The sequence below is a fragment of the Hordeum vulgare genome, chromosome 3H, assembly GCF_904849725.1.
Source record: "Hordeum vulgare subsp. vulgare chromosome 3H, MorexV3_pseudomolecules_assembly, whole genome shotgun sequence".
Classification (NCBI taxonomy): Eukaryota; Viridiplantae; Streptophyta; class Magnoliopsida; order Poales; family Poaceae; genus Hordeum; species Hordeum vulgare.
In genome coordinates, this window is record NC_058520.1 from 299,228,829 (window position 1) to 299,300,917 (window position 72,089).

Genomic DNA, 72,089 nt, shown 5'->3' on the forward strand with positions numbered 1-72,089 from the left:
GCTTGCATCGGAGGGGGTCTGATTGAGACAATTTTAGATATTTTCTCTTTTTTTTACTCAGACGGGCCAGGCCTAGTCGAGTGGTGTCATATCCAGTGGGGGCACGCTTAGTGCACCCACTCGGTGTAGTCCTCGAGACTACTGTCTATCATTTACGATGGGAAGTAGTCTTAAGAACTTGGACTCAAGATCCTTTTTCGTACTTGTAGTACTTTTATCACTCGGTTTGTGGAGTGAATGTTTTTCCTTAGTGTCTCCATCGCTGAACTTTTGTCATAGGGATGAAAAGGTCCGAACCAGCAAGATTTATCCTACAGGTTTCATTGACATCATTTCCATCAACCATGCTATGACGCTTTGCAGGGGTGTAGGGTGGGGCGGCGGGCCGCCGGCTAGTCGACTGAACTGCTTTCCTCCACTCGGGAGTGGAGAAATATTAGTGTTGACTCAACTGCTTTTCTCCACTCGGGAGTGGAGAAATATTAGTGTCGACTCAACTGCTCTTTGATGATTTCAAAAAACCCGTGAGCTTGGGACCAAGTACGTCGACTTGGAAAAAGAGAAGATCGGCTTCAACTGGATTTCGAGGTGACCACAAATGATCTAAACCTCTTGAAGAAGGCGCTCGAATACAAGGACAAAGCACTTGTTGAGGCTAAGGAGAAATCCGAGGCCGCGGAGAAGAAGCTTGTTGCAGCCAGCAAATTGGAGGAGGAGAATGCCAAACTGAAGCAGGAACTCACCGACTAGAACAAGAAGCTTGAACACATGACCAAGAGGAGGAATGGCCTGGAGAACTACTTGGGCGACTCCGCAAAGAAGATGTTCGGCATGCTTACTGGTAACTTTCTTTCGCCGACTGAATTTCTTGCATTTCCACCAAATGATAGTGTGGCAAACTTTTCATTTTCCCTTCGTGTAGACTTCTGCCAGGACTTAGAAAAGGAGAGTGAAGAGATCGAGCCAAATCTGGACCCCACCGAGTCACCCGTTGGGGATGCTGTGGCCATGAACATGTTTCACCTCGACACTCGTCTCCAAAATGTTCAAGGATATATCGGCCAACTGAGACTTGCACTGGAGAGGATCGACTAGGAGCTTTGGCCAGAAGACACCCTCCAGACTGACCTTGAGTCAATGATGAGCCGCCTCAACCAGATTCCCAACCGAGTATAGGCATGGAAGATATCTGATGCGCGCTGCAGTGCTGACGTGGCTCTTTCACTCATCCGGGTCCATCGTAAGGAGGCTAAGGACGACAAACCAAAGGCGCTCCAGGTGGCCAACACAAAAAAGCTTCAGTTCAAGAATTTCATGGACACCTTCATCGACGGAGCCAGCTGCATCGGTGATGGGATTGATCTAGACACCTTCATCGAGCCTGCGAGTCCCGGCATGTCTTGAAAAAACTTTTATTGCAGTTTAAACTTTACTTGCCTCGATATGATGAGTGATGGTGTAACCATTCTAAATTCATTCGGGTCCTTAGCCCGAGTACTTACGTTTGCATAGACAACCTTAATTTGGAGATTTTGCTTTCAAATCCTTTGCTTGACTAAGTTCGGTTGGTTTCCGAATGAGCTTGATATTCATTACTCGGAAGAATTTTGGGCTTAGGTGAAACCTTGTTCGTGGCTAAGTCTCCGAGTAAGAGGATTCCTCGTCATTGGAGAAAGTTTTTTACTTCGGCGAAGACTGATTCGCAGCTAAGTATTCGAGTGAATATGTTGCTATTCAATCAGTTGTATTTTAACTTAGGCAAAAACTTGTTCGCAACTAAGTTTCCGAGTGAGAGGGTTGCTCACCAATCGGAGGATTTTAACTTAGGCAAAGACTTGTCCATACTAAACCCTCGAGTGAGAGGATCGCTCACCACTCGGAGTATTTTTAACTTAGGCGGAGACTTGTTCACAGCTAAGTCCCCGAGTACGAGGATCGCTCACCACTTGGAGTGTTTTTAACTTAGGCGAAGACTTGTTCGCAGCTAAGTCCATGAGTGAGAGGATCCCTCACCACTCGGAGTGTTTTTCACTTAGGCAAAGACTTGTTCGCATCTAAGTCCCTGAGTGAGAGGATCGCTCACCACTCAGAGTATTTTTAACTTAGGCGAAGATATGTTCGCAGCTAAGCCCCCTTGAATGAGAGGATCACTCGCCACTCGGAGTGTATTTTAAACTTAGGAAAAATATGGTTCACAGCTAAGTCTCCTGGCAAATAGGTTGTTATTCACTCGGTTGGGTTTTTACTTAGGCAAAAACTTGTTCGCAGCTAAGCCCCCGAATGAGAGGGCCGCTCGCCACTTGGAGTATTTTTAACTTAGGCGAAGACTGGTTCGCAGCTAAGCCCCCGAGTGAGAGGATCGCTCACCACTGAAAGTGTTTTTAACTTAGGCGAAAACTTGTTCACAGCTAAGCCCCCAAGTGAGAGGATTGCTCACCACTCGGAGTGTATTTTGAACTTAAGCGAAATCTGGTTCGCACCTAAGTATCCAAGTGAGAGGGTCGCTGGTCACTCAGAGTGTATTTTGAACTTAGGTGAAAACTGGTTCGTAGCTAAGCCCCCGAGTGAGTGGATTGCTCTCAACTTGGAGTGTTTTTAAAACTTAGGCGAAGACTGGTTCTCAGCGTAGCCCCCGAGTGAGAGGATTGCTCTCCATCGGAGTGTTTTTTAAACTTAGGCGAAGACTGGTTTGCAGCTAAGCCCGCGAGTGAGAGGATTACTCTCCACTCGAAGTGTTCTTTAAACTTAGACGAAGACTAGTTCCGAGCTAAACCCCCGAGTGAGAGGATTGCTCTCCACTCGGAGTGTTTTTTAAACTTAGGCGAAGACTGGTTTGCAGCTAAGCCCCTGAGTGAGAGGATTGTTCTCCACTCAGAATGTTTTTGAATATGAGATTGCACAATCGGAATCAATAAAAAATGCGGGAGTCATAACTTTGATAGGCAAAATTGTCTAGAACACTATTATTACATCAAACCACTCAACTGTCAAGTGTAAAAATGTCGAAGTAAATCTGCGTTCCAAGCACGTGGTTCTTCAATTATCTTCTTGAGGTTGAAGAGGTGGTAGGCCCCATTGTTCAGCGCTTTGGTAATTACGAAAGGACCTTCCCATGCGGGGACGAGCTTGTGAGGCCACTGCTGATCCACTCAGAGCACCAGATCACCTTCGTGGAACGATCGACTCTTCACATGCCTTGCATGGAAATAGCGCAGATCATGCTGGTATGCTGTCGACCGAATCAAGTCCAGTTCGCGCTCTTCTTCCAGAAGATCTACATCGTCCTATCGTGCCTATTCGGCTTCAGCTTCAGAACAAAGCTCTACTCGGGGAGAATTGTGAAGGAGATCACTCGGCAAAATGGCTTCGGCTCCATATACCAAGAAGAAAGGAGTGCGTCCAGTCGACCAGTTGGGAGTCGTCCTCAAGCCCCATAGAACTAACGGTAATTCAGTAACCCAAGATACAGCTGCATGTTCCAGATCTCGCATGAATCGAGGCTTCAACCCTTGAAGGATAAGGCCATTCGCTTGCTCAGCTTGACCATTAGTGTGGGGGTGCGCGACGGACACGTAATCCACCCGAGTGCCTTGGGCGGAGCAGAAGTATCTGAATTCTTCAAAGTCAAAGTTGGAACCATTGTGTGTGATGATATTGTGGGGAACTCCATACTGGAACGTTATTTCCTTCATGAACTTGATAGTAGTGCGTGAATCCATATTTTTTATGGGTTTAGCTTCAATGTACTTGGTGAACTTATCGAGTGCTACAAGAAAATGTGTGATCCACTCTGGCCCGTTCTGAGAGGACCGACCATATCCAGACCCCATACATCGAACGGACAGACGAGTGGAATAGTGTTCAGGGCAGACACGGGCTTATGCGACAAGTTTGAGTAAAACTGGCATCCTTCGTAGTGATCCATGATTTCCTTAGCCATTTCATTAGCGCGGGGGTAGAAAAAACCAGCTCGGTATGCTTTGGCAACAATCATCCGAGAGGACATGATGACCACAGGTCCCCGAGTGAATTTCCTACAAAATCAATCGAGCTTCCTGAGGAGAGATGCACCGCTGAGCTATGCCAGTTACACTTTCTCTGTAAAACTGTCCATCCATTACAGTAAATGCCTTGGACATGCGGACAATCTCTTGAGCCTCAACCTCGTCTTGTGGGAGTTCCTGCCTCGGTATGTATGCAATGTATGCCACCGTCCAATCGGGCGTAATCACCAGAATCTCCATGACCAGATCGATGAGTGCTGGGACATCAACCTCAGTCGGATTGGAAGTGCTTATCTCTTGTGGGGGCTCTTCAGTGAAGGGATCTTCTTGCACCGAAGGAGAATGTAAGTGTTCCAGAAACACATTGCTAGGTACACGCTTCCGAGTGGATCCAATTTTGGCTAGGTCATAGTTGCTTGATTCTTCTCTCGGGAATATGATGGAGTTCCAAACCTTCAAACTTCTTCTCAAGCTTTCTCACTGCATGGCAATACCAAGTCATGCCAGGGTCCCCGACATCCCACTCCTTCATCACTTCATTGACCACCAAATCCTAATCACCGTACACCATCAGGCGCCGGACGCCGAGTGAGATGGCCATACGTACCGTAGAGGAGTGCCTTGTATTCAACTTCATTACTTGAGGAATGAAAGTGAATCTAGAGGACATAGGTGAGTGATGTCAGCTATGCTAATGCACAAAAGTCCTTCCAATGGCGCCAGAAACAGTTGTGACGACGTCACCAGGAATCCTTCAGCTACGGCTACGCCTTAAGGGACTTCCTAGGCAAGTATGAAAAGGATTTCCACCGTGGCCTTGGAGCCTTGCGTTGGTGTTCCCTTGAAGCGAAAAGGGTGATGTAGCACAACGACGGTAAGTATTTCCCTCAGTTTTAAGAACCAAGGTATCAATCCAGTGGAGGAGTATCTCAAGATCCTCCACAAACTCAAAAGCTTGCTCCCAACGCTATGAAGGTGTTGTCAATCCCTTATAGATTGTTTGCCAAGTGAGAACTGAAAGCAACAAAGTAACAAAGCAAAGTAAAAGCGGAGGGGTAAACGATGGATGTGAATAGACCCGGGGACCGTAGTGTTTACTAGTGGCTTCTCTCATCAAAGCAAGTAGACGGTGGGTGAACAAATTACTGTCGTGCAATTGATAGAACCGCGCAAAGTCGTGACGATATCTATGCAATTATTATATCTATAGGCATCACGTCCAAAACAAGTAGACCGATACTTTCAACATCTACTACTATTACTCCACACATCGACCGCTATCCATCATGCATCTAGTGTATTAAGTCCATAAGAACAGAGTAACGCCTTAAGCAAGATGACCTGATGTAGAGGGATAATCTCAAACCAATGATAAAAACATCTTTTTACCCTTGATGGCAACTACTTGATGTGTGCCTTGCTGCCCCTACTATCACTGGGAAAGGTCACCACATGGTAGAACCCAAAACCAAGCACTTCTCCCATTGCAAGAATCATAGATTTATTTGGCCAAATAAAACCCAAGACTCGGAGAGACTTACAAGGATATCAAATCATGCATATAAGAAATCAGCAAAGACTCAAATATATATCATAGATAATCTGATCACAAAACCACAATTCATCAGATCTCGACAAACACACCGCCAAAGAAGATTACATCAGATAGATCTCCATGAAGATCATGGAGAACTTTGTATTGAAGATCCACGAGAGAGAGAAGAAGCCATCTAGCTACTAACTACGGACTCGGAGGTCTGAAGTGAACTAAGCACGAGTCATTGGAGGGGTGATGATGATGATGAAGAAGCCCTCTAACTCCAAAGTCCCCTCCGGCAGGGTGCCGGGAAGGGTCTCCAGATGAGATCTCGCGGAAATGGGAGCTTGCGGCGGCAGAAAAGTATTTTCGAGGCTCCCCTAATTTTTTGCGGAATATTTGGGAATATATAGGCCAAGGATCAAGGTCAGGGGACGTCCAGGGAGGTCACAAGCCCTGCCACCGCCGCCTCCCCCTGGTGGCGGAGTGGGGGCTTGTGGGCTCCCTGGAGCACACCTGGCTTGGCCCAAAGGCCCCCTGATCTTCTTCCGTTCGGGAAAAATCATTTCGGGTTTTTTCTTCCGTTTGGACTCCGTTCCAAAATCAGATCTGAAAAGAGTCAAAAACACGGAAAAAACAGGAGCTGGCACTTGGCACTGAATTAATAAGTTAGTCCCAAAAAAGATATAAAAGGTACATAAAACAACCAAAGAAGACAAGATAACAACGTGAAACCATCAAAAATTATAGATACGTTTGAGACGTATCAAGCATCCCCAAGCTTAACTCCTGCTCGTCCTCGAGTAGGGAAGTGATAAAGAATGAATTTTTGATGCTTTCATGCTACCTAGCATAGGTGTCCTTTGTAATTCCTCTTATGTGACGTCAATGTTCAGATCCATTAGATTCAAAAAAATAGTTTGTTACTGACGTGGAAACAATAATAATTCAAGCAAACTAGCAAGGTAATCATGAACTTTCAAAATAACAAGGCCAAAAGAAAGTTATCCCTACAAAAGCATATAGTCTAGCTATGCTCTATCATCATTGCAGAACGAATTTAAATCATGCACAACCCCGGTATTGGCCAAGTAATTGTTTCACACCTTTACTTTCTCAAACCTTTTCAACTCTCACGCAATACATGAGCGTGAGCCATGGTTATAGCACTATAGATGGTGTGGAGTGTGGTGGAGGTTGCGAGACAAAAAGGAGAAGATAGTCACATTAACTAGGCATATCAATGAACTGTGGAGATGCTCATCAATAGATATCAATGTGAATGAGTAGGGATTGCCATACAAATGATGCACTAGAGCTACGAGTATGTGAAAGCTCTTAAAGAAAACTAGTGGGTGTGCATCCAACTTGCTTTCTCACGAAGACCTAAGGCAATTTTGAGGAACCCTGTCATTGGAATATACAAGCCAAGTTATATAATGAAAATTTCCCACAAGCTATATGGTGGTGACAAAACGAGAGACTCTCAATCATGAAGATCATGGTGCTTAATATGCACAAGTGTGGAAAAAGTGGTAGCATTGTCCCTTCTCTCTTTTTCTCTCATTTTTTTGGTGGGCTCTTTGGCCTCTTTTTTTTGGTGGGCTTCTTTGGCCTCTTTTATTTCATCACATGGGACAATGCTCCATTAATGATGATCATCACACTTTCAACTCAAAACATAGAGCAACTATGACTCTATAAGGAATGCCTTCGGTAGTGTACCATGGCAATGATCTAGCATGGCATAGACATCAATGGAAACATCATGATAGCTATCTTACGATCATGCAATGGCAATGTAGACGTGGTGGCACATGTCATGGTGATAGTTGCATGGCAATATATCTCAGAATGACTTTGAAAAACCCATAATAGGTAGGTATGGTGGTTGTTTTGAGGGAGGCTAATGGTGGGTTTTGTGCACCGGCGAAAGTTGCACGGCACTAAGAAGATAGTGATGGTGGAAGGTGAAAGTGCATATAAACCATAGACTCAACATTAATCATGAAGACTCATATAATTGTTGCAAAAGTTTTATTAGTAATTGAAACAAAGCATTCAACGCATACTCCTTGGGGAAGGGTTGGTAGGTATAAACCATCGCCCGATCCCGACCGCCACGCAAAGGATGACAATCAATATACTAATCATGCTAAGATTTCATCACATACGTGCATGCAACAGGAATCACTAACTTCAACACAAGTATTTCTAGATCAACAACACCTTACTAGCATGACTTCAATATTACCATAACCACAACTCAAAACTAATTGAGATGAATCAAACTTCTCTAACTATTCAATGCACATGAAGGTGGAAGTTTTCGTATCCCTTTGGATAAGTACCCCTTTTGAGACTACTTTCAAAGAATAGATCAACTAACAAGCCACGCAATGCTGTTCTCTAAAAGATATAGGTGAAGCGCATAGAGAAAAAGTATCTAGCTCAAAATATATAAGTGAAGCACATGCGAGCTGAATTGTCTACCAAAAGATATAAGTGAAGCTCAACAAAATCACGGTGTGTGCATGTATCTCTCTCTAGGTGTGCAGCAAGGATGATTGTGCCACAACAAAAATAAAAGACTCCTACGATACAAGACGCTCCAAGCAAAAACACATAACATGTGGTGAATAAAAATATAGCCCCAAGTAACGTTACCGATGGATTGAAGACGAGAGAGGGGATGCCTTCCCGGGGCATCCCCAAGCTTAGGCTTTTACGGCATCCTTGAATCTCTTGGGGTGCCTTGGGCATCCCCAAGATTGAGCTCTTGACACTCTTTATCTCTTTGTGCATAAGAACTTCACCCAAAACTTGAAAACTTCACAACACATAACTGAAACAGAAACTCGTGATAACGTTAGTACAAGAAAGCAAACCACCACTTCCTTAGGTACTGTAGCAAACTTAAATTCTACTTTTGCTGATGTTGGGTTACTGTAATTTGAATCTTCCATGGCTAATACTGTGACAGCCCGATGCCGACATTCCAGAAGATTCCCCTCTCTTTCCGTTTTCGTCGTGTGTCTATTTTATTTGTCGCTTCATCATCGCATCATGCGCATCATAAGCATTGCATCGGCATCTCCGTTGCCGCCAGTTTTCAAAACTTGCATCCGTTGTTAGTTGCCGGTTCGCGTCGTCGTCCGTTCTGAGCCCGACTGCACTCGCACGCGCCCGCGGCACCGTCGAAACCCTGTTTTAAAAGTGTGCGTTAAACTTTCTCTGACCGGGTTGAAATTTGACGTGCGGAGTTATTTTAATATAGCTAGGCCGCCGGTCGAATTTCGTCACGATCGGAGACCGTCTGGTACCCGAACGGTCGACCGTAGTGGCACCGTATTCGGTCTACCGTCGGATGTCTGTGGGTGTTTTAAAATTCGTGCCGCGCCGCCCGTTCTCCCTCTCGTCTCCGGATATCCCCTCTACACGGCCGCGTACCCATGCCCGCGTTCGGAATCGTCCGAATCCGACCGCACGGTTGGATCCGGAACGAAATTTCGCTAGACCTAGCCCCCATTTGTCTATATATAGTTCCCCGTGCATTTTAGACAGCCTCTCCCTAATCCCTCCTCGTTTTCCGCACCACCCCACCAAACCCTAGCCTCCCTGTCTCCCTCCTCCAGCTGTCGGGCCCGTCCGAGCCCGGATCAGGCCCGCCGAAGCCCATCTGGGCCCGTGACTAACCCTAGCCGAGCTCCTCTCCAGCCCCGCCGCGTGCAGGTCGCCGACGCCTGCCCGGCTAGCCGCCGGCCTCCTCCCGGTCTCCAACCCACCGTCGGCCGGTGCCCCAGCCCGGCTGCACCGCCCCGCCTCCCACGCCACAACAGAGCTCAGCCCGCGCTGCCGTGCTCCTGGTTTCACCGCCGGCCGAGACCTGTAGAGCCGCCGCCAAGGAGAACCGCCGCCGGCCGCCGGGCGCCCCGTCGTCCCCTGGATCTGACCGGGATTGAGCCCCTCGGCCTGGTCCCGCCGGTGCCTCGCCCCTTCATCGCCTGCGGCAGCCCAACTCGCCGGGATCCCCGCCGTCGCCAGGTTCGTGCCCTCAGGCACGACAAGGGACTTCGTCCCAGCGCCTCCAACGCCCCCCCTCGGCTGGGCCCTGAGCCGGCCCAGTCCGCCGCCGCATCGCCTCCCCAGGCCTAGCCTCGAGCCGGCCTGCTCCAGAGCCCCTCCACTGCCCGACCGGCCCAGCAGGCCACGAGACCAGGTCGGCCTCCCCACCGCCACGCCGGCCCAGTACCGAGGTGAATCCCCTGGCCTTGTTTTTTACCTCGCCCAGGCAGAGATTAGTCTATGTTGCGCTCTGTTTAGGCCCATTAGTTATTTAGGTGATTTTTCGGAAGTATTTCAATCCCAGAAAATAACTGTATTTTAAAACGACCGTAGTTTCCATTTCGTAAGTCGGATCGAGGTGATCTTTATATGGTTTTGGGGTAGCTTCTCGAGTAGAACACGATTATCCAACTTGCATATTTATTTGGCATTGTTTGACGTATCGTATGCGTGGATTTATGTGTTGTCTCAATAGGAAAGTGCCCGCATTTATTTTCCGCGCGTGATCGAATTGCTCGAATGCCATGATAGAAATGCCTATGTTTTACGGACTATTTTTCCATGTATTTGAGAGCGGTCACCCGTATTTTTGCTTATAGGATTTGCCGGTAATTTATTTTTCCGTATATAGGATTTATCTCGCATTAATGTGTGACATTATTTTGTGTTGCAAACCCCACATATTTTATATGTTTCCGGGGTAGAAAAATCCATGTCCCATGGATTTTTCTGTGCAATTAGTTTTAGCATTAGAGCAAGTTAGTTCGCGAGATATTTTGCCGTGATGCCCTTTTGTTTAATTCGTAGGATTTATTCCGGGCCTCGTTTGAATTAGTTGTCAACTAGGGAACTCTTCTTAGATGTTTTGTTTAGCCCCTGGTATTTTGGTAGCAATAGAAATGCATGTTTAGGTGTGTTTTCCTTGCTCTCAAGTTGCTAGAAATAGTGCTGTTTTGGACGTCCTGAAATATTTCTAAGTCTGGAATCTGTTATTATTTTGTGGCTGTCTTGTCTTGCTTGCATCTTGTGATCTGTAGCTCTTTAGACGTTGGTCCAATTGAGTTAGTTGTCCCCCTTATGTTTCTCTAGCATGCTGTTAAGTTTCATGCCATTTGGAGTCCTGTAGCTGTAGGTTTTGCTGCTGTCAATATAGCTTCAGGCTGAAAACTGCACTTTCAGGAGGTGTAATTTTCACTAAGTCTGAAATAGTGTGTGGGAAGCCATTTTGTGTCTTCTTTTCCTAGTGCTCCTTGCTGCCATGCTAGTTGTTGTTAGTTGTTTTTAGTAGTGCGTCTTGCCCTCTTTCATGCCATGCCTTGCTTGAGTTTATCGGAGTTGTGTAGCCAAAGTTGTGGGGCGTAGAAAATGCTATGTGGCTGCTTTTGGCAGATTGTAGTGACTTCTTGTTTTGCTCGTAGATGTTGAACCGTAGCTCCGATTTGATCGCGTCCTACATGAAACTTGCTTAGAATCTCGTGTAGTTTCATTTTTATCTTGCGTGATGTATGTTTTGAAGTTCTCGTGACCGCCGTTGCACACATATTGCATTCATGCCATCCTATCTTGCGGTGCTTGTATCTTTTGACCCGTAGCTCCGTTGGAGATGTTCTTTATGTGTAGATTGCTTGCCTTGACGCGTAGAATCACGTGAACCTATTTGTTTTGCTGTTGAACAACTAATTAAAGGTGTTAATTCATATCTGGACAGAATTGTAAATTAACATGTGAGGTCGTTTCGGAGGTGCTATATGTCATTTCCGACCTCATTTAAAATGCCTAGATAGGTAGTTTACTTTCCGCTTCACCTCTTGCATGTTTGACAACATTAATATTGCCATGTAGATAACTGGGAGTGAACTAAATAATTAACGTGGAGTTTCGTCAATATGCAACTCGTTGCATATTGAACTTCACTTAATGTGTAGTGTTTGATTGTGTGGATTTGTCATGCGATGACTTGCACGTATTCAGTAGCTCATGCATCATATGTGTTGTGCATCGTGTGGTGAATTTCGTGTGTTGATTTGTGTTTCCGGTTTGCTTCGTCTCGATAGAGTTCCGCAGCATGCCGGATTGTGAGGACCCGTTCGACTACGTCGGTTCGTCTGCTTCATGGAAGCATTCTTCTTCCAAGCGGGATTTCAGGCAAGATGATCATTTCCCCAGATACCATTACTATCATTGCCATGCTAGTTTTATCGCTTCTATCGATTATGTCTCGTTTCCTACCACCTGTTAAATATCAGCCTCTCAACAATGCCATGATAACCTTCAACGTGTTCAACCTAGCAAACCACTGATTGGCTATGTTACCGCTTGCTTAATCCTGTTGTTAGCGTTGCTAGTTGCAGGTGCAGTTGCTACCATGTGAAAACATGGGTTCCTTGTTATATCACCATATTTAAATGCTATTTAATTTAATGCACCTATATACTTGGTAAAAGGTGGAAGGCTCGGCCCTTTCTAGCCTGGTGTTTTGTTCCACCTTTGCCCCCCTTAGTTACCGGCTACCGGTGTTATGTTCCATAAATGAGCGCTCCTAACACGATCGAGGTTGTTATGTGGACCCCCTTGATAATTCGTTTGGGATTAAAGCTGGTCTGGCAAGGCCCAACATTGGTACTACATTTGCCTAATCACCTAATAAAATTGCATAGGGACCCGCCGGCACCCGCGGACTAATTTAATCAACCCTCGGGCCAGTGCTCCTCATGAGTGTTGGTGCAAATTGGCAGACTACGGGGCCACCGCGGGGCAACCCGAGGTTTGGTACTCCTAGTGTGACCCATCCATCGTGTCCTGAGAACGAGGTACGCGACTCCTATCGGGATCGTCGACACGTCGGGAGGCCTTGCTGGATTAGTTTTACCTTTGATGAAATATCTTGTGCATCGGGATTCCGGTGATGCTTTGGGTAATCTCAGAGTTGAGGTTTTCCACTAGGGAATCCGACGAGATCGCGAGCTTCGTGATTGAGGATTTCTATGCGGCTTGTGGTAATTTGTGATGGACTAGTTGGAGCACCCCCTGCAGGGTTAAATCTTTCGGAAAGCCGTGCCCGCAGTTATGTGGCAACGTGGAAACTTTGTTTAACACTGGTTCTAGATAACTTGAAGATAACTTAATTAAAAACTTGCCAACTGTGTGCGTTACCGTGATTGTCTCTTTCGTGAGTTCCTTCTCCGATCGAGGACACGGTGGGGTTATGCCTGACGTAGGTAGGTGTTCGGGATCATTCATTTGATCATCTGTAGTTCACGTCCATTATGCGTAGATCTTCCCCCTCTTATTTCTGGTACTCGTAAGTTAGCCACCAAATATATGCTTAGCCGCTGCTGCAACCTCACCACTTAACCATGCCTCACCCATTAAGCTTTGCTAGTCTTGATACCTTTGGAAATGAGATTGTTGAGTCCCCTGTGGCTCACAGATTACTACAACACCAGTTGCAGGTACAGGTAAAGGTTACGTGACGCGAGCGCGTTGATTGTTCATTTGGAGTTGCTTCTTCTTCTTCTTCTTCATCGATCTAGGATGGGTTCCAGGCCGGCAGCCTGGGATAGCAAGGATGGACGTCGTTCTTATTTTTCTCGTTCGTTTTCATCCGTAGTCGGACCCTGCTCTTACTCTTGATGATTATGTAATGTACTGATGTGACTCTGATGTAGCTTGTGGCGAGTGTAAGCCAACTCTTTATACATCTCTTCTTTTCAGTACATGTACTTGCAACGATATCCATTCTTGCGACACGACGAGATGCGCTTCTATCCCTGACGAGGCCGGCGTGCCAAATTGAGGATAGGGTCGCATCTTGGGTGTGACAAATACCCCCGATACTATCCATAGTTTCATCAGAATAAGCAACCAACACAACAAAAAACAGAATCTGTTAACAGCAGACCAGTTTGTAGCAATCTGTATATTTCGTATACCTCTATTACTTCAAAACTTCTGAAAACTTACGACAGTCTGAATAATTTGTGTAGCAATCAGCAGCAAAAAGAATGAACTCAAAAGCTCTTACATAAAAAAAATGAAAAATATTTTCGTGAGCAGAAAGTTTCTGTCTTTTCCAGCATGACCAAACGATCATCCCCAAGACTAATCATAACGGTTTTGCTTGGCACAAACGCAAAAAGAAACACAAAAAACACAATCATAACAGAATTATGAAAGTGTGGTAAACACAAAACAGAAGGAAAAAAGGATAGATCCGTTAGGTTGCCTTCCAACAAGCGCTTTTGTTTAACGCCCTTAGCTATGCGAAAGGTGATTAAATCACGTATAGTCATCTTTGGTGCTCAAACCATAGGTAGCCCTCATCATAGATTCATAAGCCAATCTTATTTTCTTTCTGGGAAAGTGCTCCATGCCCTTCTTTAAAGGAAATTGAAATCTAATATTCCCTTCCTTCATATCGATGATAGCACCAATAGTCCTTAGGAAAGGTCTACCAAGAATAATGGGACATGAAGGATTGCAATCTATGTCAAGTACAATGAAATGCACGGGTACATAATTCTTATTTGCAACAATAAGAATATCATCGATCCTCCCCATGGGTTTCTTGACAGTAGAATCCCCAAGATGCAAATTAAGAGAACACACTTCAATCTCATGAAAACCAAGAATATCACATAAAGACTTTAGAATCGCGGAAACACTAGCACCCAAATCACACAAAGCATTGCACTCATAGTTTTTGATCTTGATTTTGATAGTAGGTTCCCACTCATCATGAAGTTTTCTAGGTATAGAGACTTCTAGTTCGAGCTTCTCTTCAAGAGATTTCATCATAGCATCTACGATATGCGCGGTAAAGGCTTTGCTTTGGCTATAAGCATGTGGAGAGTTGGCAATGGATTGCATCAAAGAAATGCATTCAAACAAGGAGCAATTATCATAATTGAATTCCTTGAAATCCAAAGTGGGAGTTTCATTACTACCCAAAATTTTGACTTCTTCTACTCCACTCTCCACACCTTTATCATCAAGATAGGTGGACTCCGAATCATTGGGGCGTTTTTCAACCAAAGTGGATTCATATCCAGCCCCTCCATAAGTAGGTTTGACACGCGAAAACAAAATTTCAAGAGGAGACACACCAAGCACTTTAAGATCTTCGTGATTTGCATCACTAGAACGCACCCTTTTAAACCATTCATGTCTAGCGCGAATTTGAGCGGTTCTTTCATTGCTCTCATTCATGGAGATACGCATAGCTTTCAAAGTTTCATCCAAGTTGAACTTGGTAGGAGCGCATCTAACTTTCAAAGCATCAATATCACAAGACATCCTATCAACGCTCTTAGCCAAATCGTCTATTTTGAGTAGTTTTTCCTCTGTGGACGCATTGAAAATCTTTTGAGAGTTGATGAACTCTTTGATATTACTCTCTAAATCAAAGGGTAATTTGTTGTGATTTCCATAAGTGTTGTTGTAGGAATTTTCATAATTGTTAGAGGAGTTACTAGGAAAAGGCCTACGAACATAGTTTCCTCTAAAAGCATTGTTGTTGCCAAAATTGTTCCTACCAACAAAATTCACGTCCAAACTAGCGTTGCTACTCTCAATCAAAGAAGATAGTGGCATGTCATTAGGATCTACGGTAGCGTTTCTACTAGCAACCAAATTCATCAACTCGTCCATCTTAGCACTAAGCGAGTTAATCTCTTCTATAGCCTGCACCTTTTTGCTAGAAGGTGACCTTTCAGTGTGCCACTGGGAGTAGTTGGTCATGCTATTGTCTAGGAGTTTTGTAGCGTCTCCTAACGTGATTTCCATGAACGTTCCACCTGAGGCGGAGTCCAAGATATTGCGAGAAGCGAAATTCAAGCCAACGTAAAAGATTTGTATAATCATCCATAAACTCAAGCCATGAGCGGGAAAATTTCTAATCATAAGCTTCATTCTCTCCCAAGATTGTGCAACGTGTTCATGATCAAGTTGCTTGAAATTCATGATATCGTTACGTAAGGAGATGATCTTAGCCGGCGGAAAATACTTGGATATGTAAGCATCTTTGCACTTATCCCAAGAATCGATACTATTTTTAGGCAAAGAAGAAAACCAAGTTTTTGCGCGATCTCGCAACGTGAAAGGAAAAAGTTTCAACTTAATCACGTCATTATCCACATCTCTTTTCTTTTGCATATCACAAATCTCAATGAAGGTATTGAGATGGGATGCGACATCTTCACTAGGAAGCCCAGAGAATTGCTCTTTCATAACAAGATTCAACAAAGCTGCATTGATTTCATATGATTCCGCACTAGTGGCGGGAGCAATCGGAGTACTAATAAAATCATTATTATTAGTGCTCGAGAAGTCGCAAAGTTTTGTGTTTTCAGCCATGATGACTTCAAAAAACAAACAAGCACACAAGCAAGCAAGAGAACCGGCAAAGGAAAACGACAAAGGCAAAAGAAAACGACGAAGGAGAAAGGCAAATGAAAACGGCCAATGTGAAGTGGGGGAGAGGAAAACGAGAGGCAACTGGCAACAAAAGTAAATGCAAGAGAAGAGTTTGTGAGACCTACTTGGATAGATCTTGATTTCTCCTCCCCGGCAACGGCGCCAGAAATGCTTCTGATGTTAGCTATGCTAATGCACAAAAGTCCTTCCAATGGCGCCAGAAACAGGTGTGTCGACGGCACCAGGAATCCTTCAGCTACGGCTACGCCTTAAGGGAGTTCCTAGGCAAGTATGCAAAGGATTTTCCCAATGGCCTTGGAGCCTTGCGTTGGTTTTCCCTTGAAGCAGAAAGGGTGATGAAGCACAGCGATGGTAAGTATTTACCTCAGTTTTGAGAACCAAGGTATCAATCCAGTGGAGGAGTATCTCAAGATCCTGCACAAACTCAAAAGCTTGCTCCCAACTCTATGAAGGGGTTGTCAATCCCTTATAGATTGTTTGCCAAGTGAGAACTGAAAGCAACAAAGTAACAAAGCAAAGTAAAAGCGGAGGTGTAAACGATGGATGCGAATAGACCCGGGGGCTTAGTGTTTACTAGTGACTTCTCTCATGAAAGCAAGTAGACGGTGGGTGAACAAATTACTGTCGAGCAATTGATAGAACCGCGCAAAGTCGTGACGATATCTATGCAATGATTATATCTATAGGCATCACGTCCAAAACAAGTAGACCGATACTTTCTGCATCTACTACTATTACTCCACACGTCGACCGCTATCCAGCATGCATCTAGTGTATTAAGTCCATAAGAACAGGGTAACACCTTAAGCAAGATGACATGATGTAGAGGGATAATCTCAAACCAATGATAAAAACCCCATCTTTTTACCCTTGATGGCAACTACTTGATGTGTGCCTTGCTGCCCTACTATCACTGGGAAAGGTCACCACATGGTAGAACCCAAAGCCAAGCACTTCTCCCATTGCAAGAATCATAGATCTAGTTGGCCAAACAAAACCCAAGACTCAGAGAGACTTACAAGGATATCAAATCATGCATATAAGAAATTAGCAAAGACTCAAATATATATCATAGATAATCTGATCACCAATCCACAATTCATCGGATCTTGACAAACACACCGCCAAAGAAGATTACATCGGATAGATCTCCATGAAGATCATGGAGAACTTTGTATTGAAGATCCAAGAGAGAGAAGAAGCCATCTAGCTACTAACTACGGACCCGTAGGTCTGAAGTGAACTACTCACGAGTCATTGGAGGGGCGATGATGATGATGAAGAAGCCCTGCAACTCCAAAGTCCTCTCCGGCAGGGTGCCGGGAAGGGTCTCCGGATGAGATCTCGCGGAAACGGAAGCTTGCGGCGGCGAAAAAGTATTTTCGAGGCTCCCCTGATTTTTTGCGGACTATTTGGGAATATATAGGCCAAGGATCTAGGTCAGGGGGCGGACAGGGAGGCCACAAGCCCTGCCACCACCGCCTCCCCCCTGGTGGCAGAGTGTGGGCTTGTGGGCTCCCTGGAGCCCACCTGGCTTGGCCCAGAGGCCCCCTGATCTTCTTCCGTTCAGGAAAAAATCATTTTGGGTTTTTTCTTCCGTTTGGACTCCGTTCCAAAATCAGATCTGAAAAGAGTCAAAAACACGGAAAAAACAGGAACTCGCACTTGGCACTGAATTAATAAGTTAGTCCCAAAAAAGATATAAAAGGTACATAAAACAATCAAAGAAGACAAGATAACAACATGAAACCATCAAAAATTATAGATACGTTTGAGTAGTATTAGTGAGCTTGGCACCGTTTGGAGATACAAATACCACGTCGGCACCAGACCAATTCAACATTTTAGAGCCATCAAAGAACATGGTCCAGTGTGCCGAGTGAATTTGAGTTGGCTGCTGCTGTTCTACCAACTCGGCCATGAAATCAGCAAGTGCTTGAGACTAGATTGCTTTCTTTGCTTCAAATTCGATATCAAAGTATAGGAGTTCGATCGCCCATTTGGCCACTCGACCAGCCGTGTCTCGGTTGTTGAGGATCTCAGACAGTGGAGCATCACTAATGGCTGAGACTGAATGATCTTGGAAGTAGTGTGCCACCTTCTTCGCTGATAAATATATACCATAGAGGAGATTCTGATAATGAGGATACCTTTGCTTCAAAGGAGTCAACACTTAGGAAATATAGTAGACTGGACATTGGACTTTGTAAGCCTTGCCCTCTTTTTCTCGCTCGACAGTTAGAACTATGCTGAAAACTTGATTAGTAGCTGCAATGTATAAGAGCACGAGTTCTTTGCTGTGCGGAGCAGCAAGCACCGGCTGGGTGGAAAGCAGGGCTTTTAGCTCGACAAACGATGCCTCTGCCTCGGGAGTCCACTCGAACACATCAGACTTCTTCATGAGTGAGTATAAAGGCAATGCCTTCTCTCCGAGGTGGGAAATAAACCTACTCAACGCCGCCATGCAGCCTGTGAGCTTCTGGAGATCGTGCACACGCTCAGGGCTTTTCATTCGGACGATGGCGCCGAACTTCTCGGGGTTGACATAGATCCCCCGTTTGGAAATGAGGAAACCGAGTAACTTGCCACCAGGAACTCCAAAAATGCACTTAGCCAGATTCAACTTGATATCATATCTTCTCAGATTGGCGAATGTTAATACCAAGTCAGTCAGCAGGTCGGAACCTTTGTGAGACTTGACTACGATATCATCCATATAAGCCTCAACATTCCGACTGATTTAATCAAGCAGGCATTTCTGAATCATACACATGAAAGTAGTGCTAGCATTTTTCAAATCAAAAGTCATGGTGATATAGCAGAAACACCGGAAGCGGGTGATGAAGGCCGTCTTTATTTCATCTAGACCAAAGAGATTGATCTAATGGTAAACAGAGTATGCATCAAGAAAAGATAAACGCTCGCATCCCGTAGGTCAGGCCATAATCTGTTCGATGCGGGGAGCAGAAAATGATCTTTCGGGCAGACCCGATTGATATGTTTAAAATCGATACACATGCGGAGATACTTGTCCTTCTTGGGGACCATGACGATGTTCGCGAGCCACTCGGAGTAGTAAACTTTGCGTATGAACTTTGCCTCCAAGACTCAAGCCACCTCCTCGCCAATTGCTTTATGTTTCTCCGCCGCCGACCGATGCAAATGCTCTTTGATGGGCTTGGCCTTCAGGTCGACTCTCAATCGGTGCTCACCCAATTCCCTAGGTACACCCGACATGTCCGAAGGCTTCCATGCGAAGATGTCGTAGTTCTGATGGAGGAAATGTATGAGCGTGGCTTCCTATTTGTTGTCGAGTGTCGTCAAGATGTTGGTCGGGGCAGCATTATGATCTGTCGGGTGAATGCTCACTTTTTTCAAGTCACCCGCCGACTGAAAAGCAGTCTCAGAAGTGGGTTTCTTGGAGCACATCAGATCAGGAGGATCAATGTTTTTCCGGCATTCTTCCAACTCAACCACAACCATCTGCTGGTCAGCAATCTTGGAGCCTTGTTGTAAGCACTCCTCAGCCCTCATTCGATTCCCTGTGACTGTGATCACACCCTTGTGTCCAGGCATCTTCATCTTGAGATAGACGTAACATGGGCGGGCCATGAAACAGGCATAAGCTGGACTACCAAGGATGGCATGATATGCGCTCTCGATGTCCACAACTTCAAACATTAACTTCTCCTTGCAAAAATTCGTATCAGTGCCAAACACCACATCCAATGCGATCAGACCGAGCGATCCTACCTTCTTCCCAGGGATGACTCCGTGGAATTGCATGTTGCTCTCACTGAGTCGACACGTCGGAATGCCCATCCCCTTAAGCGTATTTGCGTACAAGATATTCAATCCACTCCATTCGTCCATGAGAACTTTGCGGAGACGAGTAACTCCCACAATAGGATCTACCACCAGGGCTTGCCGACCGGGGGTAGCAACATGAGCAGGGTGATCCGACTAGTCAAGGTTATCGGGGTCTGTGACCACTTGAGGTACGTGAGGGTGGTGGGAACAACCATGTTGACCTCTCTGTTTATAACCTTCAATCGACTTTTTCTCTCCACATTGGCAAAAATCATCAAAGTAGCATTGACTTCTAGAAAATCATCTTTATCTTCATCATCCTACTTTTCAAGAGTTTTCTCACTCGATCGAGCTTCCTTGAACCATTGAATCAGCAATCTGCATAGCCAAGTGGTATGGTTGGGCAATATCAAATTGCACACGACAAATCTAGGCCATCTGTTTCTGACTAATTCCTCGACTTCTTGGGAGGAAACTGCCCTTTGGGCTTCCCCTTATTCTTTCCCCGTGCCGCCAGAGCGGCCGCATCTACGTGAACAGAACCATCTGCTTTGCGCTCCAACTTTCGATTGGAATTTCCACCGCTAGCATCATTGTCGATTGCCTTTCCTTTACCGCTACGAAGGCGGACCTCCTCTTCGCCATTGGCGTACCGTGTAGCAATATCCATCATCTTTCTCAAGGACATGTCTCCAGTTCGACCAAACTTCAGATAAAGTTCCCTGTACCTAACACCAGCCTCGAAGGCGCAGACGGCTTGATGCTCAGAAACATTTTCCACCTTGTGATGAAGGGTGGTCCAACGCTGGATGTAATCTCTCAGAGTTTCACTCGGCTTCTGCACAGAATGTTGTAGCTTGGACAAACCAGCAGGACGTTTGCACGTGCCCTCGAAAGTTTTGATGAACACTCGAGCAAGGTCCTCCCAGCAATAGATGCTAGAAGGGGCCAACTGATTCAGCCATGCTCGGGCCGAACCATCCAACGCCAGAGAAAAATGCTTCATGGCTACATCATCATTTCCTCCACCAATCTACACAGCCACTCAGTAATCATCTAGCCATGTTTTAGGCTTTAACTCTCGTGTAAACTTGCTTATTCCAGCCGCCAACCTAAAGTTGGGGGTAATATCAGCGGATTGAATAGCTCTGCTCAAATGCTCGGGGCCAGAGACAATGGCACCACTTCCACTCGGATGATATCTGTCATAACCACCTCTATGAGCTCTGCCCCTGTCAATCCACCTCTGTGTGAGTACATTTCGCTCATCGAACCGAAGACTCCGTTCATCACCAAACGGGCGCCTATCATTGTAGTGCCGCGGCACATACGAACCACTCCGCGGGGGAGAATGCACTCGCCGATGGTCATCACGGTGATAATGGGGAGCAAACAGATTTCACCCCTGATCTGTGTACTGACCCTCACGGTAACCTCCGCCCCAACGATGCAGAGGTGACCCCGGACTATGAACCGACCGAACTATGGTCAGCCCTGGGTGAGTTACTGTGTAATAAATTGAGCAACTGAGAAACAATCCAAATTTTGCTGTTGCGTTGCCTAAAGCAATGTTCGAATATGCTCCAAACCTCCGCCAGCCTATGAATTTGATTGATGAATGGAATCTGCTATCCTAGCAGCGGCTGCAATATTCAGAACTGGAGTAAGGAATACCTCGACGTTGTTCTTAGGTCCACTTAGAAACAACTGTTGTTGTCATCGACCGGAAACTAGAGGATGTTGGCGGGCATGCTCACTCGACGGTCCTCCAACCTCGAGTCCGCCACGGCCGAAACCAGGCGGGCTTTGCTACAAACCCGCCATGAAAACCACAGCCACAAGGTCACAGCTGTCGCACTCGGAAGGGATGTTAGACTGATCTGATGCTGAGTCGAACGCACCGCAAAGTGATTCGGCAGGCTCAATGCCCACAACCTGTGGAGATGATGCTTGGCGAGCCGCCGCATGCCTCACCCATCGCTGGAGTCGCGAGCGACCGGATCGCTTGTGGCGACGAACAACGGGGAGAGCAATCGACACCGGAGTCGACGGATCCCAAAGAAGAACGCCACAGGAACCTGCACGGAAGTGCGTCGCCCCACGGATTGGGAGCGCCTCAACGTCTAGAGGCGCCTCCTGAAGCCATGTCGAGTCATCAACGACGAAGGTGAGCGCGGAGAGATGTATCTCGCAGCCCAAGAACAAACCACCGCCGGAAGACATGACGAAGAAGAAAATTGCAAACTCGTCGGAAGTCGCTTAGACGGTTGCCCCACAGTGGGCGCGAACTATCGTGGGAACGAGCCCGACAGTTGAGGTGAGGGGTACGTAAGGAGAGGGCAGAGTCCTAGCTACGACGAGTTTGTACACACGATGTATGAGTTTAGGCCCCTCTCGTAGAGGTAAGAACCCTAATCTTAGTGCTCAGGAGCTCTTGTCGTGTGGAATATTTGTGTTATAGGGGTGCGAACCCTTGTGCCAGAGGGGAGAGGTGGCTTATATAGAGTGCCCTACCCCCCATCAAGACCGGGCAACCAAATATTCGATTAGTGGAGATAAAGGTGTACGTTACTGATAACGTACGTAATAAATGTTACTTATGACGACCAGTCGAATGCCCACTCGTTGGTCTCCCTGGAGTGGCTTGTGATCTTCTGCGGTCGACTGGCTTCTAGGTCTTCCAAGTGAAAGGCTTCCGTTGAGTGAAGGGAGAAAGTCTCCAAGTGGATGTTCTACCGAGTGACCCTTGCACCATGACGAGTCAGTCGGAACCTTCCTTGTAATCTTTAAGTCTTTAATGTAGTACCCTTGGGTAGGACATGTAGGTCAGGCCTATGACCCTACCCTAGGTACATATCCCCATCAGCGTCAACTTGTCTGATCCCTTCGCGGACTAAATATGTCGGAGGACAAGGTCACCTTCCTCAACAATCCTTCCGTACACTTTGCGGCCATATTAGTGGCTCATGGCCTGCTGATACCTAGAAGTGCGCAGTGGATCCTAGAGATGATCTTCCTCGAGGAGTGTGGCATCATCATGTCGTAACTGCTCTTCCTTGTTCTCGTCAAGGGCCTACACTCTCGTTGACCCAACATGAGTTCCGTCAGGAGCATTGCCTCCGCCCCATAGACCAGGGCAAAGGTGTCGCGTTGGTGGCTCGATTCGGTGTCGTTATGGTCGACCAAAGAACTACCAGGAGTTCATCAATTCAGTGCCTTCTGTGCTTGCACAGCTTGTAGAAAGTCCTTGTCTTGAGGCCCCGTACAACTTTAGCATTTGCCCTCTCTACTTGCTTGTTGCTCCTCGGGTGAGCAACATAGACGCATAAGACCTTAATGCTAATATCTTAATAATATTGCATGAAAGTGGTGCTGGTGAATTGCGTACCATTGTGGGTGATGGTCCTGTTTGGGACCCCGAAATGGCAAACAATACCTATGAGGAACCTGATTGCCACCAGCGTAGTCATCTTTCTCACTGGCTCCACCTCGGTCTATTTCACGAACTTGTCGATGGAAACAAATAAGAACTCAAAGCCCCCGATAGCACGGGGGAGTGGGCCGACGATGTCGAGCCCCGAGACCAAGAATGGCCAGGAGAGTGGTACGGTTTGATGAGCTTGTGCTAGTTGGTGTATCTTCTTGGCATGGTATTTCATGCTTCACATGTTGTCACAACCGCAAAGGCATCTTCAAGGGCTGTAGGACAGTAGAAGCCCTGCCAGAACGCTTGTAGGATCGTAGAAGAGGTATCTAGAAGGGGGGGTGAATAGACTACTTGCATAAATTAAAATCCTAGCCTTTTCCCAATTTTAGTGGTTGGTAGGTTTTAGCATTTCTAACAAGTCTAGTGAACCCTACACATGCTAGTCAACAAATATGGAAGCATAAAGTAAAGACTTTGCAAATGTAGTAAGGAGTAGAGTTTAGGAAGATCAAACACAAAGAGGTTGACATGGCGATTTTTGGCATGGTTCCGATAGGTGGCGCTATCATATGTCCATGTTAGTGGAGACTTCAACACACGAAGGGTAACGACTGCGAGAGTCCACGGAGGGCTCCACCCACAAGGGGCCCACAAAGAAGCGGCCTTGACTTTTCCACCACGGCTTCCGTCCACACGGGACTAGCCTCACTCACGGTAGATCTTCACGAAGTAGGCATTCTCCTTACCCGTACAAATTTCTTGGTTCAACTCCACAACATGAAGTAGGAGGCTCCCAAGCGACACCTAACTAAATGTGGCAACCTTTGAATTCTCGGTGAGGCTGGTATAGGAATCTTGATGGTACCAATACGGTGACATAAACCAGGTTCCAAATCTCGGTGAGACCGATTTCAAACTCAGAAATTCTGATTCTTGAAATCTTCTCAACAAAAGGTTGGACACTGAATCCCGGTGGCACCAATGTGAAAGTTGGTGGTACCGAAATGGTAGGGTTTGGCATAGGATCTGTCAAGTGTAAAATCGGTAGGGCCCAATGGAAATAGTTGCTGGCACCGATTTTGTAGGTCTGGATTTGGACAGAGATATATTGTGGGAGAATGGTTGAGTATTTTCGGTGACTACCTCTAAGCACTTGAGCAACCAATTCATCATAATACCTCATCCCCTTTTAATAGTAATTGCTTTCCTATGGACTCAAAGTAATTTCTCACACATGTAAAATGTAGAGTCTTCTTGCTTGAAGCTTGAGCCAATTCCTATCCCCTCCTTGCATCAAGGGGCTTATCATCACAATCCTATTGCCAAGGCTCTATGTGGACTATACCTGAAACATACTAGGTAAAAGTGTTAGTCCAAGAGACAATGCATGTTGTCATGAATTATCAAAACCACCAAGGGAGCATATGTGCTTTCAATCTCCCCCTTTTTGGTAATTTAGGAGAACATACAAACAAAGCTTTTAAGACAGGTAAGCATTAGAATAAGACAACTTGAAAGATACATATGACTAGTACGAGCTCCCCCTAAATGTGTGCAATACCTTTTAAAGGATAACTACATTGGACTGGATGGGCACACACATGGTAGTAGGACAGGACAAGTCATGCATATCTGGGCTATATGCATCAAATATATGTGAATGAAGAGCTTCCATGTTCAATACTCACTCTTGCAAACAATATGTGGAAGTGACAAGAGATCGTCATGAACAAGGATATGATGCATATACTTACCTTGAGGTTCTGGAGCGTCTTAGCAGTAGGAGTACACTTGGGAAAACAAATGTTAGATAACACAAGAGCACTCTACTGTAAAGATGCAAATAGCTTCAAAAGTACCAAGATATTGAAGACATATTGAAAATATGATTTGATGATAGATATGTCTCCAAGAGAATTAAGAACTTTCTCCCTTAAGAATGAATAAGTAAGATTACCTCTCCCCCTGAATTATAGCATGTAGATATTGGGAGTAGGTAGGGTAAGACAAGTTACATCCAAAGATAGTGGAAAACAATTATATCAAAAACAATTTTATCCCCCCCCCCCCTTAATGGTATTGCTCCCCATGAATATGTAAGGTTTGATATATCCCCCTTTGGCAGATCTCCCCTTAGGCAGACCTTCCCATAGGAACATATATCTCCGGCTTTTGATATTTCTCCTCCTTATGTATGCTTGTTAGAAGCTTCGATAATTCTCACCTTTGGCATTAATTTCCAAAAAGGCCAGAGAGTAAGGGCTCATTGAGAGAAAGGGATCCTTGATTCTTCTCTCTTTGATAAGGGTTCCTTGATTTTGTGTTTTCTCCCCTTAAGAATAGATAGGAGTTCCTTGAACTATCTCCCCCTATGTTAGCTAGGACCGAAAGGTTCAACGCCATTCCGATCCTTGATGGATTGTAAGGTGAAGGAAGATGATCGAATACATGCAAGCTTTGGGTAGTTTGGGCTTCCCGCTCTCGGATGAGCTGGCTACTGATGCAGTTCTTGGTTCTCTTCTAGCTAGCTATGTGATGTTCATCTCGAACTATCATATGCATGGCATGGATAAGAAGATGACTAAATTACATGGGTTGCTCAAGGTGGTAGAGAAGGATATTAAGAAAGGCATGCATCATGTGTTGATGGTGCAGAAGTCGGCAAAGTTCAAGAAGAGTTGGTCCAAGCAAAAGGGTAAGGCAAAGGGCACAGAGAAGGTTGTCTCCGCCGCCGAGCCGAAGTCCGAACCGAACTCAAAGACCATTTTCTTTCGTTACAAGGAAGCTGGGTACTTGAAGAGGAACTGTAGCAAGTGGCTTGCTGAGTATGGCAAGAAGGACAGAGATGCTTCTTCACGCAAAGGTACATTTGTCAAATATATTATAGACATTTACCATGCTGACATACCTAGTAGCTCTTGGGTATTTGATACCGGATCGGTTGTTCGTATTTGCAACTTGATGCAGGGGTTGGTAAAAACTAGGCGTGTGGCACAAGGGGAGATTGAAATCAGGGTCGGCAACAAAGCAAGAGTTGCTTCGTTGGAGGTCGGCATGATGCAACTCTAGCTTCCTTCTGGATTTATTTTGGAATTGAATAATTTTTATTACATTCATGCACTTAGTCGGAACATTTTTTCTGCCTCATGCTTGATGAGTGAGGGTTATGAATTCAATTTAAAGGATAATATTTTTTCATTTTATTTGAATGGAATGTTCCATGGCTATGAACCCGTTGTAGGTGGGCTATTTATTTTGAATCTAGAAACAGAACCACTCTACAACGTGAATATTGATAGGCATAAGCCTAATGAGATACATACGACATACTTCTGGCATTGCCGGCTAGGACACATTAGTTTGAAACACATGAAGAAGCTCCATGATGATGGACTCCTAACATGGTCTGACTTCGGGTCGTTCGAGACATGTGAATCATGCTTGCTAGGAAAGATGACTAAGTCTCCTTTTGCAAAGAGTTGCGAGAGGGCGTCCGAGCTGTTGAAGCTTATACATAGTGATGTGTGTAGTCCAATGAGCACAACAACTAGAGGTGGTTATCAGTAATTCGTGACTTTTACCGACGACTTGAGTAGATATGGATATATATAATTGATGAGGCACAAGTTAGAGACTTTTGAAATGTTCAAGGATTTTCAGAACGAGGTTGAAAATCAGCTCGACAAGACGATAAAGCTTCTATGACTTGTGTACATGAGCCATGAGTTTGACGATCATCTGAAAAGCCGAGGAATAGTACCTCATCTCACACCTTCGGGTACACCACATGGAAACGGTGTGTCAGAACGGAGAAATCAAATCTTTTTGGACATGGTGTGATCGATGATGAGAAAATCGGATTTACCCTTGTCATTCTGGGGATACGATTTAGAAACTAAAGCTTTCACACTTAATAGGGCACCATCAAAATCCGTAGACAAGACACCGCATGAGACTTGGACTGGGAAGAGTCCTAGTTTTTCTTCTCGAAAGATTTGGGGTTGTGAAGCCTTTGTTAAGCGACTCATGTCGGACAAGCTTACACCCAAGTCGGATAAATGCATATTCGTGGGATATCCGAGGGAAACCATGGGATACAGCTTCTACAACCGAGAAGAGAACAAAGTGTTTGTTGCTCGGACCGGGGTTTTCCTAGATAATAAGTTCCTCTGTCGAGAGGCTAGTGGGAGAATGGTGCAACTCGAAGAAATTAAAGAACCACTCATGGACGACTCGGCTGGTGATGAGATCATACCGGAGTCGCTGAGGGAACCTGTAGTGGAGTCGGCAGCGAAGCCATGGAGGTCGGATAGATTGCGCAAAGTGCATGATGTGTAGTTGCTAGAAAGCGATGAACCGACCACGTATACGGAAGGTGATGGTAAGACCAAGTTCCGAGGCATGGCTTGAGGCCATGTTATCTGAGTTAAAGTCCATGGATGATAATCAAGTCTGGGACTTGCACTACAAGAAATACGTCCATCCATGACCCACCATTTTGGTCACTGGATCGTCATTGCTTTTCATCCATGACCTTCTTTTGACTAAATTCAGAACGTCAACAGTTAGCCTTCAAGAACGAACAAACATGACCTTCCGTGTAGTTTTGGTCAAAGCTACCAATGACGTAAATTTTGGTCGTAAAATCTTTGACCAAAATTTTGGTCATTAACCATGTGTTTTAACCATGTAGGATGTGACATGGAGTTGCCCATGTGGCACATACAATGACATGGCATACATGATGATGTGGCTGCCACATAGGATCCAACCATGAGCCCATCCTAAATCTGGTATGTTGATGGGCCAAGTCCAAGAGTTCAGCCCATTAGTGCATTCATAACATAACCGTTTGGGCCACACAAAATGTAACCCAATAAATTAAGTCCACACGTTCTTTTCCTACACACATAAATTTCTTACAGATTTTTTGAATTACTCAAGTTTTGCTATCCTTGTACAAACTACATAGGGCCACAAGTTCTGTAATTATAACAAGGAAATTACTTGTAGAAACATTGAATGTCACATCCCAAGCAAATATAATATTACAAACAAGTTCGATTTATTTCTGCACTAAATAGAATAAAGCAGATGCTACATCACGTTATTTCAAAGAATAAAGCACATGCTACATTTTCTTCCTCTTCCAGAGATGGCTTTAATTATCTTCCTCTTCCAAAGAAGGCTTTCATTATCTTCCTCTTCAGACTTCTGAGAGCATGAAGGATCGCATATAAGAAGCAAACATTAAATAAAAAGTAAAGAAACATAAGAATATCTTGGCATCAAATATGATAAAATGTAGCAAGTTGTGCAGGAGTGTAAAGACATCCATTTAATACATGAACATTTAGATGGGAACAAAAATATTACTTATGAAGGATACACTCAGTACATAAAGATCACTTGATTATTTAAAACGATAGTACAAGGAATTACAAATCTAGAAGTGACATACCTACACCAAATTAGTCAGTAGACAACTAAGACTAGTAAGAAGCGAAGGGCACATGGCATTGCCATTAAAGTGTATGTCGTGATACAACAAATAACACTCCACTGGATAGATTGGTATTGTAAGCATACATCCTTCCTAACTAGTTCGATGGACTGATGCTTTTTCCCGACAAATGAACTATAAAAGAATACATAGTTCCTCATTCAAAAACTAACAACGATCAAATCTCACAGATATGTTACACAACACAATCAACTGATCATACAACACCGCTAACATCAGCAACATTCATATTAAATAAACAATTGCAAGTCAGTTCTGATACTAACCATGAACATGAATTAAAGTGACTCAAAACTTACAGGGAAGAGGGATAAAGACAATCTGTTTCGTGAACCACCATGACGGTTCCCATGGCGCTGCTTTGGCTGTTCAAACTTCAAACCTATAAAGATCAAAGTTATAGTTAAAAGTAAAAAAAATTGCAGATATTGGTGGTCTAATGTCGATGGATATAAAGAGGCCATAACTAGTGAATTTGATTAAACATCAATGAAAAGAAGCTCTGAGGGAAAAAATGGCCACGTTGTTGGGCATTAGAATCATGCTCTAGCCCACATAAACAGAATTTTATCCTGCCTTCTATTGTATGAGAAATAATCAAATAGAAGTATAATTAACATTTCACAATATGAATGGTAGGAGCTCGAAATATCAACTAAACATGCTGATATACACTAATTAAAGTTCTAAAAGCTCACATACTCTGTACTATGTAGAAGCAAGCATAAGCTCCAGCAAAAAAAAGTGTAGATGTTGTTTGCCCACAACACAACCATATTTATAAAAGGCTAGGGGTCTACTACCAGAGCATGAAAGAACATGCAAGTAATCTTCATCATCATCTTTAGAATAGAAAGTATTCAATGAATAGACATGAATAAGGGACGCATTGACTTTATTCTGACACATCATACAACACAAGGCCAGCAAGAAAATGGCCAAAAATGCCAGTGCAACTATAATCAAGATGGACGACTTTTTATTTGAAAAAGGCAACTTCTATCATACACAGATAGTAATTTATCACATCAGAAGTACAGTATTAGCTGGTTCGAGCCAGAGTATATGCAAGTCATAAACAAAATTAGCCACTGTGTGATAGAGAGTAAAGAGCTACCTTGCTGCCTATAGTCCTAAGAATCTCACTAGTGGACGTGAGCTTCACCACATTAACACTTTGCCTCTTTGAAACAAAAAGCACTATAAACAAGCGAGTAGTAACCATATCAGCCACTAAATGAGAAGTTGCATCAGGAAAAAACACATTGCCTTGCTTATTCAGCTAGGTCTTGCAGACACAAATTAAGGTACAACAATCAGCGCATTATGGAGATAGTGATGCATATAACATAAGGGACACATAGCACCAAACACAGTATGGAAGCAAAAAACATATGAGCTATTGAGTGTTGCCTTGTTGCAACCAAGAAACTCAAACTAAACACAGACATGCTAGGCGTTTCTTGTAAATAAGGATGCTATAATTAATTCCAAAAGTAAAATTATCTTAGCTCCTATTTGATAAGTATTCAATTTTCCAGCGAACTATAATCGTTAGTATGTCTATATGTCAAAACAATCACAGGAACATATAGAAGATTGATTGATGGTACTAAAATAAATAAAAATAAGCATGTCACCAGTATATGTGAGTTTTAATTTTGAGTGATATTCTTACATTTGACAACAGCATGGCATCTTATAAGGTTTTCCTTTTACTTTCTGTGAGCCACATTATATGTCCACAAGAAATAAAAAGGGACAACACATGTGCTCAATATATCATTTTTAGAGTATCAATGAATGAATCATAGGAATTTCGTAGGAAAAAATTCCTTTGTGTCATTTGGAACGTAGGAATAGGAAACATGGTTTCATGAATTGGGTTTCTATCCTTCACGTTTTACAAGAAAATAAACATCCAGTTGAGGCTACTGGAAAATTCCCTACGGAAACATGCTGCTGCATTTTTCTCATTTGTGAGCACGCACAAAAAGGATTTCTCCAAGAAGATACATGCAGTAGGTCGGAGTTGACAAGGCTTACCTGTGAGCCAAACATGGGCTGGAGCTCCAGCTTGAAATTTCAGTGTCCTTCTCCTTGAGCACATACACAGATTCTTTCTCATGCGGCACAGGCTCGTTGACTCCTTGGAGCAGCACAAGCTGAGGAAAAACCAATCGGGGTCCATTACTGGTGGAACTTAATGGAATCGACTTGACGAGTGGGGTGAGCACGTACCAGTACAAGACGGCCATATAGTCCAGTTCAAAGATGATGAGGCGAGGGAGAAATTGGAGCATGCCCAGGATCTGCAGCGCCTCCGCCTTCACGCGCTAGTCGCCCGTCACTACCTACTGTGTACGTGGCGACGCGCAGTATTTTGTGGCGAACAGATGCGCTAGGAGCCAGGATGCATCCTAGTAAGGGATATGCAGACGGGCGGCCAGATCTGTCGTCGTCCACGTGCTGTAGGTGACCCTGCATTGTGGATCTCGTCTTCGTCGCCGTAGAACTCATGCTAGATGCAGATAGGAGGGTGGAGGTGATGGCGGAAATTGCTCTGCCGGGCTGGGCGGCGCTCCGTAGGTGACCGATGAGACAACGACGGGGATGGCGGCGGCGAGGGGAAACGGGAGGGGATAGGAGGGAAGGCGAGGCGATGATGGAAGGTGTGGCTGGATCTGGAATGACGGCGCTGGGTGGCTGTGTGCGGAAGAGGGGTTAGGGCTAGGCGTACCCAAAATGCTTGGAGTTGGATGCCGCCCCGGCGCGTCCAAAATTTCACGACTGCGCCTCTTTCTTCATTGTTGTGCGTGCTATTTTTTACCGGTTACTGACCCTTGGCCCATCTCATATTAATACAACATTACTCTTTTTTATGATAATACATGTCTCATTTGTATAATAAAAAATAAATTATAAATCACGTAAAGACCGACATGAAAAAATTGAAAAAAATATCAAAACACCACTGTGCTTCAAACCAACGTCCGTCACCTTTCAAGCTCTGCGCCGGCGCTAGAGCAGACGTCGTCGCAACGGAGAAGTCCGAGGGCACAAGTTCACCACAAGGATGTCGTCGCCACTACAATATCTGTGCTTGGACAAACTGATTACCAAATCCATCATCATCATATAGACGATTGCCTCATCTGTGAACAATCCGAAGATTCTTTATATTAAAATATACGTAACTTAGCATTACTTTCTCCAGTCATTTTTACTCAACGTATTGTATTATACTGTGTATTTGGGTAACATTTCATATTATACTCCGTATTTGGGTACATAAAACTTTGTAAAGTTTGACCAAATTTATATTAAAATATCAATATGTACAACATCAAATATATATAATACGTAACTACATTTCATATTATAATATTCGATGATATTGTGAATATGTATAATCTATACTATAAATGTTGTCAAATTAACACAAAACTTGTATGCAAACTAGAAAGGACATAAATGAGTACATATTAGGGTGATATGATAGTACATCCTCATGCTCATAGATATTGTTTTCAAAGACAAATAATATGCATCGAAGTGAGTACAATAACTCCAATATAAATGGACGTGACAACAACTATTATGTATAATTAAGGGTAAAACATAATTAAGAGGTTGAATTTGCATCACAAGCCAAAGACGAACATGATAACATGTTTTTACTGCATAATTAAAGATTGAAACATAATTAATAAATTAAATTTGCATGACAAGCGCAAAATGAACATGCCAACATTTGTTAGAAAAAGTGTAGCATGCGCTCATTAATGCATCGTATCGTTCTCGTGGTCTTTATTATCTTTTAGACATTAAATATATTTCAAACTATTTATTGAATATATTTCAAATTTGAATTACATGTATCTCGAATAAGGTCTATAAATCCAAACAAATATCATGTTTAACTATTTTATGTATATTTGTACCTTGTATTCAACAAGTATATTAAAGAGTTAGTAGCATGTCTTGCACGGGCCTGTGGGTTGGTGGGTCCCATTGGTCATGTTGTGAGCTTGTTAGTTGGCTCCACGCATCAAATGTGGGTCCTCATAGTGAGTTACATTTGCCACATAATATGTGGGTCCCACACATTAGTTTAGGTATGCTATGTGGCTCAAAAACAAAATTAACACTTCTACACAACATTTAGGCAAAGTTGTTGATGTGTCTGTCCAGTCACCTCTTTTTAATCCTATGACCTTATTCATTTGGTCATGTCAGACCTAAAATAAGACCTTAGATATTGTTATACATTTTTATGACCATTTGGTGTAATGTAATGTTGACCTTCTTGGAAGAAATTGTCATAATGCCATGGGGTTGTGACAGCCCGATGCCGAAGTTCCAGAAGATTCCCCTCTCTTTCCGTTTTCGTCGTGTGGCTTATTTTATTTGTCGTGTCATCATCGCATCATGCACATCATCTGCATTGCATGGGCATCTCCGTTGCCGCCCGTTTTCAAACTTGCATCCGTTAGTAGTTCCAGGTTCTCGTCGTTGCCCGTTCTGAGCCCGACCGCACACGCACGCGCCCGCGGCACCGTCGTAACTCTGTTTTTAAAGTGTGCGTAAAACTTTCTCCGATTGAGCTGGAATTTGTCGTGCGGTATTATTTATATATAGATAGACCGCCTGTCGAATTTCGTCGCGATCAGAGACCGTCTGGTACCCGAACGGTCGACCGTAGCGGTACCGTATTCGGGCTACCGTCGGACGTGTGTCGGTGTTCTAAGAATTCGTGCCGCGCCGCCCGTTCTCCCTCTCATCTCCGGATATTCCCTCTACACGGCCGCGTACCCTTACCCGCGTTCGGAATCGTCCGAAGCCGACACCGCGGTTGGATCCGGAGCGCGATTCCGGTTAACCGGGCCCCCCGGTTGTCTATATATAGACCCCCTCTAATTTTCGGACAGCCCCCTCTCTTCTCTCCTCGGGATACGCGCAGCCCCCACCAAACCCTAGCCTCCCACCTCTCTCTCTCTCCCACCAGCCGCCGCGGACCCGCCGAGCCCAGATCGGGCCCGGGCAGGCCCATCCGCCGCCGCCGCTTGCCCGAGCAGCGCCGCCTTGCCCGAGGAGCCGAGCTCCTGCCCCGATCCGGCGCGCCGCCGCCAACCGTCGCCTCCAGGCCCATTCGCCGTCGCCTGCTCCCCCCCCGCCGGCTCACCTCCGCCTGCCGCCAGCACCGAGCCGCCGCCTTCCCGGCGCCCCTGGATCCTGTCGCGGAGCAGCAGTAGCAGCAGCAGCCGCGTCGTCGTGCCAGCCGCCACCGCCGCCATGGGGAACCGCCGCCGGCCGCCCTCATCTCCTCGGATCTGTCGGCTTCCGCCCGCCTTCGTCCGCCTGTGCTTCGCCCGAGCACGCCGGCGCCTCGACCCGCCTCGCCTGCTGGTGCCGCCACGTGCGTCCCGAGCGGGATCGAGGACGACCCAGCGCTCGCCCGAGCGTTGACCGCAGCCCCGCGGCCCAGCGCGTCGCTCGCCAGGCCGGCCCCGTCCCGCATTGCCTCGGCCCACCAACAACCTCGGCCCAGCTCCTCCTACCCTCCAGGCCGGCTGCAAGGCCCAAGGTGAGCAGCCCGAGTCTATCCCCCGCCCCAGCGCAGTTTAATTAAGTTGCGCTCATGCAGATGCAACCCATTTTCGGATTCGGCCCATTTGTGATGTTTTTAGGTTTTAGGATTTAATTCTTTTCAGGAATACGTTAGATTTTTAAACGTCCGTAGATATTTACCCGTATATCGGATCAGAGCGTTTTATATATGTATTTGGTGTAGAATTTCGCGTAGAATCCGAATTTTAAACTTGCACATTTATTTGACGTAGTTTAACGTGCCAAATGCCTTGTTTAGCGTGTTGTCCCAATAGGGGAACGTCCGGTATTTTTTTTCCGCGCGTGTTCGGATAGCCCGGAGGCGTAGTATAAATGCCCATGTTTTAGGGACCATTTTTCCATGCATTTTAGAGCGGTCATTGGTATTTTTGCATGTAGGGAATTGCCTCTAGTTTATTTTCCCGTATATAGGTTATTCTCCCGCATTATTGTGTGGCATTATTTTGTGTTGCAAACCCCACATATTTTATATGTTTTCGGGGTAGAAAAATCCCATGGAATTTTTCTGTACAATTAGTTTTAGCTTTCGAATAAGTTAGTTCGCGAGATATTTTGCTAAGTTGCCCTTTTGCTTAATTCGTAGGATTTATTTCGGGCCTCGTTTGAATTAGTTGTCAACTAGGGAGTTGATCTCGGATGTTTTGTTTAGCCCCTGGTATTTTTGGTTGCAATAGAAATGCATGTTTAGGTGTGTTTTGCTTGCTCTCAACTTGCTAGAAATAGTGATGTTTTAGAGGAGCTGAAATATTTCTAAGTCTGGAATCTGTTATATTTTGTTGTTGTCTTGTCTTGCTTGCATCTTGTGATCTGTAGCTCTTTTGAGGTTGGTCCAATGGAGTGAGTTGTACCCCTTGTGTTTATCTAGCATGCTATGAAGTTTCATGCCATTTGGAGACCTGTAGCTTAGGATTTTGCTGCTGTCAGTATGCCTTCAGGCTGAAAACTGCACTTTCATGAGGTATTATTTTCTCTAAGTCTGAAATAGTGCGTGAGATGCCATTTTGTGTCTTCTTTTCCTAGTGCTCCTTGCTGCCATGCTAGTTGTTGTTAGTTGTTTGTAGTAGTGCTTCTTGCCCTCTTCCGTGTCATGCCTTGCTTGAGCATATCGGAGTTGGGTAGCCGAAGTTGTGAGGCGTAGAAATTGCTATGTGGCTGATTTTGGCAGATTGTAGTCATTTCTTGTTTTGCTCGTAGATGTTGAACCGTAGCTCCGATTTGATCGTGTCCTACATGGAACTTGCTTAGAATCTCGTGTAGTTTCATTTTCTCTTGTTGTTTGTATGATTTGAGGTGCTCGTAGACGCCGTTGCACACATATTGCATTCATGTCATCATATCTTGCGGTGCTTGTAACTTTTGATCCGTAGCTCCGTTGGAGATGTTCTTTATGTGTAGATTGCTTGAAATGACGCATAGAATCACGTGAACCTATTTGTTTGTTGTTTAACAAATAATTAAATGCATTAGTTCGGATCTGGACAGAATTGTAAATTAACATGTGAGGTCGTATCGGAGGTGCTATATGTCATTTCCGACCTTATTTAAAATGTCTAGATAGGTAGTTTATTTCCGCTTCACCTCTCGCATGTTTGACAACATTAATATTGCCGTGTAAATAACCGGGAGTGAACTAAAAAATTCATATGTGAAGTTTCGTCAATATGCAACTATTTGCATATTGAACTTCACTTAACGTGTAGTGTTTGATTGTGTGATTTGTCATGCCGTGACGTGCTTGTATTCAGCTGCTCATGCATCATGTGTGTCTTGCATCGTGTGGTGCATATCGTGTGTTGATGCTTGTTTCCGGTTTCCTCCGTCTCGATAGAGTTCCGCATCGTGCCGGATTGTGAGGACCCGTTCGACTACGTTGGTTCGTTTGCTTACGGAGGCATTCTTCTTCCAAGCGGGATCTCAGGCAAGATGATCATTTCCCCAGATACCATTACTATCATTGCCATGCTAGTTTCACCGCTTCTATCGTTTATGTCTCGTTGCCTATCACCTGTTAAATATCAACCTCTCAACCATGCCATGATTACCATCAACCTGTTCGACCTAGCAAACCACTGATTGGCTATGTTACCGCTTGCTTAATCCTGTTGTTAGCGTTGTTAGTTGCAGGTGCAGTTGCATCCATGTGAAAACATGGGTTCCTTGTTATATCACCATATTAAATGCTATTTAATTTAATGCACCTATATACTTGGTAAAAGGTGGAAGGCTCGGCCTTTCTAGCCTGGTCTTTTGTTCCACCTTTGCCCCCTTAGTTTCGGCTACCGGTGTTATGTTCCATAAATAAGCGCTCCTAACACGATCGGGGTTGTTATGGGGACCCCCTTGATAATTCGTTTTAGATTAAAGCTGGTCTGGCAAGGCCCAACTTTGGTTCTACATTTGCCCAACATAATAATTTTGATAAATTGAAATGCATAGGGAATTAGCGCTACCCGAGGAGTAATTTTACATAAACAGGGGGGGCCAGTGCTGATGGTGTTGGTCCCAAACGGTCTGCCTGCGGGGCCACCGCGAGGAAACTCGAGGTTTGGCACTCGTAGCTAGTTCCATCCGTCGTGTCCTGAGAACGAGATACGCGGCTCCTATCGGGTACGTCGACACGTCGGGCGGCCTTGCTGGATTAGTTTTACCTTTGACGAGATATCTTGTGCGTCGGGATTCCGGTGATGCTTTGGGTAATCTCAGAGTTGAGGTTTTCCACTAGGGAATCCGACGAGATCGCGAGCTTCGTGATTGAGGATTTCTATGCGGCTTGTGGTAATTTGTGATGGACTAGTTGGAGCACCCCTGCAGGGTTAAATCTTTCGGAAAGCCGTGCCCGCGGTTATGTGGCAACGTGGAAACTTTGTTTAACACTGGTTCTAGATAACTTGAAGTTAACTTAATTAAAATATGCCAACTGTGTGCGTAACCGTGACTGTCTCTTTCGTGAGTTCTTTCTCCGATCGAGGACACGGTGGGGTTATGTCTGACGTAGGTAGGTGTTTAGGATCATTCCTTTGATCAACAGTAGTTCACGTCCGTTATGCGTAGAACCTTCCCCTCTTATTTCTTGTACTCGTAAGTTTAGCCACCAAACATATGCTTAGCCGCTGCTGCAACCTCACCACATAACCATACCTCACCCATTAAGCTTTGCTAGTCTTGATACCTTTGGAAATGAGATTGCTGAGTCCCCTGTGGCTCACAGATTACTACAACACCAGTTGCAGGTACAGGTAAAGGTTACTTGACGCGAGCGCGTTGATTGTTCATTCGGAGTTGCTTCTTCTTCTTCTTCTTCTTCATCGATCTAGGATGGGTTCCAGGCCGGCAGCCTGGGATAGCAAGGATGGACGTCGTTCTTATTTCTCTCGTTTGTTTTCGTCCATAGTCGGACCCTGCTCTTACTCTTGATGATTATGTAATGTACTGATGTGACTCTGATGTAGCTTGTGGCGAGTGTAAGCCAATTCTATATATATCTCATCTTTTCAGTACATGTACTTGTAACGATATCCATTCTTGCGACACGACGAGATGCGCTTCTATCCCTGACGAGGCCTTCGTGCCAAATTGAGGATAGGGTCGCATCTTGGGCGTGACAGGGGTCTAGACCTTCTTGGACGCCCCATGACCATGTGGTAAATTTTGGTCAAAGATCCATGACCAATTTGACCCTGGTCAATATTTTTTGTCATAAATGAGCATATTTCTTGTAGTGTTGGTTGATCTGCTACGTGGCATAGTAGCCATTGGATGCAAATGGGACTTTAAGAAGAAAACCGATGTGGATGGAAATGTTTAGATCCACAAATCTCAGCTTGTCGTTAATGGTTATGGACAAGTTCAAGGAATTGACTAGGACAAGAGCCACTCGCCGGTAGCTATAGCTGCATATTTCGATTGTGAGATATGGCAGATGGATGTCGAAACATCTTTCCTTCATGGAAATTTAAAAGAGGATGCATACATGATACAACCCGAAGGTTTTGTCGATCCAACTAACGCTGGTAAAATATGAAATCTCAAGAGATCCATTTATGGATTGAGGCAAGCAGCTCAGAGTTGGAATATTCATTTTGATGAAGATATCGCTGACCTTGGTTTCATCAAGAACGAAGAGGACTATTGTTTATACAAGAATTCTAGTGGGAGCTAGGTAGTATTTTTGATATTGTATGTGGATGACATACTACTCACCCAAAACGATGTTTCGATGCTGAACTTAGTCAAGGAATCATTAAATGGCAAGTTTTCAATGAAGGATCTTGGAGAGGCAGTGCACATTTTAGGAATCAAGATCTATAGAGATAGATCGAGCAGAATGCTCGGCTTAAGCGAGAGCACGTACATAGACAAAGTGTTGAAGCGGTTCAACATGAGTGAGGCCAAGAAAGGGTTCTTGCCCGTCTCACATGGTATAAGGCTAAGCAAGACTCGGAGTCTTACGACTTCTTATGAGTGAAACCGGATGAGTAGGATTCCGTATGCTTCGGCAAGAGGATCCATCATGTATGCCATGCTATGTACACGACTTGATCTGGCCTATGCAATAAGCTTAACAAGCAGATACCAGGACGTCCCAGGTGAGGGTCACTGGGCAGCGGTGAATCTATCTTGAAGTACCTGAAAAGGACTAAAGAGATGTTCCTAGTTTATGTAGGTAAGGAGGAGCTCAGCGTAAAGGGTTGCATTGATGATAGTTTCCAAACTGAGAGGGATGATTGTCGATCCCAAGCTCGATTCGTGTTTGTCATGAACGGAGGAGAAGTGAGCTGGACGAGTTCCAAGCAACATACGGTCGTCGACTCCACAACATAAGCCGAATACATTGCGGCTTGTTAAGATGCAAAGGAAATTGTTTGAATTCAGAAGTTCCTGGAGGATCTTGGTGTGTTCCCGGGATGGTCCCAACCATTGGACCTTTATTGCAATAATTCAGGTGCCATCGTAGAGGCCAAGGAGTCGAGGCAACACCACAAGACCAGGCACATAGACGAAAAGTATCACCTGATACGAAGCTCATATAGAATGGTGATACTAATTTATGCAAGTTTCACACAAATGCAAATGTCACAGATCCGTTGGCTAAGCCGCTTCCACAACCCAAGCATGAGGGGCATGTTAGAGCTATGTGCATTCGATGTCTATTTGATTGAGTCTAGAGCAAGCGGGAGACTGTTGGATATATGCCCTAGAGGCAATCATGTATGATGATATTTCCTATGTGTTTATGAATAAAGGTAGTCCTTGGACATTATCAATGATGTGTATTGAAAAGTACGTGACTTGTTTGTGAGACTATACTTGTATGATGACTGTCCTAAATGGTCCCTAGTCGAAAGAGTTTTGTGGACGTGCAACCAACTAGACTAGCATATGATACGGTGGATAGTCCAGTATCAGTGACCATGTATCATTGGATGCTAGCCGGATAATATGGACTCAGAAAGATCTTGTCGGATTCGATGTATTCGGATCCGAGTCGAGATAAGGTTTGAGTTGGACAGACCCAACTATGAGACGTGGTGATATGTCATCTGTGAGTCTCTAGTACAACATACGTTCTATATCCTAAGACCTGAGTTGGCGCATGTACGCGGGATGGTGACAGACTTGCTTTGGGCCGACCAAACACTACTCCGTGACTGGGTAGTTACAAAGGTAGGTTTCGGGCTTGTCTAGACCCATGGTACGAGATGTGTTCAAGCAAGATGGGATTTTCCTCTTCGACCAAGAGAGATATACTCTCGGCCCCTCGGGTGATCTGACCTAGATAAGAATGGCCATGCGATGAGAATTATGAGATAATACGAATGTTGGTCAGATTCACCGGAACGAGAAAGAGGTCGTGCGGCAACAAGGATGACCATGTCGCCTTAAGCATGACAACATATATCGTGTGGTAAAGGGAACAAAAGTATGAAGTACATGTTCACCTAACCAGCTTCATCGCACACTTGGAGTCGGCATGTCTTGCTAGAGGCCGCTACCGACTAGATGAGTCGGAGATGGCGTGACTCGCGACCAACTGAACGAGAACCTAAAGGGTCGCATTATTAAGGGAAGGAACATGTGGGATTTAGGGTCCATGCGAGGCCCAAGAGTTGAGTCCGCATCGGACACCTATATATAGTGGAGGTGTGGCACACTTATTTGATTGATCGCTTCAGCGCCGTCATTAGGGTTGTGCATGTGTTTCACCTAGCCACCTCCACTCGCCGCTGTCAACTGTGTGATCCGGACCTAGCAGTCCGCCGCATGGTGTTCCTCCTGCACGAGCGGATACTGTGAGAGGCGGTGCACCTGCGCCACTCCGATGAACCTGTATGTGGGATCAGACGACCAAATGTTCGTGGGAGAGGGATCCAACGACCGACTGTTTGAGGGAGATTGGACGAGGAGGATACGGACCACGCGGACGCGCTGCCACATCTACTTCTGCTGCACGGTACTACACGTCTAGTGGTAACGATCTGTGATCCATCTCCGTAGCATGTTCTTGGTTGTTCTTTGCGTATTAAATTTTTAATTTGCATGCGATGCGCCTACGATAGAACCCAACACATATCACTTGAGTTGCTTTACCTCATGACTTGGTGCAAAGCTTTATCAAGGATATGAGTACATACCTTTGAATAATGTTGATGACGTGGGATGTAGATGAACTTGTCGTGGTTGCTCGAAGTTGATAAAGATCATCTTGAGTTGGGAACTATTCATGTCATTTTGGTTCATGTTTCACCTACAATGGTTAGTCATGCAAGGAAGAACATAATATATCCAAATGACATGAGTGAATTTCATCATCATATAATTGTCAAGCATATGATTCTGTTGTCTTCTTCCACCATCTCCGAAGAAAGAGATTGTTGATACTTGGCCATGTCAAGATTTATTTTGGTGTGAGTTGATGGCAATCTTGTGTAGTGTATTTCCTCCATGTACCTAAAAAATACAAGGGAGCATAGTTTTCCAAGGTATAGGATGGTGTCAAATCAATGGCATCATCGAATAGACAATCAAGGTCATGCCCTTGCATGCATCCGAGTGAGTCTAGCTGAAATTTGAAGCATCAATGATGTTCAAATCACTCCTAAAATGACAAAACACTTTCTCATCAAGTGGTTTGGTAAATGTATGAGCTAATTATTTGTCGGGAACAACATGCTTAAGATATATATCTCCTTTAGTAACATCATCACAAATGAAATGATGTCGAACTTAAATGTGTTTAGTTCCAGAATATTGCATAGGATTATAGGGAATTTTAATAGCACTCTCATTGTCACACGATAATGGAACATTTTTAACATGAATGCCATAATCCTTAAGAGTTTGAGTCATCCATAGTAATTGTGCACAACATGATCATGCGGCTATATATTCAGCTTCAGCAGTATACACAGATACTGAATTTTGTTTCTTGGATGACCAAGACACAAGAGATTTACCAAGAAATTGACATGTACCCAAGGTGGATTTTCTATCAACCTTATCTCCAGCATAGTTCGAGTCAGAGTAGCCAACAAGATTAAAAGAAGATCCCTTGGGATACCATATGCCAAAGTTTGGTGAATGTATCAGGTATCTCACGTTTCTTTCCACAGCCAATAGATAACACTCTTTAGGTGCCTTTTGGTATCGGGTACACATGCAAACACTCAACATGATCTCTGGTCGGGAGGTACATAGATATAGCAATGAACCGATCATTGATTGATAAACTCTATGATCAACCAGTTTGTCCTCCTTAGTGAGGTCAATATCTCCAATAGTAGGCATGGGGGTTGCTACGGCAATAAAAGACCTTTCCTGGCAACGGCGCTAGAAATCCTTCTGCTATTGGCTATGCCTATAGGGATTTCCTTGGAAAATATGCAAAGGATTCCCCGCGGCCTTGGAGCCTTGCATTGGTGTTCCCTTGAAGAGGAAAGGGTGATGTAGCACAGCGGCGGTAAGTATTTCCCTCAGTTTGAGAACCAAGGTATCAATCCAGTAGGAGGATCACGTCAAGTCACAAGTACCTGCACAAACACAAAGAGCTTGCACCCAACACTATGAAGGGGTTGTCAATCCCTTATAGATTGTTTGAAAAATGAGAACTGAAAGCAAAAAGTAAACAAAGCAAAGTAGAAGTGAAAGCTGAGATGATAGTTGTGAATAGACGCGGGGGCCGTAGTGTTCACTAGTTGCTTCTCTCATGAAAGCAAGTAGACGGAGGGTGAACGAATTACTGTCGAGCAATTGATAGAACCACGCAAAGTCATGACGTTATCTATGGCAATGATCATACATATAGGCATCACGTCCAAAACAAGTAGATCAATACTTTCTGCATCTACTACTATTACTCCACACGTCGACCGCTATCCAGCATGCATCTAGTGTATTGAGTTCATAAGAACGGAGTAACGCCTTAAGCAAGATGACATGATGTAGGTGGACAATCTCAAATCTATGATGAAAGCCCATCTTGTTACCCTTGATGGCAACAACACGATGCATGCCTTGCTGCCCCTTCTGTCACTGGGAAAGGTCACCCCACGGTATGAACCCAAAACCAAGCACTTCTCCCATTGCAAGAATCACAAATCTAGTTGGCCAAACAAAACCCAAGACTCGGAGAGACTTACAAGGATATCAAATCATGCATATAAGAAATCAGCAAAGACTCAAATATAATTCATAGCTAATCTGATCACAAATCCACAATTCATCGGATCTCGACAAACACACCGCCAAGAGGATTACATCGGATAGATCTCCATGAAGATCATGGAGAACTTTGTATTGAAGATTCAAGAGAAAGAAGAAGCCATCTAGCTACTAACTACTGACCCGTAGGTCTGAAGTAGACTACTCACGAGTCATTGGAGAGGCAATGATGTTGATGTAGAAGCCCTCCAGCTCCAAAGTCCCTTCCGGCAGGGCAGCGGGAAGGGTCTCCAGATGAGATCTTGCGGAAACGGAAGCTTGCGGCGGCGGAAAAGTTCATGGATGCCTTGATTTTTTCTGGGATTTTAGGGAATATATAGGCCAAAGAGCTAGGGCAGGGGAGCTCCACAGAGGCCACAAGCCTGGTGGCCGTGGGCCCCCTGGCTGCGGCAACAGGGCTTGTGGGCTCCCTGTGGGCCTCCTACGTTGGCCCTCAAGTCCCCCGATCTTCTTCCGTTCTGGAAAAATTCATTTCGGGGATTTTATTCCGTTTGGACTCCGTTCCAAAAGCAGATATGAAAAGAGTCAAAAACACACACAAAAACAGGAACTCGCACTTGGCAGTGAATTAATAAGTTAGGCCCAAAAAAGATATAAAAGGTATATAAAACATCCAAAGTTGACAAGATAACAACATGAAACCATCAAAAATTATAGATACGTTTGAGACGTATTAAGCATCCCCAAGCTTAAGTCCTGCTCGTCCTCGAGTAGGGAAGTGATAAACAATGAATTTTTGATGCTTTCATGCTACCTAGCATAGATGTCCTTTGTAACTCCTCTTATGTGACGTGAATGTTCAGATCCATTAGATTCAAAAAAATAGCTTGCTATTGACGTGGAGACAATAATACTTCAAGCAAACTAGCAAGGTAATCATGAACTTTCAAAATAACAAGGCCAAAAGAAAGTTATCCCTACAAAATCATATAGATTGGCTATGCTCTATCATCCTTGCACAACGAATTTAAATCATGCACAACCTCGGTATTGGCCAAGTAATTGTTTTCACACCTTTACTTTCTCAAACTTTTTCAAGTCTCATGCAATACATGAGCGTGAGCCATGGTTTTAGCACTATAAGTGGAATGGAGTGTGGTGGAGGTTGCAAGGCAAACAAGGAGAAGATGGTCACATTGACTAGGCATATCAACGAGCTATGGAGATGCTCATCAATAGATATCAATGTGAATGAGTACGGATTGCCATACAAATGATGCACTAGAGCTAAAAGTATGTGAAAGCTCTTAAAGAAAACTAGTGGGTGTGCATCCAACTTGCTTGCTCACGAAGACCTAAGGCAATTTGGGGGAAGCCTATCATTGGAATATACAAGCCAAGTTATATAATGAAAATTTCCTACTAGCTATATGGTGGTGACAAAACGAGAGACTCTCAGTCATGAAGATAATGGTGCTTAATAAGCACAAGTGTGGAAAGATAGTAGCACTATCCCTTCTCTCTTTTTCTCTCATTTTTTTGGTGGGCTCTTTGGCCTCTTTATATATATATATATATATATATATTTTAGTGGGAATCTTTGGCCTCTTTTTGTCAATGGGCTTCGCTAGCCTCTTTTATTTCCTCACATGGGTCAATGCTCCATCAATGATGATCATCACACTTACAACTCAAAATTTAGAGCAATGATGACTCTATAAGGAATGCCTTCGGTAGTGTACCGTGACAATGATCTAGCATGGCATAGACATCAATGGAAACATCATGCTAGCTATCTTATGATCATGCAATGGCAATGTAGAAGTTGTAGCACATGTCATGGTGGTAGTTGCATGGCAATATATCTCGGAATGGCTTTGAAAAAAGCCATAGTAGGTAGGTATGGTGGCTGTTTTGAGGGAGGCTAATGGTGGGTTTTATGCACCGGCGAAAGTTGCACGACACTAAAGAAGATAGTGATTGTGGAAGGTGAAAGTGCATCTAAACCATGGACTCAACATTAGTCATGAAGAACTCATATACTTGTTGCAAAAGTTTTAGTAGTAATTGAAACAAAGCATTCAACGCATACTCCTAGGGGAAGGGTTGGTAGGTATAAACTATCGCGGGATCCTGACCGCCACACAAAGGATGACAACTAATAAACTAATCATGCTCAGACTTCATCACATAGCGGTTCACCATACGTGCATGCTACGGGAATCACTAACTTCAACACAAGTATTTCTAGATCCACAACATCTTACTAGTATAACTTCAATATTACCACAACCACAACTCAAAACTAATTGAGATGAATCAAACTTCTCTAACTATTCAATGCACATGATGGTGGAAGTTTTCATATCCCTCTGGATAACTACCCCTTTTGAGACTACTTTCATAGCATAGATCAACTACCACGCCACGCGCTTCCGTGCTCTAAAAGATAGAAGTGAAACACATAGAGAAAAATCAACTAGCTCAAAAGATATAAGTGAAACACATGTGAGCTGAATTGCCTAATCAAAGGATATAAGTGAAGCTCGACAAAATCACAGTGAGTGCATGTATCTCTATCTAGGTGTGCAGCAAGGAAGATTCTGACACAACAAAAATAAAAGACTCCTATGATACAAGACACTCCAAGCAAAACACATAACATGTGGTGAATAAAAATATAGCCCCAAGTAACGTTACCGATGGATTGAAGACGAAAGAGGGGATGCCTTCCTGGGGCATCCCCAAGCTTAGGATTTTTCGGCATCCTTGAATAAACATGGGGTGCCTTGGGCATCCCCAAGCTTGAGCTCTTGCCACGCTTTATCTGTTTGTCCATAAGAACTTCACCCAAAACTTGAAAACTTCACAACACGAAACATAAACAAAAACTCGTGATAACATTAGTATAAGAAAGCAAATCACCACTTCCTTAGGTGCTGTAGCAAACTTAAATTCTACTTATGTTGATGTTGGGTTACTGTATTTTCAATCTTCCATGGCTAATACCCCTCGATACTATCCATAGTTTCATCAAAATAAGAAACCAACTCAACAAAAACAGAATATGTTAACAGCAAACCAGTCTGTAGGAATTTGTATACTTCGTATACTTCTGGTACTTCAAAAATACTGAACAATTACGACAGTCTCAAGAATTTGCGTAGCAATCAGAAGCAAAAATAATGAACTCAAAAGCTCTTACAGAAAAAAAATGAAAATTCTTTTCGTGATCAGAAAGTTTCTGTCTTTTCCAGCACGATCAAACGATCATCCCCAAGACTAATCATAACGGTTTCACTTGGCACAAACGCAAAAGAAACACAAAAAACAAAATCATAAAAGAATTATAAAAATGTGGAAAACACAAAACAGAAAGAAAAAGGATAGATTCATTGGGTTGCCTCCCAACAAGCGCTATTGTTTAACGCCCTTAGCTAGGCATAAGGTGATGGAATCACGTATAGTCATCTTTGGTGCTCAAACCATAAGTAGCCCTCATCATAGATTCATAAGGCAATCTTATTTTCTATCTAGGAAAATGTTCCATGCCCTTCTTTAGAGGAAATTGAAATCTAATATTCCCTTCCTTCATATCGATGGTAGCACCAATAGTCCTTAGGAAAGGTCTACCAAGAATAATGGAACATGAAGGATTGCAATCTATGTCAAGTATAATGAAATCCACGGGTACATAGTTCTTATTTGCAACAATAAGAACATCATTGATCCTTCCCATGGGTTTCTTGACAGTAGAATTCGCAAGATGCAAATTAAGAGAACACTCTTCAATCTCATGAAAACCAAGAATATCACATAAAGACTTTGGAATCGCGGAAACACTAGCACCCAAATCACACAAAGCATTGCATTCATAGTTTTTGATTTTGATTTTTATAGTAGGTTCCCACTCATCATGAAGTTTTCTAGGTATAGAGACTTCTAATTCGAGTTTCTCTTCAAGAGATTTCATCATAACATCTATGATATGTGCGGTAAAGGCTTTGCTTTGGCTATAAGCATGTGGAGAGTTTGCAATGGATTGCATCAAGGAAATGCATTCAAACGAGGAGAAACTATCATAATTGAATTCCTTGAAATCCAAAGTGGGAGTTTCATTACTACCCAATATTTTGATTTCTTCTACTCCACTCTCCACACCTTTATCATCAAGATAGGTGGACTCCGAATCATTGGGGCGTTTTTTAACCAAAGTGGATTCATATCCAGCCCATTCATCAATAGGTTTGACACGCGAAAACAAAGATTCAAGAGGAGTCACACCAAGCACTTTAAGATCTTCGTGATTTGCATCACTAGAACGCACCCTTTTAAACCATTCATGCTTAGCGCGAATTTGGGCGGTTCTTTCTTTGCTCTCATTCATGGAGACACGCATAGCTTCTAGAGTTTCATCCAAATTAACCTTGGGAGGAGCACATCTAACTTTCAAAGCATCAATATCACAAGACATCCTATCAATGCTCTTAGCCAAATCGTCTATTTTTAGTAGTTTTTCCTCTATGGACGCATTGAAAATCTTTTGAGAGTTGATGAACTCTTTGATAATACTCTCTAAATCAGAGGGTAATTTGTTATGATTTCCATAAGTGTTGTTGTAGGAATTGCCATAATTGTTAGAGGAGTTACTAGGAAAAGGCCTAGGAACATAGTTTCCTCCAAAAGCATTGTTGTTACCAAAATTGTTCCTACCAACAAAATTAACGTCCAACTAGCGTTGCTACTCTCAATCAAGGAAGATAGTAGCATGTCATTAGGATCTAAAGGAGCATTTCTACTAGAAACCAAATTAATCAACTCGTCCATCTTAGCACTAAGCGAGTTAATTTCTTCTATAGCGTGTACCTTTTTGCTAGCAGGTGACCTTTCAGTCTGCCACTGAGAGTAGTTGGTCATGATATTGTCTAGGAGTTTTGTAGCTTCTCCTAACATGATTTCCATGAACATTCCACCTGAGGCGGAGTCCAAGATATTTCGAGAAGCAAAATTCAAACCAACATAAAAGATTTGTATAATCATCCACAAACTCAAGCCATGAGCGGGACAATTTCTAATCATTAACTTCATCCTCTCCCAAGATTGTGCAACGTGTTCATGATCAAGTTTCTTGAAATTCATGATATCGTTACAGAGAGAGATAATCTTAGCCGGCGGAATATACTTGGATATGTAAGCATCTTTGCACTTATTCCAAGAATCAATACTATTTTTAGGCAAAGAAGAAAACCAAGTTTTCACACGATCTCACAAAGAGAACGGAAAAAGCTTCAATTTAACAACATCATTATCCAGATCTTTCTTCTTTTGCATATCGCAAAGAGAACATGTGGGATTTAGGGTCCGTGCGAGGCCCAAGAGTTAAACCTGCATCGGACGCCTATATATAGTGGAGGTGTGGCACACTTATTCGATTGATCGCTTCAGCACCGTCATTAGGGTCGTGCATGTGTTTCACCTAGCCACCTCCACTCGCCGCTGCCAACTATGTGATCCGGACCTAGCAGTCCGCCGCATGGTGTTCCTCCTGCATGAGTGGATACTGTCAAAGGCGGTGCACCTGCGCCACTCCAGTGAACCTGTATGTGGGATCAGACGACAAAATGTCCGTGGGAGAGGATCCAACGACCGACTGTTTGAGGGAGATCGGACGAGGAGGATACGGACCACGCGGACGCGCTGCCACATCTACTTCTGCTGCACGGTACTACACGTCTAGTGGTAACGATCTGTGATCCATCTCCGTAGCATGTTCTTGGTTGTTCTTCACGTATTAAATTTTTAATTTGCATGCGATGCGCAAACGATAGAACCCAACACATATCACTTGAGTGGCTTTACCTCATGACTTGGTGCAAAGCTTTATCAAGGATATGAGTACATACCTTTGAATAATGTTGATGACGTGGGATGTAGATGAACTTGTCGTGGTTGCTCGAAGTTGATGAAGATCATCTTGAGTTGGGAACTATTCATGTCATTTTGGTTCACGTTTCACCTACAATGGTTAGTCATGCAAGGAAGAACATAATATATCCAAATGACATGAGTGAATTTCATCATCATATAATTGTCAAGCATATGATTCTGTTGTCTTCTTCCACCATCTCCGAAGAAAGAGATTGTTGATACTTGGCCATGTCAAGATTTCTTTTGATGTGAGTTGATGGCAATCTTGTGTAGTGTATTTCCTCCATGTACCTAAAAATACAAGGGACCATAGTTTTCCAAGGTATAGGATGGTGTCAAATCAATGGCATCATCGAATAGACAATCAAGGTCATGCCCTTGCATGCATCCGAGTGAGTCTAGCTGAAATTTGAAGCATCAATGATGTTCAAATCACTCCTCAAATGACAAAACACTTTCTCATCAAGTGGTTTGGTAAAGGTATCAGCTAATTGTTTGTCGGGAACAACGTGCTTAAGATCTATATCTCCTTTACTAACATGATCACAAATGAAATGATGTCGCACTTGAATGTGTTTAGTTCGAGAATATTGCATTGGTTTATAGGAAATTTTAATAACACTCTCATTGTCACACAATAATGGAACATTTTTAACATGAATGCCATAATCCTTAAGAGTTTGAGTCATCCATAGTAATTGTGCACAACATGATCACGCGGCTATATATTCAGCTTCAGCAGTATACAAAGATACTGAATTTTGTTTCTTGGATGACCAAGACACAAGAGATCTACCAAGAAACTAACATGTACCCGAGGTGGATTTTCTATCAACCTTGTCTCCGGCATAGTTTGAGTCGGAGTACCCAACAAGATTAAAAGAAGATCCCTTGGGATACCATATACCAAAGTTTGGTGTATGTATCAGGTATCTCACGTTTCTTTTCACAGCCAATAGATAACGCTCTTTAGGTGCCTTTTGGTATTGGGTACACATGCAAACACTCAACATGATGTCTGGTCGGGAGGTACATAGATATAGTAATGAACCGATCATTGCTCGATAAACTCTATGATCAACCAGTTTGTCCTCCTTAGTGAGGTCAAGATGTCCAATAGTAGGCGTGGGGGTTGCTACGACAACAAAAGACCTTTCCCGGCAATGGCGCCAGAAATCCTTCTGCTGTTGGCTATTCCTATAGGGATTTCCATGGCAAATATAGAAAGGATTCCCCCACGGCCTTGGAGCCTTGCGTTGGTGTTCCCTTGAAGAGGAAAGGGTGATGTAGCACAACGGCGGTAAGTATTTCCCTCAGTTTGAGAACCAAGGTATCAATCCAGTAGGAGGATCGCGTCAAGTCACAAGTACCTTCACAAACACAAAGAGCTTGCACCCAATGCTATGAAGGGGTTGTCAAGCCCTTATAGATGTTTTCTAAAGTGAGAACTAAAAGCAAAAAGTAAACAAAGCAAAGTAAAAGTGAAAGCTGAGATGATAGTTGTTAATAGACCCGGGGGCCGTAGTGTTCACTAGTGGCTTCTCTCATGAAAGCAAGTAGACGGAGGGTGAACGAATTACTGTCGAGTAATTGATAGAACCGCGCAAAGTCATGACGTTACCTATGGCAATGATCATACATATAGGCATCACGTCCAAAACAAGTAGATCAATACTTTCTGCATCTACTACTATTACTCCACACGTCGACCGCTATCCAGCATGCATCTAGTGTATTGAGTTCATAAGAACAGAGTAACGCCTTAAGCAAGATGACATGATGTAGATTGACAATGTCAAATCTATGATGAAGGCCCATCTTGTTACCCTTGATGGCAACAACACGATGCGTGCCTTGCTGCCCCTTCTGTCACTGGGTAAGGTCACTGCACGGTATGAACCCAAAACCAAACACTTCTCCCATCGCAAGAATCACAGATCTAGTTGGCCAAACAAAACCCAAGACTCGGAGAGACTTACAAGGATATCAAATCATGTATATAAGAAATCAGCAAAGACTCAAATATAATTCATAGATAATCTTATCACAAACCCACAATTCATCGGATCTCGACAAACACACCGCCAAGAGGATTACATCGGATAGATCTCCATGAAGATCATGGAGAACTTTGTATTGAAGATCCAAGAGAGAGAAGAAGCCATCTAGCTACTAACTACGGACCCGTAGGTCTACTCACTACTCACGAGTCATTGGAGAGGCAATGATGTTGATGTAGAAGTCCTCCAGCTCCAAAGTCCCCTCCGACAGGGCACCGGAAAGGGTCTCCAGATGAGATCTTGCGGAAACGGAAGCTTGCTGCGGCGGAAAAGTGGTTTCGTGGATGCCCTGATTTTTTCTAGGATTTTAGGGAATATATAGGCTGAAGAGCTAGGGCAGGGGAGCTCCAGGGAGGACACAAGCCTGGTGGACGCGGGCCCCACTAGCCGCGGCAACAGGGCTTGTGGGCTCCCTGTGGGCCTCCTTGTCACGCCCAAGATGCGACCCTATCCTCAATTTGGCACGAAGGTCTCGTCAGGGATAGAAGCGCATCTCGTCGTGTCGCAAGAATGGATATTGTTACAAGTACATGTACTGCAAAGAATAGATATATATATATATAGAATTGGCTTACACTCGCCACAAGCTACATCAGAGTCACATCAGTACATTACATATCCATCAAGAGTAAGAGCAGGGTTCGGCCACGGACGAAAACAAACGACAAAATAAGAATGACGTCCATCCTTGCTATCCCAGGCTGCCGGCCTGGAACCCATCCTAGATCGATCAAGAAGAAGAAGAAGAAGCAACTCCAAATGAAAAATCAACGTGCCCGCGTCAAGGAACCTTTACCTGTACCTGCAACTGGTGTTGTAGTAATCTGTGAGCCACAGGGGACTCAACAATCTCATTTCCAAAGGTATCAAGACTAGCAAAGCTTAATGGGTGAGGTAAGGTTAAGTGGTGAGGTTGCAGCAGCGGCTAAGCATATATTTATGGTGGCTAACTTACGAGTACAAGAAATAAGAGGGGGAGATCTATGCATAATGGACGTGAACTACTGATGATCAAATGAATGATCCTGAACACCTACCTACGTCAGACATAACCCCACCGTGTCCTCGATCGGAGAAGGAACTCACGAAAGAGATAGTCACGGTTACGCACACAGTTGGCATATTTTAATTAAGTTAACTGCAAGTTATCTAGAACCAGTGTTAAACAAAGTTTCCACGTTGCCACATAACTGCGGGCACGGCTTTCCGAAAGATTTAACCCTGGAGGGGTGCTCCAACTAGTCCATCACAAATTACCACAAGCCGCATAGAAATCCTCAATCACGAAGCTCGCGATCTCGTCGGATTCCCTAGTGGAAAACCTCAACTCTGAGATTACCCAAAGCATCACCGGAATCCCGATGCAAAAGATATTTCGTCAAAGGTAAAACTAATCCAGCAAGGCCGCCCGACGTGTCGACGATCCCGATAGGAGCCGCGTATCTCGTTCTCAGGACACGACGGATGGGTCACACTAGGAGAAACCAAACCTCGGGTTGCCCCACGGTGGCCCCGTAGTTTGCCAATTTGGACCAACACTCATGAGGAGCACTGGCCTGGGGGTTGATTAAATTTCCTCGGGTGCCGGCGGCTCCCTATGCATTATTATTAGGTTATTAGGCAAAAGTAGTACCAAAGTTGGGCCTTGCGAGACCAGCTTTAATCTAAAACGAATTATCAAGGGGGTCCCCATAACAACCCCGATTGTGCCGGGAGCGCTCATTTATGGAACATAACACCGGTAGCCGAAAACTAAGGGAGCAAAGGTGGAACAAAACACCAGGCTAGAAAGGCCAAGCCTTCCACCTTTTACCAAGTATATAGGTGCATTAAATTAAATAGCATTTAATATGGTGATATAACAAAAAACCCATGTTTTCACATGGAAGCAACTGCACCTGCAACTAGCAACGCTAACAACATGGTTAAGCAAGCGGTAGCATAGCCAGTCATTGGTTTGCTAGGTTGTACAGGTAGAAGGTTTTCATGGCATTGTTGAGAGGCTGATATTTAACATGTGGTAGGAAACGAGACATAATCGATAGAAACGGTAAACTAGCATGACAATGGTAGTATGGTATCTGGGGAAATGGTCATCTGGCCTGAGATCCCGCTTGTAAGAAGAATGCCTTCGTGAAGCAGACGAACCGACATAGTCGAACGGGTCCTCACAATACGACACACTTGCGGAACTCTATCGAGACAGGGAAAACCGGAAACAAGAATCAACACACGATATTCACCACACAATGCACTACACAAATGATGCATGAGAAGCTGAGTACATGCAAGTCACGGCATTGCAAATCACACAAACAAACACTACACATTAAGTGAAATTCAATATGCAACGAGTTGCATATTGACAAAAGTCCACGTTTATTATTTAGTTCTATCCCGATTAGGTACATGGCAATATTAAATGTGGGTTAACATGGCAAGAGGTGAAGCGTAATTAAACTACCTATCTAGGCATTTTAAATGAGGTCGCAAATGACATATAGCATCTCCGAGACGACCTCACATGTTAATTTACAATTCTGTCCAGATCTGAACTAACACATTTAATTTGTTGTTAAACAGCAAAACAAATAGGTTCACGTGATTCTACGTGTCGTTACAAGCAATTTACACATAGAGAACATCTCCAACGGAGCTACGGTTCAAAAGATACAACCACTGCAAGATATGATGGCATGAATGCAATATGTGTGCAACGATGGTCACGAGCACTTCAAAACATATAACCAACAAGATAAAAATGAAACTACACGAGATTCTAAGCAAGTTCCATATAGGACACGAGCAAATCGGAGCTACGGTTCAACAACTACGAGGTAAACAAGAAAACACTACAATCTGCCAAAATCAGCCACATAGCATTTTCTACACCCCACAACTACGAGCTACACAACTCCATTCTACTCAACCAACGCATGACACGGAAGAGGGCAAGAAGCACTACAACAGACAACTAACAACAACTAGCATGGCTGCAAGGATCACTAGGAAAAGAAGTCACAAAATGGCATCCCACACACTATTTCAGACTTGGTGAAAATAGCAGTTTATGAAGCTGCAGTTTTCGATCTGAAGGCATATTGACAGCAGCAAAACCATAAGCTATAGGTCTCCAAATGTCTTGAAAATTCACAGCATGTTAGAGAATCACTAGGTCTACAACTAACTCCATTGCACCAACCTCAAAAGAGCTAAAGATCAAAAGATAGAGGCAAGACAAGACATCAACAAAATATTACAGATTCCAGACTTAGAAATATTTCAGCACCTCCAAATCAGCACTATTCTAGCAACTTGAGAGCAAGCAAACCACACCTAAACATGCATTTCTACTACAACCAAAAACACCAGGGGCTAGACTAAACATCAAAGAACAACTCCCTAGTTGACAACTTGATCATAGCACGCACAGAGTAAATCCTACGAAATAGACAAGAGGGCAACATGGCAAAAATATCATGCGAACTAACTTACTCAAAAGCTAAAACTAATTGCACAGAAAAATCCCATCGATTTTTCTACCCCGAAAACATATAAATTATGTGGGGTTGCACAACAAAAAAATAATACCACACATAAATGTGAGATAATAACCTATACACGGAAAATAACTAGCGGCAAATCCCTACACGCAAAAATACCAACGTCTACTCTAAAATACATGGATAAGTGGTTCCTAAAACATGGACATTTCTACTACGGCATTCGAGCAATCTAGACCGCAAGAAAAATAAATACGGGACGTTCCCCTATTGGGACAACACGCTAAACTAGGCGTTTGGCACGTTAAACTATGTCAAACAATTATGCAAGTTGCAAAATCGTATTCTACGCACAAAACTACACAAAAAGCATATACAACTCATCGCGATCCGAAGTACGGATTAAAAGATACGGACGTTCTAAAATACGTCTATTTTTTTGGAATTTAATAATTCTGAAAAATCCCTAATTAACTAACAGGGCCGAAACCAGCATGGATCACTATCTAGCACCTAGGCGAAAAAACACACAGGGCCGGGGGGAGCTGACCTTGGGTCGGCTTGGACCGGCCTGGTGAGGAGGCTGCGGCTTGAGGCGGCGGGGCGACGCGGACGGGCCGGTGGGGCGGCCTGGCAGGCCGGGGCGAGGCTCACACGGGTGAAGCGGGACTAGGCCGGGGCGACGGGGGGCCCAGCTGGCCGCTGAAGGCTAGCGGATCGAGCAGAGGCCGATCCCGTGGTCAACTCCCTTGTCCAGATCCGATCTGGATCGGGGACGAGGCGGCGACGGTTGCGGCGAGCGCCAGCAGGGCTGCGGCCGGCGGGAGGACCGGATGACGGTGGGGACGAGGGGACGACGAGGCGGTGCCCATGGCTGGCAGGCTGGGACTGACCTCCATGGCAGCGGCAAGAACCTCTCATGGCGAGCAAGAAGAGAGGCGAGCACGGGATGGCGGCGCGGGGAAATCGCCGGAGGAGCGACTGACGGGGCCGGCGTGGTCACGGCGAGGCAACTCCGACGAGCGGCCAACCGGAGGTGAGGCGCGGGGTTGACGGCGCTGGACCAAGGGGGTTGTGGCTCGGTGCCATGGGCAGGAGCACGGGGCGGCGGCGGCCGATCCGGCTCGCGCGGGCCAGCGTCGGTGCCAGATGGGCTTGGCGGGCCGCGCGCGGGCTCGGGCGGGCCTGGCGGCTCGGTGGGAAACAGGGGAGAGAGGAGCTGCGGCTGGGGTTGGTGGGGCGCTGAAAACGAGGTAGATGGGTAGGGTTTGCTGTCTAAAATGCATGGGAAGGTCTATTTATTGACAAAGGGGGCTAGGTTTAGCGGAATTTCTCCCCGGTTTCAACCATGCGGTCGGATTCGAATGATTCCGAATGCGGGAACGGATACGACGCCGTGTGGAGTGGTTATCCGGAGACGAGAGGGAGAACACGCGGCGCGACAACGATTTTAAAAACACCGACACACGTCCGACGATAGACCGAATACGGTGCCACGATGGTCGACCGTTCGGGTACCAGACGGACTCCGATCGCGACGAAATTTGACACGAGGACTAGCCATATTGAAATAAGACCGCAAGTCAAATTCCAACCAATTAGAGAAAGTCTTACGCACACTTTTAAAACAGGGTTTCTACGATGCCGCGGGCGCGTGCGTGTGTGAACGGGCTCAGAACAAACAACGACGAGAACCGGCAACTAACAACGACTGTAAGTTTTGAAAACTGGCGGCAACGGGGTGTCGATGCAATGCAGATGATGCGCATGATGCGATGGTGATGTGACAAATAAAATAAGACACACGACGAAAACGGAATAGAAGGGGAATCTTCTGGAACATCGGCATCGGGCTGTCACACTCCTGCCTTGGCCCTCAAGTCCCCTGATCTTCTTCCGTTCTGGAAAAAATCATTTCGGGGATTTTGTTCCGTTTGGACTCCGTTCCAAAATCAGATCTGAAAAGAGTCAAAAACACAAAAAAACAGGAACTGGCACTTGGCACTGAATTAATAAGTTAGTCCCAAAAAAGATATAAAAGGTATATAAAACATCCAAAGTTGACAAGATAACATCAAGAAACCATCAAAAATTATAGATACGTTTGAGACGTATTAGGTGTTCTCATACCTTTGCCCTCTTGCATATTTAACTTCCTGATTAAGTCTTTGGTGTACTTGGTTTGAGAGATAAACGTACCTTCTCTCGAATGTTTGATTTCCAATCCAAGGAAGAATTTCAGCTCACACTTCATAAACATCTCATACTTCTCTAACATCAACTTTCCAAATTTCTCACTAAAATGTGGGTTAGTAGAACCCAAGATAATATAATCATATATTTGGCACATGAATTGTTATCAATTAACTCTTTTAGTGAATAAGGTTGCATCAATCATACCAATTTCAAAACCATTTTCAATGAGAAGCTTTGTTAGGCATTTGTACCAAGCTCTAGGGGCTTGTTTAAGACCATATAAAGATTTACGAAGTTTCTAACCATGATTATGTTTCTTGTGGTTCACGATGCTGGGAGGTTGTCTGACATAAAACTCCTCCTCAATTTCACCATTTAGAAAAACACTCTTAACATCCATTTGGTAAAGCGTAATATCATGGTGATTGGCATAAGCAAGAAGAATGTCAATATCTTCAAGTCTAGCAACGGGTGCATAGGTCTCACCGTAGTCGATACCTTTGACTTGCGGGTATCCTTGGTCTATGAGACGCGCCTCATTGCGTACAACTTGTCCACCTTCATTTTTCTTGTTCCGAAACACTGATGATGTTGTGCTCGTCTTCGGCCTTTTCAACAAGTGTCCACATTTGATTCCTCTTAAAGTTGTGTAGGTCTTCGTGCATGGTATTCACCCAATCCGGGTATTGAGGTCTTCTTCTACCTTCAAAGCCTCAATGCTAGAGATAAATAAATAATGCTCATAAAATTTATATAAACTAGATTTAGAGCGAGTGATTCTCCCGGTTCGTATGTCACCGAAGATTTTATTCAACGGATGATCTTTGTGCACTCTTGCTCGAACTCATGAAAACTTCTTGTTGTTGGATGGTGGAGCTTCTTCATCATCATCTTCTTGCACGTTGTCGTTGACGGTGTTAACTCCTTGAGGTTGTGGTGAGGATGGTTAAGGTGGATCATCATGATGTACTTCTTCCTCTTCTTCATAATGTCTCCTACCGCTTGTGGATGCCTCCATGTCGTTTTTTGGTTCTCCTTGACACGAAGTAGGAGCTTCCACCTGAGTTGATGAAGTACTTTCCTTCACCTCATGGGACGAATCTTGCCGATAGGTAGATCTTGGATGGCTTCAGAAGGTTCCGTATCTCCTACATCATTTGGCAATTGTTGTACTTCCAAACCATTTGATTCATCAAACTTCACATCTACCATCTCTTCGACTTTTGGAGTGAAGGTCTTGTAGACATAGTAAGTGTGAGAGTTAGATCCATAACCAAGTAGTAAACCTTCATGAGATTTAGGAGCAAATTTAGCATGACGATGCTTATCAATAATGTAGCACTTAGAGCCGAATACACGAAAGTATACAACTTCTGGGTTGTTACCGGTGAGTAGCTCGTATGCCGTTTTACCGAGAAGCTTGTGCAAGTAGAGTAACTTTATGGCATGCCAAGCTGTTTCCATGGCTTCTGCCCAAAAGTGTCTGGCATCATGTATTCGTCAAGCATTGTTCTAGCCATCTCTATGAGAGTCCTGTTGTTCCTCTCAACAACTCCATTTTGTTGAGGTGTGTATGTCACCGAGAACTCATGTGAGATACCGTCTTCGTCAAGTAAAGTATCAACATTTGTGTTCTTGAACTCTGTTTTGTTATGGCTCCGAACTTTCTTGATCTTCACTTCAAATAGATTTTGGGCTTTCCAGCTACGTTCTTGAAGATCTTTTGCAGCTGTGACTTATCATCTAGAAAGAATACCCACGTAAATCTGGAAAAATCATCAACAATAACTAGACCATAAGAATTTTTACTGAGGCTCTTGTAGTCATGATGTTCTTCACGGGACGACTTCAACCGACTTGCTTTCCTGCTTGACAAACACTACAAAGTCTATCTTTGTCAATGATAACATCTTTAACACCAAGAATATGATCACCATTGATAAGTCTCTCAAGGTTACACATACCTACATGTCCTAAGCTTCTATGCCATAACCAACCTTTAGAAGATTTTGCAATAATACATGTGCACGGTTTGGATTTTTTAGTGAAATCGAGAATGTATAAATCACCGTTGCAAAAACCAGCAAAGACCATGTTATAATTATCACAGCAAAACACTTGGTAGTCAACTTTTGTAACTACCACATTGAAACCAAAGTCTGCTAGTCTAGATAAGGAAATAAGATTGTAGCCTAGGGATTCAACAAAGCATGACATTTTGAATGGAACTATCATGAGATATGGCCACCTTACAAAGACAAGTACCTTACCCTTGGAGTTTTCTCCAAAGTTCACATACATGCGAAGTCAACGGTTTGGTGTGATCTCATGGAACATGTCTTTATCTCTGGTCATGTGATAGGTGCACATACTATCAAAATCCACTCCTTTCCTGCAGCCATGTAGTCTCTAAGGTTCGCCATAAGACTAAGGGTCCTCATGGTCTTCTCGTACTCGATGTCAAACTCTTCATCTTCATCGTAGTAGCCATGTTCCACGTTGTCATCGTTAGACGAACTATCCTCGTCATAAGAAACAAGAATTTCATCATAATTTTGGCTATGAAAATTTTCATGTCTATGCATGCGAATGGTTTCAACAATGACACTGTTAATTGTAATGACATCTCCTTTAGAACGCATGAGGTCATGAAGATCAAATAGACATTTTTCAAAATTAGGATTAGTTGGCTTCATTTTGTGAAAGCCGATGCATTTATGGAAAATGATCTCAAGATTTTTCAGTGAATAGTCGGGATATCTTTTCTCTATGTTTTTCCACAAAGTATGAGCACACTCAAAATTTTGCAATTGATTAAGCACATTTCTTGTGAGCCCTCCAATGATTAGATTTATAGTTTTAAGATTACCAAGCATATCAAGTTCTTCTTCATTAGAAGGATGTAAGGGATCAATGGGAGGCTCATATGGATATTCAACATATTTGCGCAAATGGAATTAATCAAATATATCAAGCATTTCATCTTTCCATTGTCTAAAATATTCCCCATCAAGAATAGGCACTCTACAACTAATATTCCGCAAACTAGGCACATATATCTTCCGACCTTGCTCCGATACCAACTGTAGAATCGATAGAAGAGGTGTATAGGGGGGGGGTGTGAATAGACTGGTTGCATAAATTAAAATTCTAGCCTTTTCCCAATTTTAGTGGTTGGCACATTTTAGCATTTCTATACAGTCTAGTGCACCCTACACATGGTAGTCAACAAATATGGCAGCGGAAATTAAAGACTTTGCACATGTAGTAAGAAGTAGAGTTTAGGAAGATCAACGCAAAGAAGTTAACATGACGATTCTTGGCATGGTTTTTGATAGGTGGAGCTACATACATCCATGTTAGTAGAGACTTCAACCCAAGGAGGGTAACGACTGCCAGAGTCCACGGAGGGCTCCACCCACAAGGGGTCCATGAAGAAGTGTAAGTATGTTCAGAGTCCTACCTCTATGAATGAGAGGTAGGTGGACGTGTATATATAGGCATCCCATAATATCCAACCGTTACAACATTATTGGTTAACTCGGTGACACCGAAATGAATCTCGATGGTATCGAGTTGAAATTAATGTAGCAACTTTTGAATTCTCGGTGAGGCCGACATAGGAATCTCGATGGTACCGATTCAATGATCTAGACCAGTTTTCAACTCTCGATGAGACCGATTTCAAACTCGGAAATTCCGATTCTTGAAATCTTGTCAATAGAAAGTTGGTCACTAAATATCGGTGGCACCAATGTGAAAGTTGGTAGTACCGAGATGGTAGGGTTTGGCATAGGATCTGTCAACTGTAAAATCGGTAGGGCCGAATGGAAATAGTTGGTGGCACCAATTTTGCATGTTTGGGTTTGGACAAAGATATATTGTGGGAGAATGGCCGAGAATTTTTGGTGGCTACCTCTAAGCACTTGAGCAACCAATTCATCATAATACCTCATCCCCTTAAAATAGTATTGGTTTCCTATGGACAAAAAGTGATTTCCCACGAATGTAAAATGTAGAGTCTTCTTCCTTGAAGCTTGAGCCAATTCCTATTCCTTCCTTGCATCAAGGGGATTCTCCTCAAAATCTTATAGCCAAGGCTCTCTATGGAGTATACCTGAAATATACTAGGTCAACGTGTTAGTCCAAGAGACAATGTATGTTGTCATGAATTATCAAAACTACCAAGGGAGCATATGTGCTTTCAACGCCTCCCCAATAATGGAACGTGATCCTACACGGGAGCCATAGATGTCTTCATGTATATCTGCCAACAGCCGTTGTCCTTCCTCCCGGATGATGCACCTCAATTTCACCCCGTTGGGTCTCCGCCTGTACAGATCGTTGTCCATGAACCGGTACATGCTCGACCGTCGGTCTACTCTTTCGGCTTTATCTTTCTTTTCGAGGAGATCTCCTGTCTGGAGGTATCGAACAATCCGTTGCGTCCATGCCGGGGCCCAAGGCTCGACGAGAAGGGCTAACGACATCTCTTCCACCTGGGACCGCTAGCATTGATGGAAAGGACTGCTTGTCCTACCGGAGCTTGGCGATCACTGTCGAGTGCCTCATCATCCCCGACAACCTTGTTGGCGGCCATGGGTGGATCTGCCGGAAATAGACGCCGAAGCTGATCTTCCTATTCTCGGCTTGCCACTCTCAAGGTGTAACTAATGGCTCGGTGAGTCGGAGCACGAAGGTGCCGGGTTCCACATGCGATTTCTGAGCTGCTTGCTTTGATAGGTCATCAGCAATGTTGTTCTCCATCTCGGGGACATTTTCCATCTGTACACCATCGATGCGTTCCTCCGACTTCCTCACTTCATCAACATAAGCTTCCATCTGGGGGCTCTAATATTCCTTGTTGACTTGACACACTACCAGCTGCAAGTCCCCTCGGAGTATTAGCTTCTTGATTCCCAGTTCCTCCGCTATTCGCATCTCGGCAAACAAACTCGTGTATTCTGTTGTGTTGTTGGTCGACAGCTCCCGGGATAAGTGCATCTGGATCACGTACTTGACGTGCTCTCTGGTGGGTGCTATGAGAAGCCCTCCGGCACCAGTGCCTTGCAACGAGAAAGCTCCATCGAAGTTCATGATCCATGCTTGGCGGGTTTCCTTCCATGAAGGGTTGTCTTCGGGATCTCTTCATCTCGTGTTGGCATCTAGTCAGCAAAGAATTCTACCAGTGCTCAGCTCTTGATGGTTGTTGTGCTCTCAAACTTCAGATCGAAATTTTCCCACTCGACGATCCATCAGGAAGCCGGCGACGAATGTGATCCAGCTTGCGGGAGGCCATGAGGAGGCCAAGAGCAGTTTATGGATCCCAGAATATCTTGTCTGAGGCCCGTGTAGGAGGGAGCTAACAAAATATACTCGCTGCTGCACCACCTTCTTCTTCTCAATGCCCACTGTTCCGCTTCCCATGCTACTTCCGAGTCGGGTTCTTGGCTCATTGGGGTTGACTTGGGGCTGTCGATTCCAGGGCCAAAGGCCACCATTTCGTCATCCTCGGCCTCCCTTTCTCCCAATAGTGTGATGCTCACCACCTAATTCGTCGCTACCAAATTCAACATCAACGGTTCCTCGGGCCAGGGCGCGACTAGTACCGGGGCCGAGGACTTGTACTTCCTCAGGTCATGCAACGCTGCTTATGCTTCTGGAGTCCACATCATTAGTCCTGCCTTCTCCAAGATCTTGAAAAACGGCAAGACCGTTTCGCGGACTTGGAGATGAACCCGCTGAGAGCAGCGAAATAGCCTGCCTGCTGATGGATATCCTTTCCGTGCTTTAGGGCCTCTATGTAATGCCCAAGATACGATGCTATCCTTATTTTGGCTCGAGGGCCTCGACAGCGGTAGAAGCACATCTCGTCGTTTTGCAAGAATGGATATTGTTACAAGTACATGTACAGAAGGGATGAGTATATGGAATTGGCTTACACTCGCCACAAGATACAACATGAACAACACAATACAAAAATATATTCAATCACCATGTAGAAGAGTAGAGTCCGACTACGGACGAAATTAAACGATAAAAGAACGATGTCCATCCTTGCTATCGAACCCATCGTATAATCTAAGAATAAGAAGAAGAAACTCCAAATACAACAATCATCGCGCTCACGTAAAAGTATCGCTTTACCTATACATGCAACTATTGTTGAAGTAATCTGTGAGCCAGAGGGACTTTGCAATCTCATTTCCAAAGATATCAAGACATGCAAAGCTTAATGGGTGAGATATGGTTAAGTGGTGAGGCTGCATCAATGGAAACAAGGATTGCTTGGGAGCAACAAGGTATGCAAACTTCTTACACCAAGAGGACGCTTTGAGAATTTGGATCAATGATAACACCATAATAGAAACAATCCTTAGGAAAAGTTTTAGGTGAAATCCAATCCAAAATAACTTCAATGAAGAAATCATGGGTTGAAAATATCTCATGATCAAAGAATTAGTGGGTTTAAATAATTCATTCTTGAAACAAATTATCTTCGAGACTCCTCATCAATCAAGAATGCTATAAAACCACCTCAAAGGAAAAATGAATGGAGAATTTCTCTTTGAAATGCAAGAGAAAGAACACTTGAGGTTCAACAACAAGAATCTTGAAGAGCACCTTGAGAATGAATTACATCCTTGACGAACCACCATTAAAAGCCTCCAGAGCAAAATAATAATGAAAAGAAATGAAGATTAAAAAGAATAAGATTATGTCCTTGCAAGGATTTATATGTGACTTCTTGAAGAGATACTTGAGAAAATATGAGAACTCCGGAAAAGAAAAGATGAAGTACTTGGGATAAGGAATTAGATATCATAAACAACTCCATAAGAAAGACTGAAATGACTTTGATCATACAAGAATAAGAATTATGTTATGTTTTTCCTTCATCAAGTTAAATTGATGTCAAGCAACGGATTTGCATACCGCTTATTCTTCTTGAAAAATACGAAACATAGATATCATGAACATGAGGAACTCTTGAGCGGACCACCGGTTATAACTAGAAACGAATGAGGATACCACAAATGAACGAAGATACATGAGAACGAACAGATCATGAGCCGCCTAGCAAAAACTTGAATGAGGCACCGGAATAATTTAGATCCAAATGAAGAGACTACAATTGAGAAGAATTTGAGAATGAAAGCTAAAAGACGATAACGACGAATTCTTATGAAATGATGGCCTTCTGAGGGTCGAGAATGAAATCAACTATGAAATGCACCGGATAGATATGGAAAGAATTACTCATGATCGAAACAATTGAGAGGATAATGCAAACCTGAGATGACAATCTTCAAAGAATGGACAAAGATTTAAGAAAAACACTCCTTCAGTCTTCCAAGCTTGGAATGATGACGAGAACCCCGCCGTGAATTACTTAGACAGTCCGGAATAATGAATGATAAAAGGTTAAGCCAACAAATAAAACTAATTCGAAGTGATCTTGGAGAAGGAATATGACCGGTGAAAATCATTCTTACGTCATAATTGAAAAGAATTATAGATCTCTGAAAAAGACAAGAAGAGCCAGCTAAGATCTTGGGAAAACCTGTGGGTTATGGGCCCACTCAAAATAAAACACCGTTTAATGGATTGCTTTGAAAGAGATATTGCATCGGTACACATGAAAGCTTGATGAGGTGAGAACATCGAAATAATTGAAGGATTGAAAACAAGTAACTTTTGAGATATCTTTAACACTCCGAATAGAATAGAGAAGGATGAAAACAAGACAACCTTGGATAAGAATTCCAACATTGGAAGCATTAAAAGGATGAAAAGGATAAGATGAACACCGAAAGCGTGAATCAAATCCACCGGATAGAAAACAAGAACGAAGAATGATGATCTCAAAACTCTTGAGAATCTTCACAAGGAATCACCGGGTACAATATGGTAGATAAGATAGCGGAAGCAATAATGAAATATAGGAACAAGAATGCTAATTTAATCATTGAAGAAATGGAGAGGGGTTGGGAAAAGACAAAGACAACTTGGGACAGATGAGACGAACTCCAGAAACAAATATGAGGATAGATCTTGCAAATATTGGAAATGATTGAATTAAATTAAAGAGAACCACTCGGGTTGGAAAAGAATTGACATGACGACTCCGATTTGAAAAGAATTGATAAGAAAAATTGATGAAGTGAAAGAATTAGTTATCATTGTCATAGAAACATGAGAACGGAAGGATATGAAATCATCACTTGACATCAAAGCAACTCGAATTACCATATTCCAACAAAACAAAGGATGATGATTGAAAATTAAGCCAGAAACAAATTCATGAAAGAGATTTTGTTCGGTATTTGCATGGTAAGGTACACACGGGCTCGATCATACATTCGATTTTCATATTGAAATGATGCTCGAATATCCTCCCTAGGCATAGCTATCTGATTTACGGGCTACGCCAAACCCTAAAGATTCGAAATCAAGGGCGCGTGCGGAGGCCACAGAGCAGCCTTGGTTCGCCCGACTTGCTAATCGCTGGGCATGGCTAGGAACTCACTCGATGGTGAGGAAGACATAGAACATGACAGTTTACCCAGGTTCGGGCCGCTCGGAAGCATATTACCCTACTCCTGCTTTGGTGGATTGCCTCTCGTGGAGGTTGGTGAATGAACTAGTACAGTGCTCGAGGGCCTCTGGAGGCTGGGTGGCCTTTGCGTGGACTCAATGGGAGAATCAATGGATCAGATCCCCCTCTATGAAGTAACCTATCCTCTATATATAGTGGCGGCCCCGGTCCTCTTCCCTTATCGTTTTAGAGGGAAGGGATCCCACAACGGCCAATTTTGAAGGGAAGAGGGGACGTGTTTCCCATGTCCAAAAGCAGTCTTTGCCTGCAAAGTGGCTGTCAATTGAGCAGGGAAGGGTCAAGGGATGACGTCCGTCCTGCTAGAGGGCGATGATGGCCTTGTTGCACCAGAATGGAAAACTTTGGGATATGCCTTGGAGACCTGCGTGCGTCCTTGTCCCCTTTGCTCTAAATTGGAAACTGCTCCTCCCTGCTGTCCTCTGCTCGCGTGTCCTTCTCCTGCGTCATCCTTGACTCCTGAGGCTGGATCTCGCGTCGGAATATCTGCCGCTCTGGTGGGGGTCCTGAGGAGGCCCCTTGCGGGTCTTGATGTTGTCCCTTCTCACGAGGCTTGGTCCCTCAAGAGGGCCTTGCATTGAGTGGTACCGGGCTTTTCGGGTTTTGGTCGATGAAGTGGGCCAGCCCTGGGCCGGAGTCCGGTAGGTCTGGGTACCCCCATTCCCAGAACGCTGATAGTAGCTTCGGGGCGCAAGTCGTGCCTGGGCCGGCTTCTTGGCGAAGCCTTGAGGGTGGCCTAAAGCGTCGCGGGACCTAAAAGTCTGCGGACCAGGCTTCACGTGTGCCGCGCAGCCAAGTGGCAACACTCCCTGTTTCCCGGGAGCTCGGAGGCACACGTGGTCAAACTGACGTGATGCCCGGGCGCTGCACCAGCCATCATTGCTGCTTAGGGACATCGCCTCTACGCACACCACGCGGGCGCGCTTCCTCATGAGCTGCGTGGGCCCAGGAACACGGGCGATATAGTCCACATTGCATTCGTCTCCTCCATCTTCCACCTCGAGCCCTCCACCCCCTTAGCATGGCATCGTTGAGGAGGTATTATGCTGCCGAGAAGGGGAACGCTTCCAGGGGTGGTGTCACAACCCCGCTACCTAAGAGGGGCTGCAGCCGCCCTCGAAAGTACGCGGCGGTGTTGACACCGGTCTCTGGCGGGCGCGACCATGGTTCCGCCTGCCCTGGAATCACCATCGGCGGCAGTGGTGGAGCGTCGATCGGCGAGAGTGTCTGCTTCGGCCGAGGTGGGAGGTCGGCCATGTCCACCCAGCCGTCACGCCCGCGGCCTCATTCAGCTCACACGATGATAGAGTTCGTGACGTGGGTCGATAGGCCAGAAATCGCATGGCTCCAGCTCCCGAACTTCTTCGTGGAGGCACTACCGACCGTGGCCTCTTGGGCCTCTCGGTGTAGGCCGACAGCTGCTACGACGGGGCGTCGTGGGTGGAGGTCGAGGTCACCTCCCACGGCTACGTGTACCAGAACCGCGTATGCCAGACGTTCGCCCGCGCTCGAGGCCTCATGGGGAGGCGCTACCTCCACTTCAAGTAAGATGGCGAGGTGACGCTCTTCGTCAAGATCTTTGGGGAAGAGGGTGAGCGTCTGGGTTGCTTCCTGGAAGATGCCAGCCACGGCAATCCTATAGATGAGCTCGTCTCCGGCGGTGGGTGCCGCGCCTCCAGTAGCAGCGACACCCCCTCCGGATGGAGCCCGAGCGACAGCAGCGATAGCAGCTACGACGAGTCACCCCGCCGCCACGCCCAAACCATGGGAGGAAGTCCCCAAGCGCGGCGCTGCTCATCTGCTTGTGTGGCGCCTGTGAAGGAGGAGGAGGACACAGACTAGGCGGCAACCCGCATCTTGGGGCCTCCATCGCTAGCTGTCTTATACTTACTTCTGATCCCGAGTCCATGAAGACAAGGATAGGCCCTCCGGGCATGTAATGGATTTGGGCGACCACCCCTTTTGTTAGTACTGTTGTGGTTGGTCGGTTTGGATACTTAGATCGATGTGCTTGCAGTGAACCTCTTTGGTTGTGAGGCATGGTGATGCCGTTTGAGGGGATTGTTGCTCGGTTGGCTTCTCCTCACTGCGGGTGAAGTGGGTCGATGCTCTATGTGAGCAGGCCACAGTCCCGCAGATTTCCCTGCCGCCGTGGGGCGTGACCCGTTACCAAGGCCTTTCCTCACGGGGCGGGGCCCTGACGCCCCTGATACCGACCGACTATGCCTGGACGGAACCAGAGTGGCCAAGTGGCTTTGCAACTGGTAAGACTCCTGAGGCATGATGCTCAGGAGCCCCCCTAGACATTCAAGCGGATTTACGTCGACAGGTCCCAGTCCCGCACATTTTCCTGCCGTTGTGAGGCGCGACCCATTACCAAGGTCGTTCCTCATGGGGCAAGGCCCTGACACCCCCGATGCCGATCGAATGTGCCTGGACGGCACCAGGGTGGCCAAGTGGCTTTGTGACCGGTAAGGCTCCTGAGGCTCGATGCTCAGGAGCCCCCTTAGACGTCCAAGGGGCCATCGGGGATTCTCCTTTCCGCTTTTGAAGGGTGAAGGGTATGGTTTCTCAACACCCCTAGTCTGCATTCAGGAATCTTTGCACCGGCAGGTCCTAGTCCCGCACATTTCCCTGCGTCGTGAGGCGCGACCCGTTACCAAGGTCGTTCCTCACGGGGCGAGGCCCTAACACCCCCGATGCCGACCGAATGTGGTAGGATGGAAGTTGGGTGGCCAAGTGGCTTTATGACCGGTGAGGCTCTTGAGGCGCGATACCGAGGAGCCCCCTTGGCCAATCAAGCTGTCCCAAGAGAAACAGTTATTGTAAGAAAATACCAAAAAATTTCCCCCCAGGATGGCGCGCCGAGCCGTAGATGGGAATCTTGAGTGACTATCAGGTGGCATGAGTCTGCCGACTCGGCCATGAGTGCCACACGAGGGTCCGGGCGCCAAGTCCTTGGTGAGTTGTCGGCACCGTGCCCCCAGCCCCCGGTAGCGGCGTACGAGCGGGGGGGGGGGGGCAGGCTAATGCTGGACTCAGAGGAAGAGTGTGGGATATGAATAAAGGCCAAGAAAGCAAGTTTTCAAAAAGACTTCATTTGAAAAAGCCCCAAGTTTGATTTCATAAGTACCAGCAAATCCAAGCCAGAAAAAGCAAATGAAAGCTGCGTCCGGTGCCTAATCTATTCTCCGCCTCCGTCTCCCCGAGCGAGGAGCATAGAGCTTACAATAGGCGTGGGATGGACCCCTCCGCATCCTCGGGGGGACGTGGGCGTATACAGGCTCGGTTTGTTATTATGTGAGAGTGTTGCGGTGGGGGTGTATCTGGGAGGTCGCGAGGACGCTTTGGCCTCGCGAGTGACCCTACCCCGAGTCATTTGTGGACTGAGTTGATTTCATTGCCAGCTGCGGGCATAGTCATTGGCGGACTGAGTTGATTGCCTCCGTCTTCTCCCCAACGTGGAGCATAGGGCTTGCACTAGGCGTGGGATGGAACCTTCCGCGTCCTTTGGGGGCCCTGGGCGTATATAGCATTGGCTCGTTATTACATGAGAGTGTCACGGGATGAAGTAGGTTCCGGAAGGATTGAAGGACGATGCAAAGGCAGTGCAGAGGCGTTACGGTAGAACTTCCGGATATGTTGGATGTTCCAGGCGTTCTGGATGGGGACTCCGTCCTGTCTATCCAGGCGCACGACGCTAGGCCTGGAGACATGGGCGACCTTGAATGGGACCTCCCACATGGGTGAGAGCTTATGCAAGCCCTCCCTAGATTGAACTCGCCTCAGGACGAGGTCGCCGACTTCGAGGGTCCTCGAGCGGATGTTGCGGGAGTGATAGCGCTGCAAGGCCTGCCGGTACCACGCGGATTGGAGCGAGGCCCGGCGGCGCCTACTCTCCAAGCACGAGGTCCATCCCCCGCGCTGCCTCCCGACGCTCCTCATCGAATGCCATGACCCGCAGGGACCGGTGCTTGATCTCGTGGGGAAGGACCGCCTCACCTCTATAGACGAGGAAGAACGGGGTTTCGTCGGTGGGCTTGGTCGCGGTCGTGCGGATGGACACAACACCGACGGGAGCTCGTCGACCCAACACCGGCCGCAAGCTTCGAGATTCTTCTTGAAGCTCCCTACCTTGAGTCCTCGCAGGACCTCTGCGTTGGCGCGCTCCACCTTGGCATTTCTCTGCGGGTGGTCCACCGATGCGTAACATACGTGCGTTCCTAGGCTAGCGTAGTAAGTCTTGAAGAGGTGGTTGTTGAACTGCGAACCGTTGTCGATGATGATGCGATTGGGGACGCTGAAGCGGCTCACGGGGCCCTTGATGAATTTGATGGCCGACTCGGCAGGGATGGCGCACACGGGCTCCACCTCTGCCCACTTGGTGAATTTTTCGATGGCGACTTAGAGGTAGCAAAAGCCGCTTGCCGCCCGTGGGAAGGGCCCCAATATGTCGAGTCCCGAGACCGCGAAGGGCGAGGAGAGCGGGATGGTCTGGAGGCCCTGCACGGGCTAGTGAATCTGCTTGGCGTGGAACTGGCAGGCCTCGCAAGATCGGACCAGCTCGGGGGCATCGTCCAACGCTATAGGCCAGTAGATGCCTGATCTGAACGCCTTACCTGCGAGCATACGCGAAAAGGGGTGATTCCCGTAGTCCCCTTCATGGATGTATGCCAATAGTTCGCGCCCCTCCTCCCTGGAAATGCACCGCAATGCAACATCATTCACGCGCCTGCGGTACAAGTTGTCATCCCGCAAGCAGTAGGTCGAGGCTTGTTGTGCTACGCGCTCCGCGTCTTCCTCCTTCTCCAGCAATGTGCCATGGAGCAGGTATGCCCCGAGTTCCTGCATCGAATCATCGGCCTGTGCCTCTAGGGCCAGGAATAGTCGAGCCCTCGAGGGCTGAATCCGGAGCCCCTGAGGGCAGCGCTGGGGGGAGCTCCTCTCCTCGTGGCACTGAGCCCTCGGATGATGCTTTCGTGGAAGGCTTGCAGAGTCGCTCCTCGAAGACGCCTGGCTCTTGAGCCTTGCGACGCAAAGCTCTTTTAGCGATGTTGTACGCCTCCTTGTTCTCACCACACGGGACGTGCTGAAGCTCTAGGCCCTGAAAACATTTCTCAATCTTACGTACCTCGTGCACATACACTTCCATGTGCTCGTCCATGGGCTTGTACTCTTTGTTGGAGAATTTGATGAGAAGTTGGGAGTCTCCCATCATGGCGAGGCGCCAGATCCGCAAGGTCGTCGCCGCATTGAGGTCGGCTATGAGGCCCTCGTACTCCGCTATGTTGTTGGAGACCTTCTCCCCGCGCTGGAAGCAAAGCTGTACGGTGTAGCGGAGCTTGTCCCCCATCGAGGAAGTGAGCACGACTCTAGCCCCTGATCCCATGCACGTGAAGGCTCCATCGAAGTGCATGGTCCATCCCTTAGGTGCCTCCTCACTAGGGGCAAGGGATTGGCTCCCTTCTAGCCCATGGTCCGACGCGTCCATCCACTCCACCACGAAGTCAGCCAAGGCCGCTCCCTTGATGACCCTGGTTGTGTTGAATCCGATGCTGAAGGCCTGAAGCTCGACATTCCATTCAACAAACCTTCCCGCTGCGTTTGGGTTATGCAGGATCTTCTCTAATGGGTAGGCGGAAACAACCTTGATTAGATGCCCTTGGAAGTAGTGGCGCAGCTTGCGCGATGCAACGAGGAGCGCGCATCCCACATCATCGTGCTGACGAAGTACACCGGGTGCTCGACGAGGGCGTGGCCCTCAGGGATGCCATGCTCCTCGGCGAGCTCAGGAGGTTCACGCGTCTCGCGATCCAGAGGAGGGGCCAGAGCCTCAGGAGGGCTAAGCATCTCATGGCCCAACCTTGTGGTCTGAGCCTCCGATTCCTCTGCCTCCGAGTCCCGTGGTCTTCCAGATTCCGCGGGTGTAGGCCCTCCGGGGTTCCTCGATGTGGCGCCCTTGCTGGTTCGCTCCTCCCTTACTGCCACCAACGCGGTGTTGGTGGAGTGGGGGGTGGCAGCAAGGTAGAGAAGCAGGGGCTCCCGTGGGCGAGGCGCCACCATGACCGACGGGCTAGTGAGGTATTTGTTGAGTTCATTGAAGGCTGCATCGGCCTCCGGGGACCATTCGAAGGGCCCCATTCTTTTCATGATATTGAACAAAGGCAGGGCCGCTCGCCGAGCTTGGAGATGAAATGACCCAAGGAGGTAACACACCCTGCCAACTTCTGCATCTCCTTGAGGGTTGTGGGCACGCTCATCTTGTTTATGGCATTGACCTTCACCGGGTTTTCCTCGATCCCCCGGTGTGACACCATGAAACCGAGCAGTTTGCTTGTTGGAACCCCGAAGACGCACTTCTCGGGGTTGAGCTTCAGGTTCACCTATCTTAGGCGGGCGAAGGTCTCCTCGAGGTCCTCTACCAGGGTTTTGCCTGTCTTGACTTGACCACGATGTCGTCGACATAGGCCTCTGCATTCCTCCCGATCTACGGTCCCAGAGCAATATAAATCAACCGGTGGAAGGTTGCCCCGGCGTTTTGCAGCCCGAAGGGCATGCACTCGTAACAGTACACCCCACACGGAGAGAGGAAGGCTGTATTCTTGACGTCCTTCACCGCCATATTGATCTGGTGTTAGCCCAAAAATGCATCCAAGAAGCAGAGGATATCACACTGTGCGGTGGAATCCACGAT

The 72,089-nt window shown here is 45.3% G+C and overlaps 1 protein-coding gene across 2 annotated transcripts; it reads right to left on the bottom strand.

Moving 5' to 3' along the window:
* Positions 1-28,175: 28,175 nt before the first annotated feature.
* On the bottom strand, positions 28,176-31,577 carry LOC123443689. Of its 2 annotated transcripts, XR_006630783.1 has the most exons (5): positions 31,044-31,577; positions 30,849-30,967; positions 29,920-30,002; positions 29,102-29,184; positions 28,176-28,492 (listed from the first exon to the last, which is right to left on the bottom strand). XR_006630783.1 is itself a non-coding variant. In XM_045120191.1 (4 exons), exons 1-4 carry the CDS (start codon positions 31,103-31,105, stop codon positions 28,391-28,393), a joined length of 366 nt encoding a protein of 121 aa, XP_044976126.1. In that variant the 5' UTR covers positions 31,106-31,568; the 3' UTR covers positions 28,176-28,390. The 2 variants fall into 2 exon arrangements, 1 of the variants encoding a protein (XP_044976126.1); XM_045120191.1 differs by lacking the exon at positions 29,920-30,002 and having other exon boundaries at positions 31,044-31,568.
* Positions 31,578-72,089: the final 40,512 nt, after the last annotated feature.

Excerpts from the sequence above, each read along its gene's own strand:
- LOC123443689 (XM_045120191.1), bottom strand. The coding sequence starts at position 31,105 with ATGCTCCAATTTCTCCCTCGCCTCATCATCTTTGAACTGGACTATATG. Across the intron at positions 30,968-31,043 it reads TATATGGCCGTCTTGTACTG|CTTGTGCTGCTCCAAGGAGT; the intron begins GTACGTGCTCAC and ends GTTTTTCCTCAG. Across the intron at positions 28,493-29,101 it reads TGTCTTTATCCCTCTTCCCT|AAGTCTGAAGAGGAAGATAA; the intron begins GTAAGTTTTGAG and ends TCATGCTCTCAG.